We start from the raw sequence: 54,928 nt of genomic DNA on the forward strand, positions 1-54,928 counted from the left end.
TCTTTTTACTTAAGCATAATCTGCTATCACCACGCCCCCACAAACTTAGTTTGAAGCCCACAGGAAGGACGTGCTGCTGGGCACTCCCTGCTGCTGGTGCAGGGTTTCAGGGCCCCTCTCCCACTCCCCACCCAGCTCTGCATCTGCTGGAAAAGCTCCCAGAGCAGGGAAGAGCCTGGCCCAGCCTCACCTGGTCAGTGGCCTTGCTGAGGGGCCTCCCCTTAACATCTCTAGGCTGGCCATGGACTGAAGGCTGACAGTGACCTAAAGCTTCTATAAAAACACAATATGCATTTTTCCAAGGCTACACGTCTCAGAACACCAGGAAACAGCACTGCTGCATCTTCACAGCTCTGCAAAAGTAGCAGCATGTTGTGGTGGAACTACTGCTGTGGCCTGCCTAGGAGTATAAAAATTACACAGTTCTTGCTATTTCAAGATAACTGATTTGCACTTCAAAGAACTGAATCACAACTTATTAGAATAAACTTTTATTTATGCTCTCAGGATCCTTATTTTATACTTTATGCAACAAAACCTGCTACATTCAAATCTATACAGATTTACTGATATATCATTCACGTTTTACAAAACTGCATATAGATTTGGGAAATTTGTATAAGTTACCTTTATTTACACGTAATACTCTCTAGTCCTAATGACCTAGTCAAAGGATAAAACAAAGCGGGATTTTAAATATCCCTTAAGACCCATTAACATTTGTTACATAATTTACATATCTTCAGAGAGAGATGTGCTACACTTCCTTCTTGCATATTTATAAAGACTGTGACTAAACAAATTTGCTGGCCAAAGCTAGGTACTGTCATTTCCTCAGATCATATTGGTAATAAAATCTTAAAATTTGAGCAAGTCAGGTATACAAACCAATTTTTTTCTTTCAGAACCAACTTCGTTAATTATTTTAACCAGCACTTGCTCAAAAGAAGTGTTAACATTAATACAAAAAATACCCACATTTACAAAAGAAATCAAACTAATATTTATATATGACAAGTTGATCTACAATAAATTGCACATTGTTGGTTATGACTTTGGTTGTACTGTATTAACAAATTTGGTTTCTAGACTAACACTGGAGAAAAAAATATAAAAATGCAGCTGTAGAAACTAGCAACCTGTAAACATATCACAGAACCAAATTCTGCACCTGATCAAATGTGCAAAACTTCCACACAGTTCAGAGGAGTTTGCACATAACAGACTGCTGAATTTGGCTCAGAAAACCCTGTAAACATGTTCTTTATTGTTATGTAGTGCAATACTGCAAGAATGGATAATAAAGGCCTCTATCAGTAAATACTGAGTGATATCCATACAAATTCCACTTTAAGATTGATTTGTTGCAAAAAGCTGAATTGAAAATATTTTCGTTCAACTACAAATTTATCAAAAAAGGTGATGAACACTCAATAAACCAACATCAGTATACAAATTCAAACAAAAAATGGGTATAATTTCTCATTAAAACTCAGAATTATGCTGCTTATCTGTTTTGTATAAAAATCTTGGGTTTGTTACACTGTTTTAGCAAAAGCAAGTTAGAAAGAGAAGTCTAACAACTGTGTCAGCAAGCCAGTGTTCTACAAACAAATGTTTTCCAATGTTTTATCTAATATGCTGAATTATAAGGTGCTTTGGGCATATCTGTTGCAAAGAGCCTGAAGCAGCACAGAGTATGATATTATAATACATAGAGTTTGTTGGGTTTTTTTGTTTGGGTGGGGTTTCTTTTAAACAGTTTAACAAGTTCAGTTGTTCCTCTTAAAGCAGCAAATCAAATTAAATCCTCTGCAAAGATTTCTTCACAGCTTGACTTCAGTAGTTTTCTGCAGGACAGTCTCAAATATTGTACAAGAGGCAACTGCTAAAAACATTTTAGTTTTTGACTTACTTGGCACTGGCCGATCCAATGTGTATATTGCATGTATCACCAAATACACAGAACTATGGAAATGACAAAATACATTTTCAAAAGTTAGTGATTTTTAATACTTGGTTATTTTACACCTGATACTATGAGGATTCAATAGCCACATGACTAAATACAATGGTAGTCCCTGGAAAATTCAAATTTGTTTGTAAACCCTTAAAATAAAATTGCAGCACTGGACCAACATAATTTATGTCTGTGTCTTAATCAACCCCATCAAAACCCTGAGTGTTTTCAATCGCAAGAAGAAGTTTATCCCATAAATCTTCAAACGAGTCATATGGAGGCAAATCCAAGCGATTGAAGCTGAAAAACAGATGAAAACTCTTAAGTATTTTATCACTTTTACTAGAGGTCATAATTTACCTGAATTAAATACTCACCAGGTATGAGCTCTTGGCAGTTTTTCAGGGGTACCCCACTGTTCAACTGTGAACAACTGTGGTCCATTTGAACCTGAAGAAAAGAACACACCAATTTTCACCCTATTATGAAATCTTTTTATAATCAGAAATTCAAATTATGGCATATTTGGGGGTTTTGTAATCCATTTCTGACATTAGAAGGAGCTATCTATATGAATAAAATACAGACTATAGGGAGTAGTAGTCAATAATCCCAATTCACTTGTATTTAAATTATTTCTTGCTATACCTCAGTTTCAAGCAACTTTTACACCTTCAGCTCAGAAGCCTAAGACCTAAATGTATATGCATAGTACCTGGCATTGAAGTCTTTTGGACAAGACAATTACATACTGTCATAAATTTTGCATAAAAATTTATATATAATAAATACATAAGTATATGTACATAAAATATACATATATAAAAACCTATACATGTTTATCACCACATGGCAAAGTTTTACCACCTGTTAGAAAGTAGTCAGTGTCCACCTTTACCTATGCAACAACAAAGTAGAATTGCTGAGAACTTTTGGAAACATGGTAATCATATGTGTATTCCCAAGATGTTCTTTTGCACCTGAGAGAACATTTTTTGGTTACCAAGAGCAGCCTCAGCTCCTTCTATCCTTCAACAACTGTCTTACAGCATCTCAGCTCTCAAAGTTTCTTGGAGTTCTCAATTCCTACCAAGTAGATGCAAAGAGCATTTTATAACCGTTTCCTTAAGCTAGGAGAAGACTGTGCAGTTAAAGAAAGACAAAGAATTCTCTATCTTGTCAGAGAATGTTGTTCAGTGTCCCAGTGCAGGTGGGTTTTCTCCCGGCCTCAGAGCACTGGTGTGTGAGGAGCAGAAACCCCTGGCTGTGCCACGAGAGGGAGATCTCTGCTAGGAAGTGGCTCCAGGGCCGCAGAGTGGGCGTGGGAAGGGAACAGCCCAGCAGCAGCAAAGCACCACGGACCAGCACAAAACACTGAAAAACCACATACAGCCCTTTCAACACAAGGAACAGGAAATATAATTGTTACTGGGGTTTAGTAAGGGTGGCATGCTGGTCGCAGTAAAGCAGCAATAACAGTAAGAGAAACAAAGCACTGTCCCAAACAACTGCTAGTTGAATTTTTCATTAAGGAGAGAGTGAATACACCTACAGAAGACTGCCCAAGGATCTTCTAATCCCTAGGCAGAAGGAAGCCGAGAACTTCAGCAGTTTCTTTCCCTGTATCAGTTCTTAGTTCTATCTCTAGTAGTGTTCTTAGACAAATAGGCAGAGCTCCTGAGGCAGCAGAATTCTGACTGGGTTCCTCTGTGATGAGCATGTGCTGTAACACCAAAAATGCCAAGGCTCGGGTGCAGCAGCAGACACACAGCTAAGCCTGCTGAGCACACTGTTCTTCCCACTGGAACTCACAATTCATTTACTGATGGAATAGAAAAAAATAAACCAAGTATTTATGATGAAAATGACGACATGGAGAAATGGGAACACATGATGGGTGGTTTTGTTCACAATCCTTTTGTTTTATAAACAAATTAATGTCTTGTTTATAAAAAATGAAATGTTTAATCAAAGAGGCAAGTTAGGCTATTCTGTCATTTGCACAGCAACTCGGCCACTTTTATACAGCCTTAATAAAGTAGTCAAGCAGAAAACGTAATAGCTGATGGCAGCTGAGAACAGACTTCCCCTAAGCCAAGCATCCCCACCCTTGGTGGGCTGCTCTATCTGCTTGCCCGCAGTCTGCCCACAGTAGCTTTTCTGGCTTTGCTATTGAAATTCGCTCCCTGCTGTCTTCTGCTTGTTTCAGTCTCGGTGTTGTAGGTTCAGTACTTTTCTTCTGACTTCATATTTAACTCGTGTCATTTCAGTGGTCCCCTTTGGAGTATATCCTTACAAACAACTGCATCTGTACAACCGCGGCTTGTGAGCCGATAAAAGCAGTTGTGGAACTGAAGTTAACTGCTGATGCCAGCATGCCTTTGTAATCAGATCTTGGATAACTGAGAATTTTCTTCAAGCTCAATCATGTGTTAAACAGGGATTTTGCAGCTCTTGAGAACTTTAAAAATCCACATTCATTTGAGAACTCTTATACATTTAAAAACTTCCAAAACCAGAATTAAAACAAAGTATTTATAGAACATGGGAAACATGTGACATACATGACTCTTCTCTAACTTTGTCTCTTTTAACTGTCAGTACTTACTAAATTTCAAAACAAAATTTGAAAAATAATTTGACAATGTCTGCAGTCAAACAGGACAATGTTGGTATCAGATTCTTTGTTACTTAATTGTGAAGATAATCTTAAGTACTCACCATACAGCTCAGCAAACCCATTCATGGGAACACGTGATGTGCCAGTAACAAACTGAAGTAATCTTATTCTCTTTTCAGAGTCCATCATTAAGACTGCCTATGTATGACAATGATTACAATTAAAGATTTATTTTTAAATTAGGGTTTTAAGCTAGTAGACTTATGCAACACAGTATCTACCTCTAAATCATTATCTGTGATATACATATGCATTTTTTTATAGTGACACACACAGTCTACTTCTCTGCCTATTGCTTAAAGCTATGAAGTCAACAAATTTTTAATGCCACTGTAACAAGAGTATGGTTACTGGATAAGCAGACTGTTAAAATGCTTCCCTTGAAGATTTGGCCCCCTACTTTCTTTGAAGTTTCTTGATGTTATGAACTAGAAGCCAAATTCCTGTAATTTATTAAACAGAAGAGTTTAACACCTCTTTAGTGTAACCATGCCAGGAAAACCTACACAAATATTTTCAACCCCAGTCAGACAGGGATTTTTTTTTAAAAAGCAAGCATCACTATTGCATTTACATTCTTACCATGCATCTCATCTTTAGTTTTCTTACTTTCTCAGAAATTTTAATGGTAAAATAATATTTACATAACCTTTTAACAAATCAAACTATAAACTAGCAGAAAGGCAGCAGCTTTTGAATAAGAAAATATTAGTATTTCATTATACCTTCCAGAACCACTGTATTACTTGATGGTTTACGTTGTAGCCATTTTTGTATTTTGTGTGTAGTTTCCAATCAGCCACATCCACATCTCCCAATCCACACATTAATAACTACACAGATGAAAAAAAAACAAAACAAAAACACCAAAGTTTAAGTTAGTATACTAAAGTTTCAACATAATTTGTTTTCTTTTCCATTATATACCCACCTCTAGCTCGTTTTCATCAAAAATTTTAATCAGATCCTGTGGTATTAGTTCAAAGAAGCCCTAAAAAAGATGAGGGAAGGTTGTAAAAATCAAGGCAACATTATTTTAGCATTTTTAGTCATGGAGAAGGATATTTAGAGGCTTTGGTAAACACAGCCAAAGCAATATACCAAACACAGATGTTTGGACACCAGGAGTCCCCAGTTTCATTATAGTACTTTTAATTGATTTCTCACATCTTTTCTGTGCAACACTGAGTGATGAGTATGGAAGTCTGAATACCATCTATGTAATAAAATTTGTACAAAAAAGGGTAAATTGCCTAGTTTAAATCAAACTAATATAATTAAATTAAGTTAAATTTCTGCAAAGGTCCTTAAAAAGTTTGCTCTACAGCTAAATCTGTCAGTCAGGACTGAGAAACAAGCAAATTTTTCAAGATGAATTAAACACTTCAATAAAAACATACCAAAATATTTTTAACTTGGAAGTAATTCAAAGCTGACACTACAAACAGTACCACTGTCTTTTTTTAAACTTTTAACAAAATTATTAGTGGGTGTTCAGGGTGTCCAAAACACCTTAATATCAGATGCAATAGAATTTTAGAAGAATTTATTTTGTAATTAAAATTATACCTCTTTAAAGGCTGTCATTTGTTTCTGTACTCGGCTCACAAATCTCCACTGAATTACAAGACTGCAAAAAACAAAACAAAACCACGTTTAAAATAAAAGTGATTTATAGACAAAGAAACAACTTCCTTTTGTAAATAAAGCTAACATAGAGCCCCTGAACTAGAGGGCAATCCAGTGAGGTACATTGCATACAGCAGCTGCTACTCACTGAATGTAGTCTCTCTTGTTCTTGTTGGTGACAACTATTTCTGATCCACCACTTTTCAGTTCATGTTGATGGGTCTAAATGCAATGCACAGAACAGGTCTTAAGCAAGGTGAATATATAACAGAATTCCTATGTTAATATTAGGTAATTCATGCAACTCGTGAAGACTGCAGAATTTGAGAACTATGAGAAACAGATCCAGTCACGGAGGTTACTTAATAAATAGAATGTGGTACATTTTTTAAAAGAAGATATATTATTGAGAGATGCAATGGGAAACCTCCACTTTTTCTGACCTGCTACAACACACCCAAGACTGCACACAGGTCCAGAATAAGGCATAATTCTCTAACTGCATATTCCATGACCCAGCCCTCGTTCCAAATCTCAAGGAAAAACAATTACAGAAACCACTTCAGCAATGATCTCAGTAATTGAATCAAATATACATCTCTCTTACAAAGTGACTTATAGTACTAGAACCTCAGAAGACAAGGATCTCATTTTCTGCTATCATTGATGTACATTTTCATTGCTTCTTAGGATCACTGCTGTTACACAAGACCACAAAGGTTATTACCCTTAGATCTAGCTGGCAACTGTAATTCGGAAGTTTCATTCAAGACTTATGGTATTTCTACATGACTTATCCTAAATAGCTTTGTATGCAATAACAAAGTTGTTTATTCTATAGGTTTCTAGTACATCTTAAGAGAAAGGAAACATGTCGTTTCCCAGTGATTTCAGCAGTTTTCAAAGGAGCTCATCCTTTCCAGATAATCACATAAACCCAACCTCTACTCTAGATCAAATAATGACTATGGATATCTTAGTCTTGGTTGCCTTCTCAGCAACAGCTACATTTCAATGCAAGTAGTATTCAATAAAAATGCACAAGCAATTTTTTAAAGCTCTGCTTATTTCCAAATTGTTTATCACACCAGGTTGAAAGCACTGCATGAGTGGAAAGAGCTGAGTGAGCAAAGGGGTTTTCTTAACACCATACAGATAAAATCCCCTAATTTCACAGGTCAAGTATTTTCTTTCATGTTTTGTCTATTCTACATTACATGAACGTACTAACCTGACCAAAAAGTTCTTCATCAACTATGAATCTGAGGTCCAGTTCTGTTGGATCATTTTCAAGAATCCATCTCAGAGAATTGTAATATTCACTATCCTAAAACAGAATTACAAAATAGTTGGACAGGACTTAGAGCAACCCAGTCCAGTGAAAGGTGTCCCTGACTTGCCACCCAAACCATTCCATCATTCTAGAGTACCAAACATATATCAAATCAAACAAAAAAAAATCAGGACACATCTATAAATCTATTCCTAAAAAACAGATAGCAACTACACGCTGTAATTTTAAAGGGCAGCAAAACCAGTAACAGATTAAAAAGATAGAATAAAAATCACTTTGTCCATGAGTATTCTAAATAAGAGCTGTTATCAGGGAACCAACCAAACAAGAAAAGTCTAAGGGACATGTTTTTCCTCTAAAAAATATGCATTGTATCACTCAAGTATTTTCGGTCCCAAAATTATTAATTTTTATAATCAAAGAAAAAACTAATTTAAGAGACAGGTTTAAGATAGGAATCCTAGAAGTATTTATATTCAATTTTAACAACCTCAGTGTCTAAAACATTTTAAGAAAACATCATAGAAAGTATAGGTTCAAGTTTTCAATACGGCTTAACTGACTTAAACCCAAGTGCTATACAACTTAAGACTTATAAAAGATGTAGCCTAAGATATCCTTCAATCATGCATTTTCAACCTTCAAAATGTCATTAAAGAGATATAAATATACACAAAAATTATAAATTAACATGAAATTTATTTACATGATAAAGTAAATTACATACCACAGATTCCATATCATGTAGTGTTATTGGTTTTTGGAGCATCATCTTGTAAAAAGGACGAATAAAAAAGGCTGTAAAGAAGAAGAAAAAGTAAATTTTACAGATGTAACTTAGGACTCAAAACACAGGCAATATTCATCTGAATATCACATTACAGAAGATAAATACTAACCATCCAAAAGTTTGCCATGGTAAACAGCCATTCCAGCTACACGACCTATAAACTTGAAATAAGAGAGATGATCTTCATTGCAAAGTCCAGAGTTCGGATTGATCTGCAGAGTATAGTTATCTCTGAAGTTGAAGGAGAGAGCAAGGAAGAGAAAGAAAAACAAAATGTTGTACTATTGGAACAGTCTCACATTTGAAGATCTGAAAGACATCACTTATTAAATCAGTTATTGCTTTTCATTATGGTATATAATATTAAACAATATGCAATAGAAGACTATTAGTATATCAGAAACAACCACCACCAACTAATTTACTAAGTTAGAGATATACCAAAGAGAAGGGATCAACTCCCATTCATTTTAAAGTAGAATAACATTCTCTGCATTACTGGTTACGTACTGCCTCTTCTGTACGCAGGAGATGGTTGCAAGCACATGCTTGTCCATGCAAAAAATGCCATGGCTTGTTAGACTGCTGTAAAAAAAACCCCAAGTACTGTCTCCACATTACTCTTCTGTCAAGCAACTGGGTGCAGATTATCACAGTTGTTACCAAATGAAACCCTCCCATACATTTGTAAGGGTGAGAGAAGCCCCCTTTTTAAAGAAGGTATGAGAAAGACATTTTCCTAAGATTTCAAGTCTTCCAGAGCGGTTTTACTTACGTAGCTGAATATTCAAACAATCCATAATAAGGGTTAAACATTTCTTTAGAGAGAAGGAAGAACCATTCCCTGGCCACTCCTCCATAGTCTAAACCTTTTTCACCATCAAATTCAATCCAAAGTCTTGCTTTAAGGAAATCTGCTCTCTTTACAGCTATAATTCTTCTGTAAGAATCTTCAAGGATTGTTGTGCGATGAATTTTCATTTCAAACCTATTTGGAATATCACTCTAAAAGAGAGAATATGAAAACAAAGAATAATGAAAAAAACCCAGCATCTTACGGTTTTGCAGAATATGCAAATTCTGAAAATAAACAAAGAGGGCACAGAAACCCTTTCTTTACATAACTTGGAAGAATAACACAATATGGTTAAAAGGAGGTTCTATTTACCTACAATTCAACTAGCAAAGAGAATTTCAGATATTAACTTCTATTTTGTGCCAAGAAAATACAGTTAAAGTAAGTTCTTACTAGTAACAGCATATGGGCAGTTGTTCTGCATGCAGCAAGGCATGGCGTCTCTTCTGACACTGAACATTTATCATATTAAACACTTGATTAAAAACAGCTCACAGTTGACACATAAAATTACCTGGAACTGTTTTACCTGACTTACTTCACCTTCTAGTTCAATATTCCATGAGCCTAGGTGTCCCGTTCTCTTACTGAGGACAACATCTACAGCTGTATTTAATTCTTAAACTACCACGCTTGTATTGTGTGGCTGAGCTCTCTATCACTTCTCAGATTAAGATACTGACATTTGAATGAATGTCAATCTTGTTTGACTAGGAACACAAAAAATGAGGTGCATATATAATTGAATGCAATTTACATGTCAGCTCAAAATGCATAGGCAGACTTTGCGGGTAGAAGATGAAGCACAGATCTAAACTCAAAGGCTATTATTATATATGAAAAATATCTCCCGAGGATGTAAAATTTGATTGAACTTGTGCAGACTCATTGTTATCTGGCTGTCCAGATGCTATTTACAGTATTTTATGCTACATGTTATAAAGATACCTGGCACTGCCACTTCTAACTAGAGCTTGGAAACAAGATTCATAACTTTTGATTTTAAAGCTGTAACAATTTATTGCAGTCATCCAGCCTGATCATGATGACAGTAGAGTTTTCTACATAGACAGAATAAAATCTGTTCTGAGAACTTCTGAGAATACTTCCCATATTCTGATTTTCAAAAACTACTCTATGCTTGATCGGTGATTTCCAGACTTTTCTGTTGCCAATCTTACTTTCACATTCATGATGTTTTAACCTTTGAGAATTTCTACTCCTTAAATTAGATTGCTTACAGTCTCATCAGTGCCTAACGTCACAAACTCTGCTGTTAAAGTAAATGCTAATTGTTACCAAGTTGGTGCTTCACAAATGTATTTGAGAACAGACAGTAAATTTACCTTCCCTGTAACCTAAGCTTTCCCTTGTTTAGGGTTCTAAGTTTTATAAGCTTCTGCTGGATTCCTATTGATTACTTACCTGTTTCTTCAATTTCTTTCTGAAGAATTCATACTTCCGCTTATAGTCCCTGGAGTAAGGCACAGCCTTTGGAGGAAAGAAAAGAAAAAAGTCTCATGTGTCTCATGAAACACAGACAACCCATTTAAATTCTGAGAAAACAGGAATACATGTTTTACTGAGTGCCAGGGGAAGCTTCCAATTTATAAACACCAGGAATGAAAAGCATTTCTCTGTTCAGATCAGATCCACAGAATTCATGCTGTACTTGCCCATTAGCTGATTTAACTGCCTGAGATCCCTGAGTGGCCCAGATCAAAGTGACCAAAATGCCTTTGGTGACGTCCATAGCGCGTCCATTTCCCCGCTGTATCATGAGAGACCTGGCTACAAACACCTCTATTTTCCATGGACAGGGAAGGTTGTTTACATACGCAGGCTATTAATAAACACAGATATCAGCTGAACACTAAAACCCATCTATAATTATAATGCAAACCATCTTTGCAATTAGTTCTGGTAATTTTGCACTTCGGATTAAGTACTGAAGCTGGATAATTATTTTTCAGTTGAAAATTCATTTAATTCCTCTTTAAGCCCTTTTGTGTCTTTTTTTTACTTTTTCTCCTTTTTTCTCAAATTTACTTTATGAATTGAGCTAGTGTGGACAAAAAATAAATAGACTTTCTTATCCACTTGAAAGTCCTCCCCCCAGTCTATAAGGAAAATTTCTTACTACCATGGGAATTGCTTTTTTTTTCTGCCATTTAAAGACCATTTCCCCAGAAAGCTTTCTAAACAGTCTTTGAACAAAGGATTTTTATTTCTTTTTAAACACCCTGAAAGTTTCACTTTCTAGATCAACTAAGTGATAAATGACAAGAGTTTGTTTGGATTCTACTAACAATGTTTTTGAAAAATATGAAAATCTACATTAGGAAAGCTTACTGGTCCAGTTATTGCCACATTCTGCAGCCGAGGATCCTCCCATTGAGTTCTCTTCGTATCTGCAAGACATTTTTAAATTAGTTTCATTAATTTAAATAATGTTTGCAAATAAGATGATGAGTAGGGAAGAATGCTACATTGTACATACTGTGGTTTATGAAGAATATTCTTCCATCTGTGTGAGTTCTCTCTTCCCAACCTGGCTGTAAAAAGGCAACATTTTTATTACACATTTTTATTATAAATTTCTGATTGTGCATAGAACTCAACATGGTCTGCAATTGTGGGCATTCCTCCCCCATCTACTGTCAGTACTAAAATTCAAAACTATTTTTTGTAGGAAAAAAGCAGGATGTGTTTTCTCATGTGCAAATTTCAATAATGCCAACTTTAACAGTTAAACTGTTTTACCTGCAAAACAAGTATAGAATGGTTTACTTACTGGTAATGGGCCCAGGTCAACTGGATCTAGGGAAGTCTTTCTCCTGGGATGAGCAGACATTTTCAGTCTTGGATCTTCCTTTGAAAAGAAAACAAGAAGCATGTTAAAATCCTTCTGCTGTTTTGTTTTGGTTTTAATTTTTTTTGGTCTTTATTAATGATTTTGTAAAGAATACACCAGTAGAAATGAGGTAATGGTGGCATATTCTGTAGCCAGAGGAATCCTTGAGGATTCTCAGTCCTCCAGTAATTTACAAACATCTTCTAGTAACATCTCACGTTATTTTTTTTACATATATATAAATCCCTCATTCAACTCATTTTTTGTGTAATTGAGTTGAATTACTCTTTCCATGTGATTTCTTACACACCTTACACTTTTTGGGTTTGGTGAGGGTTTTTTGTTGTTTGGTTGATAGGTTGTTTTGTTTTTTGTGGGAGCTAGGTTGAATGTGGTTGTGTTAATTGCGTTATTTTCATCTACCTGGAGAAAAGAATACCCATTTTGAATCAATTTAATGCATTTCTCTTCCCCTTTCACCTGACAGTAGCACTGACTTTTGATATGCTTAAGCCCATCTAATAGCACTGCCAAGTGGTGTGCAGTGCCCCTCTGTGGAACTGCAGCTGTACAACTCCCTCATCCATATGCTATTTGCACCTGGTCTGCTTTTCTAAGCATCCACAGAAATTTGTGTTGTGCCCTGTGATAAATTCAAGGCAATAGATTTCCTGCTGAAGGTATGTTTACAGAACTCATTTCTGTGAACAGCTCCTATAAGCTACTGCAGTTCTGCAATGTCATTTATTAGGGGCTTTACTTCTGCAAAGCAGATTCCTGTTTTCCTCCTTCCAAGCTAAACTTTTAAGTACCAATACAATTACTAAAATTTATAATCTTCTACGCATAACAGGCATTATCATTTGGCATTTTTATTACATATCACTCAGACTCACACAGGATATTTTGGGTTGGAAGGGACCCACAAGGGCCATGGAGTCCGTCTCCATAGCCCGCACAAGGACTGAATGCCCCACCTTGGCAATATTAGCACCATGCTCTGACCATGCTCCTCAAAAGACAGATACAGCTATCTTGTCACTAAAGAAACATACAGAAGCTTGCTGAAAGCAGCAAAGTTTTGATCCAAGAAGAATTAGAATTTCAGTTCATGAGAACAATCTTCCATTACCCATGTTGTGGTTTTGGTATTGTGGTCAATAAAGAACGGTCTCCCATTGGGTGCATGTCGGACTTCCCAGCCTTTAGGGAGAAATCCTTGCTCCACTTCAGGCTGCTGCTGAGAAGACTGTTGTGATGAATCACTTGATGTTGCTTGTGGCTGTCTTCCTACAGAAATACTTTGTGCAGCTGACACCTGACTTGTTTCCACAGCAATCTATGGTAAATGACAAAAAAAATCCTATCAAATCAAAGCCCTATAAAGCAATATAGTTTTTCTATTAATCTATATTTTTGACTCACGAAAGCAGTTTCATAAAGCAAATCCCTGACAGATTTCATAATATCAACCACATTGATTAACAATCACTGATTGTGCTGAAGGTTTACAGAGGCCTTCCAACCCCCTCAGTCACAACCACTCTCCAGAAGGGAGAATGACTTGCCATAAACATTACTGTTCCTAACTCTCCGTGCAGTCTCTCTGATATTTTATGTGGTACTTTACACTTTGTGCCTTTCGCGTGCTCTATTTCAAAGCCATCTCTTCACTTCTATTACACAAGATCTTTAAAAGGTTCAATGAATACAAACATCAGTAAACTGAACACAGGCAGTACCTGTACGACTGGCTTTATCCAGGTAGTGGTTCTAGAATTGTGATCTATATAATATGACCTTCCTTTTTCATCTTGTCGTTCTTCCCAGCCTGGGGGTAATCCAGATGAAGTAGGCAGTAACTAAATATGAGTGATAACAGACGAAAAACAATTAAGAAAACTATGAAACTTACTGTAAAAAGGTTTTCCTTTGTCTAAATAAAACAACAAAACTATATTTTAGAAGGTTCATTACTTTAATGAACTGGGTAAAATAGGTAAGAAGTATTTAAGTCCTTCCCCGAATAGCATGAAGTAACAGATGTTTGTTTATTTATATAAAATTCAAACTCCTCATGTTAAGGATTCATTTATATACCTGGTTTAGGCTGATCCAGCCTAGTACTTCTGGCTGTGAGATCACAGTTTGCAGTGCCACCATGAAAACGTAATGGAATGTGGTATAGCTTTTAATTAGACGTAAACAATTATAAGGCAAACCATTTGTAAAATGAAACTCATCATCAGGGCAAGACTACTTCCTTCTGCAGGCTATGCATCACACTAATGCTAAACAAAGCTGAAACGTGAAAGCTTTACAGCTCAACTAGACCCGTAATTGCCATTTTGTTAGGACAGCTGCTGGGCAAGGAAGGCCAAATCTCATTTGAAATGTCAGCACCTAACACAGCTAAAAGCCTGTGTTTTTTGAAAAATGACTTACCACTGGATGTGCAGGCTGCTCTTCAAGTCTGTATGTTTGCAGACTACCTCTTCTGCTGGAATGGTTCTTGAAGGAGTGAAGAGGAATGAAACATTAGTTTTTATTGCAGCCTTAAGGATAGCAGGAAACAGTCAACTGTGGTTAGCACACTTCAATCTATTACAGCTTCCATCATGAGCAAAGTGTTCTATTTGTTTTGAAACATGATTTAATATCGTATTTTTTAATCTCCTGTTTTAACAGCTAGAAACATCAAGTTCACAGAGTCTGTTATAATCTTAGGATGATAGAGGCTTATGAAAGTTCAGAAAACCCTAGCAATAGATGTTTTGGCATGTAAAATATTAATTACCAATAGTTACAGTAAAATTGAGTTTACAGTATAGAACTTTTTGTGTTGTCAGTAAAGTCTGTGACAGAGCTGAGCTAACCCAACTTTCCAGAGAGTAGATTAGGTCAATAATGAAAAGATAGGAGAGTCTGACATAACCAGTTTGAGAAGAGCAATTAAATCCCTGGACTTTGCAGAACTGTCCACATTCTTGCCGAAAGCCACATTTAGATCTCACTTGCTACAATTAGGCACCTGTATTTCATTCTGCTCCAGAATTTCCACAACTATTTGAAGGATTTTTCCCTATCCACACACTATTGGAATACTTCAAAGAAAAAGCATGATTGACTTTTAATTTTTTTGGTGGGGGGTGTGGGGTATCCTGTGCACCCCAGGAGGCAAGACTGCCATTCTAGCTGACTTTTGCAAATAATTTGAGTATCTGCCTCTTTCTTTGCTCAGGCCACTCAAGCAAGCTGAAATAACAATTTTCTTGCTATCCATGGGATGCTGAATAGCAGAGATCAAGTAAAATCTTGTTACTCTCACTTGACTGTTTCCAGCAACAGTAGTGATACATTTGTACAAACTCAGACAAACATTGTCAATTCCAAATTTACATTTGGAAAGGCATTCTCAACATCACAAAAACTAATGATTATTTCAATACCAAAATCTATCAGTCTAGATGGCTTGGGTCACCTCTACAGGCTTTCCTCAATGGACAGTGGATTTCTCACGTCATGTATCAGGTTACAAGGCTGTTTGTGGAGCTCGGGTTTCGCAGGACAGCTGAGTTTATTTAATTGCTTGCTACCACCAAAAAGTCGAGTTTCACCCTGGCTACATAATCCTGCTCTTTTCCCTCTGCTACTGTAGCATTTATCAGACAACCTAGCACTCTGTTTCAGTTGCTCAAACTGCAAAAAAGCAGAGTTGGGGAAAAGAGAGTAGCTTTCTGCTGGGTTGGCAGGATGAACAGACTCCCACAGAGGTCAGGCAAGTTTGACAGCTGGCACAAGGGCGGTGGAACTGTATGTGCAAGCTCCTTTTTTTGCTGCTACAGAAGCAGCAGGTTTACTCAACCCAATCATAAAACCTTATCCCAATATCCACAATGAAAAATGGTCAATCTTAGAACTTGTTCTAATGGGAGAAGTTACTCACATAGCACAACTCCCTTAGAAAAAAGCTTTCAGGAGACAGATTTTTTCATTCGTAGTTTTCAGCACTCTATGACACTAGACTAAGAGGTAGGTTTACAGACTGAAAAACAGCTCACACAAATCTGTTTTAACTTTAGGCAGAAATCCATATAAGCAAAGCAGAGAGGAAGAAAATGCTTGTTTAGATGGGATTGTACAGTAAAAAGACTATTCTTAAGATCTGTGCATTTGAGATTAAATTAAAAATATAATTTCTAAATAAAATATTGATGGATCTAATTCTATCAGAACAATGAGAAAAATAATTTACAGTGTAGGCTGTTGACTGGCCAGTAGCTGGACTTCCAGAGGTAGTAAGTCTGTTACTCAATTCTTCTGCAAGATGACTCTGTATATCACAGCTACTCTGCGAGAGAGGTATTTGAACATTCTGACTGCTGTACATTGTTGCCTCGTCTTCAGTTATAATTTCCCAGCTCTTTAAAAGGAAAATAAAGGGAAAACATTTTTAAAAAGCAGTTCCAAGTTACGATTAGTTAAGACAAGCTTTTTGAGTAGGCTATATTAAAAAATTACTTGCATTTCAGAAACATTTTGAGATTTATTGTTTTACCTCGGGGGAATCTCTGCTCTCTGTGTTTTCTGTATCCTCTGATATTTGTCGCCGGTGAGTGAACACGTGCTGGGCCTCCAGCTGCACGCTGCCAGGATCTGCAACAGCCACACTGTCCCTGGTGGGGCAGAGTGGGAGAAGTCAGCAAACAGCAGCCAGAGTTTATCTTTCAACGGTAAGCCAGGCTAACAGCAAAAACATATATCACAGTCATTCTGGCAGAAGAAAAAGAAACAGTCTGGACTATATAAGTTAATGTAAGCTGTTTAAAATGAGTAAGCATTCATGTCAATGTGAAGTGTAAGCTGAAGAACCAGGTAGCATTCCAGGGGAAAAAAAAACGAAAAAAAAATAAGGCAAACAAGTTAAAGAAGTCCCTGATGGGAAGAAAAAACCTGGCTGAAAACGAAAAAATCATTTACTTTCCATTCCTGTAATTGTTATCTCTCCAACTGCAACCAGATGCTATTTGAATACATACTTCAAGAGCACTGTAAAGTCAAAATCATCACGAGCCAGTGACCACTGCATGAGGGCTTCTAAGTTAAGTGAGGAAAAGCTCTCTACTATTTTTCAAGCTGTTCACTTCTTATTTCTCCTTGCTGTCAATGTAACTAGGGTGATTTACACTAGCTAATATAACACTTGAATTTTCAGGCTAAACGACATACTGTGCAGTTGGCCTTTTCCACTGTGTTCTTCTGAATTCATGATTGACGTAGTAGGTCCTGCCGAGGATGTCTTGTCTTTCTTCCCAGCCTGAAGGCAGTGGAGGAGATTCCTGCTGCTGCTGCTGTGGCTGGCTAGCAGCCTCTGGTTGGTCCAATATAATCCATCCAGGCTGAAAGACATAACTACCTTTAATTTAACAGAAGTTTAAAAACATATCTTAATTTATCAAGCCACTCCCCCTTTTAAGGTGTAGTGCCATTACATCTTAAGCCAGTAACTTTGACACTCATTTTAGTGTGTTTATTTCTAAAAAGCAACAGGGCATATTATTCATGCAGAAATCTTATTTTTAACTCAAGGTCCTTAAATATATTAATACCAGAGGTTGTCAATTCTAGGAAAATAAATAGCATTCAGAGAATACATTAAAAGCTTAAATATTGCCATTTTATACATATGCTGCAAATGTATGAGGCAGATAAACATACCCTTCTGTAACAAAGTTTAATTACAGCAAGGGTGGTAATGCTGAACAGAGTGAAGTCTGGAAAAGAAATCCATTAATCTACATTGGATGTGTTTAAAAAATTTACATATATATGGCAGGTAAGATCAAAATATCCCTACGGATTGGAGAGAATTGAAATTCTAACACCAAAGATGTTAGTGTGTGTCTGGGGTGAAACAACATTAAACGGTACCTACAACAGAAACTTAAACACTTTAAATTGCATGCAAGATACAAAAAACCACTTTTAACTGGTTCATTTCTAAAACATATTTATAGCTTAGTGATTCCTAACATTAATTTTTCAGCAATAAACACATTTTTTCCCACCTCTAATTCTTCAGCCTGTTCTGTAGTTTCTTCTTCAGACCCATTGTTTTTAGGTAAGTAAGTCATTTTTAATCTAAGGTGGCCTTTAACTCTTGATTTATGGCTGCAGAAGAGAAAATAAAATGATCTTGTTGTGCACTTGTAAAACAAAATAGTTGAAAAGGCTCAGCTAGAGGATTATTTTTAGGTGTTCCAACACAAACTCGACTTGTTATAATCTACATTAACTAAGTTTTATAATGGAATTGAGGCTTCAGACTTCTGAATACAGTAAGTATTTAAAATAATGCTGACTTTTTAGTAGAACAGAAGTATCTCAGCAATGCTACTCCAATTTCTTCGATGGAACCAGGAAAACTTAGAAAATGCATATGTATTTACAACTAATTACGTAAAAACATTATTTAGATATAAAAATTAGAATTTCCATGTGGTATTTACTAACCTTCTTGGATGAAGAACAAAATCCTTAAATGTATATGGTCTCTCCATACTTGGATTTTCTGTCTGGAATAAGAATTTTTTTCAAGAAAAATTTTTATCAAGCACTTGAAATCAAAGAAAACTATCAGAAATTTACCACTGATTTCTTTAAAGGCCATATAACATTTTAAAACTTAAATTACAGGTTCAGATACAGTAACAGCAATACCAGCTTTAATCTTAGCAATAAGACCAATACCCTGGTTCAAGAAAACAACAAATACCTTTCAGTGTCTATACACATTACAGAATGAAACACCTACTCTTGGAAAAGGTTTGTCATGGTTGCTACCCTGTTTTTAAGACAGTTCCTGATAAATCTGTTAGTATCTGCTAGTGTTTTGAAACTTCAGAAGAAAATGAAAAAGCTAATTTATTTTAATGTTCTTGGTGATATATTTTTAAAACTAATTATCTGCTTTGCAAAAAGAATATACAAGAAACAGAAAAAAAATTACCAAAGCAACCCTAGCTCTCTGTTTGCCACTTACCATCTTTTTTGTATCTGTTCATGCAAATAACGGACAGTAAAAATAAATTTACAGACTTTAAAGAAGTATTTTAAAACATGACAATAATTACAATCACTTCTTATCTTTAAGACTGTAAAACTATGGAAAAGCTAAAAGCACTCCAGCATTAAAAAACAAGGTAACCTACTTTGTTTTATAAAGATCAGCACTGAAAAACCCCAAACAGATCTAACAAAATAAAATAAAGAACCCACAGAGCAGGAGAATTTAATCACTGTATTATCAGCATTGTTAACTTCCTTAGATGACTAATAGAGTGCATATAGAAATATTTTCTCCCTTTCATAGTCTTAAAAACAAACAAAAAATACAAACCGGTAACTGATAAAGAGGAATATCCACTTGTCCAAGAAAATCATCTCGAGTCTACAGAAAACAAAAACAAACACCACAGAAAGTTGAATGCTGCAAAGTGCTTTAAACAAAACAAAATTTGAGGGAGCTGGGGGTGGAGATTTAGACTGCTTACTAAATTATACAGATTAATCTTAACCAAACAGGAGATTTGTTCAGCATCAGGACTGAGACTGTCAGCATCTCCAGCACAAACATTGTCCTAAAGGACCCTCCTCCTAAGAGCACCCAACAATTTCCATAAACCTAGGCAGCTGTTTAAAACAGGCATATATAAACATTTTTTCTTTCCCAAATCATACAGCTACTGTCAAAGATAACAAGAAGCAAAAGTAAGTAAAATCTGTGGTAAGTGTTTTGGAAGTTCCAGCAATTCCAGTGGTCCCAAGCCTGGCATGGAAATTGGTCAGAACTATGAAAAAATACCTTCTGTATACACACATTTCAGAGTTTACTTTTAACAACAACCATCCAAAAGATTTTACCCTGACTTGGATGTCTGGACTGTCCAACTGGGACCAGACTCTGAACACAGCAGCTGTCAGACCAGGGCAGGGACTGACAATACACAGTACTGCTGCACACTTGACTTTTCATCACGGATTTTTGCTTGCCAAAGAAATCACAATTTCCGTAATCTACATAGGTAATTTCAGTATTCACCAATAATCACTACCAGCAGTACTTTACTTGACTTCTTGCTGCATTACTGGAGCATGTTCTAAGTTGCTTCAAATTTGTGATTTGAAAACCTTTGTGAACCTCCACAAAAGCAGAAAAATGTATTATAAGGGTCATTTAACATGAAGACATATCAGTGCCTGTGGAATACACTCAGGTCAGCATGGAATTTTTTGAAGGTATGTATAAACTTGTTGCTTTAAAAAAACCAGAATGCAACACTACAAGACTACATTTTTTTGCACAGACTAAGGAACTGTGAAAGTCTTCAACTCTGTGGCTCGTGCAACCTTTGAAATTCTAGGCTTCCTGATTTTTCCATCTAACAAAAGATTTGGTGCCTATTTTTTCCTAAATCTGTTATTGCATTTATTCAAACTAATCACCCCAGAAGTTTAAAGTTTGTTCATAAAACTTTTCACCACAAGGCTCTGCAGCTTGCTGACATCTATTTCCTTCACCTCAGGGCAAAACCATGTGCTTCAATTTTCTTCTGGGAAACCTATTTTAATTTTCAATTCAAATGTTTTACAGCATTAAAACTCCAGTCCAATCCTCTGACATTAAGTATAGGTATTTCTCAAAGCAGTTCTTTTTACCTTAGTAATTCTGGTACCTTTTTTCCTTAGCTCTGTTGTCCTAAGTTCATCCATTTAAACTTTAAGTCATACATGCATTTGGAGAATTAGTGTCTCACATGGGCCTCTAATTTTTACACCTGCAAAAAGTGCAGCTAGATTGTCATAGGTGATAAAATGCTAGAAATTTGGAGGTATGTCACTTGAAATTCAGTTTACAGCATGGATGTCATGTTCAGATCTGAAGGGGACAAAAATGAAAACACACAAAAAACATCCACCTTTTTAGTCCACAAACTAATTTGAAATAGAAAGCTACAACAGGTTTCCTACCTGAGGAGGCTTCCCTGAACTACTGAAGGAAAACTTTCTGTGCTATTATAGACCACAGGATTCAGGAAAAAAATAGGTATCATTTTTGCCTATGAGGTTCTTTCTGAAATGGCACAGCACATACCTTAGACATGTTAAAAGGCTTAGTATTTGTAAAGTTCTTGGCAATCCTCAAGTGGAACATGCCTTCCAAATAAATTATTGGAATGTGGGACAAAAGTTTGCTCTACTTTAGAAACCCTCAGAACATTGTGTTTGTTACCAGCATAATTTGAGTATGTGCTCCTGTTATTCACTTTATTATTCTGCTGTCTCTCCTGCTATTTTTAGCAGTTAGGCTCGATAACCAACTCTTTAACAGTACTTTCTCCTCCAGCTAGAAAGCAAAACCCTGTGTGGAGATTTTTGTTGATCTCCAAACAACTACCACATACATCAGATAGCAGGAATGATCTCCAGCAATGTGCCCCACTATGACAAGCTGACTAATGCCTGCGAAGAGGTGCCAAAGCAGCTTCGCAACAGACATCGCACACATGAACAACTAAATGCCAGTGGAGCTGAAACTGTTTGGATCTCTGTTTCATCAGAGCAGGCAACACACACAAGTGGGTCAGTTGTTCCTGTCAACTTCTAATTTCTTAACAGCCAAAGAACTCAAACTTTCTGCTTGGCATAAACCTCAATTAATGATATACTGCACTAACAGAGAGGCCTTGTATTTTACTGATTCACTGGTTTAGTCTATAGAAAGTTATTAAAAACAGGTGAGGACAGACAGCTGCTGTACACAACTCATTTGAAGATCTCCAGTGCAAAGCCGAAGCATTCAAAGAAAAGCAACAAAATACAGTAATTCTGTTCAAAACTCATTTTCATCTATTTTATGAATATATGCTTAATAAGCTTTAGATTTTAGACCTTTTTTTCCTGCAACTCCCATCAGAAACTGAAGTAGATTTTAATAGACACACTTACCTGAGTCACACGTTTAAGAGCAATATTTAGAACATAACCCAAAATTTACAAGGTTTGAAAATGGGTCACTGAATTTAGGGTCTTTCTTAACTGCTGGATTCATCACACAGCCTTTTGAAACAGTTCCTGGGTGTTGATATAACAAGTATTATCTCTACCAATTTTTGTGACAAATGTTTGGTGGTATTAGTGCATTAATTAGAATCCAAGCATATTCCCCCAGCCTTTTTCTGACTAAACTGGCAGCTAGCTGCGCACAGGTTGGTCTTTGCACAGAAATCCACAGCTGTATGGCAAAACAAGAGAGCATACAGCTTTTATTGGAGGGAACATAAATATCAATTCAAATTGAAAAAACAAACAGTGATCTGGACTATCGCTGCTTAAGAAAACAAGAGCTCAATAGATGCCTTATAAAACCAACATTCTTCTTGCTTAAATACCCAAACATCAACATTAGTTACAAGCTTGATGAGAATGAAAAAAACTTTCCTGAGCTACACTAGCAAATTCAAGTATTTTTCTTTTCATGCTGTGCTGAGTGTATTATTTGGTTCTCTTAAACTCTAAATTGAAAAAAGTGAGCTTTTTTTCTTCCATAAAATACTGCCAGCATATGCTATTCATCAGGGAAAAGTAACAGTTTCAAAAAAAAAATAAAGATTCAATTATGACATTAAGATTGTACCAAATTCACAGATTCCACAAGCAATGTTTTCTCTATCTTGCAATGCAATAAACACTTGGATGCATGGAATTCATTACAGTCCTGTCTCCTGTATTTTTAAGGGGGACCTGTGGATTGTGAGGAGAATTTTTTTTAATTACACATAGGCCATGTAGGCATTTCTTTGAAGTTAGCACCTATGACAGAGATATAAGACCTATCAGAATTTTCAAAACACGGAGAATACACAGTGTTAGATCAAGGGTTATTGCACAACATGTGTTTCTGCAGGGCCTTCAGCCCTCCTGGCTGTTTCAACAGCAAGGTGTCAGCACAACACGCCTCAGCAGTTTTACCATCTGCTTAACAGACAGCATTTAGAATTGACACTGAGGTTGTTTTCACTAATTCTCTCTCACTTCCAAAGATATTTAAAGGAAACTGCTTATCTAAAGACCAGAGAAAAAGCATCATCTGTTTCTCCATTTATAGCTTACATATTTTATATGGCACCAAAATATAAATATGAACTTATATGTTCATATTTAGTTTACAGTACTTTTACAAAATTCATATATTAGTCCACCCAATCTGTACTGCTTTGAGAACTTGTCCTTAACAGTTCATTAGCAATGCAATTGAAGACAGCTTTTTTTGTAAAAAACAGTTTGCAGGAAGGCAAGTTATCTAATATAACCAAAGCATACTTCATAACAACACAAACAGAGCACATGTCAAAAGTTATTAACGCATTGATTTTATTCATCAGGACTTTGAGTTCCTTTGGTTTGATGTATGCACGTGCCAAACAAGCTACCATGTAAAAAGCAGACATACTACATTTTATGAAAAGTCAAAAGCCAATCCAGACTTGTCCTCCTGTGTTAAATCTGCCAATATTCACCAAAAAAAATTAGAAAACAGTACCAAATATTTAATTAGGTACTATTTCAACAAGTCATTCCTGACATCAAGTCAGTTATCTTCATAATAGTATAAAAACACAAAACTCTTGCATCTATTTGTGAAAGCTTTTTTGCCAAATATTAAGCCTTTAAACAAAGTTTGAAAAATAAACTCTCATAGTAACAATTTCAGGCGCACTTTTACCTTCATCATTTAGCACTAGAAAGCTTAAAACACAGAAATTTAAAACTCTATCAAATATTAAAACTGCATGTGTAATTTGCTACCAGAAGTAACAACAGATAAACCAGATCTTGCAGATGTTTACCACAGTGGCTAATTAACACATTCAGCTGAAGGACTTGATACAGTCAATTAACTATTTGCTTTTCAAAGCAAGAGGGAAGAAATAGAATTAAAAATAAGATAAACTATTTTTCTCCAAAAGGGAGACAACTGGAGCATGTCTGCATCATGGTCTCACTCCCATAAAATTCACTTGATCCAGTTCAGGATCACATAGAGGCATAAAGACAGCTTGAACCTGGCAGCTGCTTTTCAGGCCTACATTAACTAAGTTGGCCAGGGCTGTACAGGTACCTGGCCACTTCCTAGAGAATGAGCCTAGAGCAGGGCTGGATGCAGGCTGCATTGCCTCACCCTGCTTCAAAGCCAGCCCAGCAGTTTTCAAATCATTCTTAAGTTTGCTGTTGATGCAAATACAGCATCTAACTCAGGACTGCCCTGTGCCTTTGCACCAGCACACAGCTAACAGCCACTGCCAGCCACACAGCAGCTTTCTGTGCTCTTCCCCACTCAGCTTTAGTCCTCAGTCACTGCTCAACAGGGGTCTCAAGCCCCACCTGTCCACCTCTCCCAGCCCCAAGCCTAAACCTTCTGCTGCCAGATGTAAAGAGCTAGCTCTGCTCTGGCTAGAGCACAACTTGGTGGTTGGGTTTAACATAAGGTCTGCTGTGCTAAAGCTATAAATCCCACCTGCCCAAAACCAGTCTGCATGAACTGACCTTGGATGCCTCAACCTCTAATGACAAAAGGTGAGCATAACACAAATAATCCAACCACAATTACTTTTCCAACAGAACACTATTACAATTCATTTCAGACAAACTCAATGACATTACCAAAGTTATATTATACTTCCCACTTCAGACATGGTTGTATTAGCCTGTTATAGCCTGTAGTTAACCACTTTAGATTTCTCATTAATAAGCAAAATATTTGTCCCAAAACAAACTTAATGGAAACAATGATTAGTAGAATAACTGGCTAAGGTAGAAACTCCATTGAAAAATAATTTTCACAATAAACTCTGGAATTCCTTTTCCTTCAGAAAGCCCTTGTACTTTCACGTTACCAAACAGGCTGTCTCCTTTATGCTAGGAAAACCACTGATTGCCAGAGAAATCATCTAGGTCTGAAAGAATCCAGTTCTGTGTTTCTTACCACATTCCTCTTACTGAGTAGCTGGAGTGTCTCATTTGCATTTTAATACGCCCCAACTTCAACGACTCCAAGTTTGTATGTAATTTCAGCCAGGAACTTGCTGATGTCCTTCTTAAATTCTGTTTGCTTATGTTACAGTCAATACAGCTGAAAGCAGCCCAAGGTCTCAAACAATTATTGCATCTATCTGTAGACTTTTCGGTTTATTGTAAACTGTCATGACAGAAAAAAAAAAAGTACTCTCTTGAAACAGAGATGATTATAGATCCATAAACTAACACTGCAATGAGCTACAAACATTTTGCTGGCTGCATTCCCAAATCAGCATGTTCTGTTTGCCACAGGGAATAAGGAAAAAAGTACACTTGGAACAGAGACACTAAACAGAAATGCAGGCCAGTCCCCTTCAGACAAGGGTGAAAGTCAGTCATAAGCAAATGACTTGACTGCAAAGGCCACTCAGTTTTGCTTACTTGCTTAATCTGTGAAATTCATCCACTTCTGGAAGATGAGAAAACATGTGTCAGAACACAGAAGAGCACTCTCTGCCAAGGGTGAGGGGAGAACATTTCTACCACTTGATCCCCTGTGGCTGCAAGGGCTGAGCAGGCACCAGAGAGCCTGGGGGTCAGATTAACACTCTGCCTACCCTTGTATCCTTTCCATGTAATGGTCAAGAGCAGATGCTTAAGGAATAATAATAGTGGCAATTAAGAACAGTACTTCCTTTAATACAACCCCCAGTTTCTAATGAATAAGCAGTCATACACCTCTTGATTCTGACATTAAAATACATATTGAAAATAAAATACTCTTTGATGGACCTTTCTTCAATTTACCTAACTTCTTAAAATTGATTTCTACTTTAGATATGCAGATCTTGAGACAATTTGCTCATAACACATAAAAGAATATATTTTTTAAAAGTGGAATGAAAAAATTCACCTCCCCTAAAGTACAGTTTAATAAAATCCTCCATATCATCTTTTTTTTTCTTCAAAGCTGAAAACTCCCTTGGTCTACTTAGTGTATCTCCTCACGTAAAACTCACCCCAATCTTGCAACCCTTCTCTTTTCAATTCTGTTATCCATGCCTCTTGAAAAAGGATGACCAGAAATATACATGCCATGCACCTATGTGGATTTGTAAAATACCATAATGGTGGTTTTAATTGTGTTAGTTTATTTCTTCCCTAATAAATCCTAAGCTTTTATTTGCCTGTCAACAAGATCTGAGCTGACATTTTCAGCGAGTCTTTCCCCACAACACAAACCATTTCCTGACCAGTCTAGGAGTCCATCACCAAGTGTGCATCATTAGCTGCTTTTCATGTGTGCAATACTTGGCATTTTTCAACACTGATTTCCAAATTTCCTATTTGGAAAAAAAAAAAAAGAAAGAAATTAAAGCAATGATCATGATCTCATATGTGAAAGCCTGCAAGTTCTTCGGCTAGTGAGGAGTAAAGGAAGAATGTCTGTAACTTGCCCTGTGAACAAGTTTTACTTTGACACATTCTTGTAGGTATACCACATTTAAAAAAACCCAAAAACTATAGCTTGTGGCAGTATTAAAGAAGCCACAGCATCAACGTTTCCCACTCTCTCATGGCAGATTAAAAGGACATGAATCACACTGAAGACTGGATAATTACATATTTACATAAGCTGTTTCAGGAGGCCTGCTCTGGATGGTTTTGCAGTTTTAGTTTCCCCATTTTTTTCTGGCATGAAAAACCTGCTCAAATTCAGTTCAGCTGCAGACTATAAACAGAATTAGGCTAATCATAATCTCTGCAGAGCACAACCAAATAAAACTTTTCCTTAATATGTACATGAAATGTTTGCTGAGGACTAGAAAGTGCTAGAGCTTTAATATACTGGTATGTTCAAGTATCTGCTTCCTTATGATGATACTCTGAAAGTTACATATGGTTCAGAGTTGCCAAATACAATCTGCGAAACCTGAAAAACTTCAATGATCAAGTTATTACCAAATAATATTATTTGATTGCTTCCTTTGCTAATGAATCCAACATAGCAACCATTCACAGCCAGGCTGTAAGATCTATCCCATCCTTTGTGTTCCACCTTTTTCTTCCCCTGAAAAAGGACTGCTAATCAAAAGCTAAAGCCTGAAGGCAGAGAAGAAGGTATAACTAAACTCTGCATTTAAGCAAGATGAAAAACAGTATAAATTAGTACCAACAAGTAAAGCACTACAGGGCATTGCCACTTAAAGCATAAAAGCAAGAAATTACCTACAACTAATTATAAATTGTTCATTATTGTGATTAGCACTGTTTCCATTGTCTTCCTTTCAATGTATTAATGTATACTTCAGCTTCTAAAATTTGACTGAGACACAACACATGCACTCTTATGTGATTTAAATCTAACGTAGTCATCCCCTCAATTCCTCAGAAAGTCACCGCCTTCCTTTCAAGCCCAACTCTCCCTGACTGAATTGACAGACCATGACACAGCAATGCACCACATGGTCCTGTAATGTGATCCTTCAAGATATGCAATACTGACCAATATGAAAATTATTAAATTATGAGGTTACCACAGCACAGTAGCAAAAAGTGATGCCAATTTGTGCTTTGCCTTGTATTGGCTCCATAATCTTCTGCTTTTGCTGCTCATTTTCCACCTCACTTCCTTGCACAGATTTGGGACCCTGATACACATGCAGCCCTTTGCTCCATGTGCAAAGCTGGAGCTAAGCCACAGCTGTCCTTCCCTTCTCTTGGTGCTTCTCCCTGGCTGGATCACTATTTTTGGGGTGGGAGTTAAGCTATGACAGAAGCTCTACACCTAAGGAGAATGCAAGAGAGAAGACAACAACAGACCATTCAGCACTAACTTGTGGTGCAACATTTATCAAGGGAGTCACAATCTTCCAGACGCGGGTTCTGGTCCCCTCAGCACATTCAGATCAGCTGCGAAGTTATTCAAGAGAGAAATCCTCACACACACAGCCCCCTCAAATTACTGTTTTACTGAATGTAAATTTAGTACAGTAAGATTCAAATAGCATATTTTATGAAGGCAAAGTTCCAGAGTTTGGTGAAAAAAGCTTGAGAGTTCCAACTAAAAGGTTTTCTTTACATGAATCTGACAGAAGAAAAACAATTTGGTTATTCTACACCACCTCTGATGTCTGGGGTTTTTTTTTGCTTCAAAACATATAATTTCAATAACTGGAGACAAAACTCGATCAAAATTACTTGTAAACAAAAGGTCTATAACACAACTGATTCCCTCAATTGTATAAAAAAATATTTTAAAGGTATACAGCTGCTGAAACAGATTTGCAAGTATATTTACAATATTCACACTATCCAATAGAGTGATACTGATGGGGAAGGAATAGCTAATGTCAACAGAGATGTCAACATGATATTATACTTGTGGAAGAGATTTTAGTTTTTTAGAAGTTTGTTTATGTTCTACAAGAACTGGAACTGTATTCACTCTTTCTGCCTTTCTCTATACCTCTTGGAGTTTATGTACATATGACGACAAGTAACTTGTTCCCTTACTCACTCCTACCCTCCTAATCCACACCTGTGATGTCAAAATGCTTTTGCTGCAGATTTATTTCTACCCTAAGCAGAGAGAGATGCAATAAAAAACCCAAAACAATAATGAAGAAACCCAAAACATTAAAGCAGAAATACATAGTCAAGGACAAACTTCAGTGTTGTAACTATGGACTTATCTCTTCCTCCTGCTTCACATAAATGAAATTCCAGTATTGACTACAGAACCTATTCAATAAGTTTCCAGTAAAGACCAGCAGTGGCACACTGGCCACCACCCATTCCCCATTTTGTAACTTAATTAAAAATAATTCAAGGCCAGTTGTCATAGAAATGGTGTTGATTTTTTTTTCAAGCCAGCCTTTAACAAGCTGTTGATTATGGAAAGCAGGAAATGTGATCCGAGGTGGCTGAAGGCTGGTAGCAAGGCATGGAAGAAAAGAATGCATAGACCTTTTGCTGCTTCAGCCTCTGGAGTCTCTGACCACAGCACTGATTTGATTTCATGGCTGCCCTGTACAGATAGCTGACATTACTAAATGCTACTCCAGTATCAACTTGTTAAATTTGAACCCAGACTCAGCATATCAATATACTAGGCCAGACTAACTGGAGTCAAGAGAAATATTTTGGGAGTTGTTTATTTTTAAATGAGTCACAATACACCATGATAATTAACTGGACTATGTAATTAAATGATTGCCATAGAATCTGTTATATTGGTCACGAAGACTAATAACAAATACAATGGTATTTATCCATTTTATTCCAGTGAACCACTAAACTGCTGTGAAGTCAACTATGGTTTTTGCTTGGTTTGGTGGGGGAAGCTTCACATTTATTGATAACACGTTTTATAGAATAGTTACCTACTTACTGGTTTTACATAAAAACTGAAAAGGGCCATTTGAGGACTGAAAGGTTCCTGTACCTGGTGTTTGTGTCAATCCATTGTAAACACTGCTCCTGGGAACGGAAACAAACTATTGCCAGTCCAGTGTCCTAGGAGGTTTTCTGGAAATGTTAGCTCACAGTCTAATCCTGAACTTGGATTAAAATACAGAGCATCTTTCATATTAGCTGCCATTAAACACAAAGACCAGCAGTGCGAGTTGATGAGAAATGTACTTGAAGTGCACGACTCAACGTTTTTTTCACAATACACTTTCAAAATAACTGACACATTTTAATTAGTCTGGATCTAATCTGGTTGTGCTTATTGTGGATTTTACCCCTCAATCTACAATGTAATTTTGAGAAGAAGAATCACCAAACAACATATACATACAAACATATATATATATATAGTGATTATCTGTGATCTACTGTGAGTTTTATAAAGAAGCTTAAGCATAAATCACAGTTTCCCAAGAAGGAAAGAGTATTTTTCTTTAAACTCTAACCATAAAGCACTGAAAGTGTCAGAAAGTGTAGAATCATCAAGCACTCTCTAAGGGCAACAAAAGACTGAATATTCCAGGCTAACACCTCCAAGGTAACTGTCTCACTACTTTAGAAAGGGACTGTCATAATTATAAGGTCTTGGGCAAAAAGCCATTTACTTAAACAAGCATGTTAGTTATATGGTAGTAGTGTCAAATCAATGAGAAAGGGTTCTTAAAATAAATCTAGTAAACATCAATTGTTTCACTTTTATTATCATTCATAACAAAAAACATTCAGATAATTTAAGTCCTCACAAAGTTATTTAAACAAGGCTTAAAATCCACCTTTCATGCTTATGCTTTACTAGCTGCTTTAAGAGTTAATAAGAATAGACACCTCTGCAGTTTAGCTGGACATAAATTTCATTACAAAAAAAATATATTTAATATAAGCCTTAAAGACCCAAGTACTATAATTTGAACAGCAATGTTGTTGGGAAAGGTATTAAGTTACTCTGTACTGCTCAGGCTGAAATAGTAGTTCGAAGGAGGAAAAAAAAGAGCGAGAGGAAACTCTGAAAATTCCTGTGGTTCAGGGTGTATACAGAAACAAATGGTATTTACAGTTTCTCTGCTCAAATACGACTTATCTTTAATTCTACATACAACAAACTTTCTGAAAATAAAGCCTGAGATAAAACTAAAAGATCACTCCTTTTTACCCATTGTATATGCAAACAACTTTAGTAACCACTATTAATTTACTGATAAGTTAGGTGTTTATAACTACAAAATTTAATCTGAAGTTTAAATGACTCCCATGTCTCAATAACTAGACAAGAAAACCCCTCTGAGTTCATGTACAGCAAACTATTGTTTAAATTCTAATACATGTATTCCACAGTAACACCAATTCACTATGCTACTGTATGTACCATAGTCTAAGATCTAAAACCCAGATGTTACAGATAATTAAAAAATTAACTCCCTAATGGTGACAATTTGACACCATTAGGAAACTCAGAAATCACTGCACTTAAGTCTTGGTTGCAAACTTTTATTACTTTCCAGCTAAATTTCAACTGTAAAATACCATCACGTTTTTCTATAAACCACAACACTCACCTTATGGGGCCTCCACAAAGTGCTAGACATTTCCCTTTTAGAGGTTCCATATCTTTTCCTAACACCAGTTGTTTTTTCTTCATTCCCAGCTTTGAACTGTATGTGCAACTGAGACGTCCTTGCACTGTGACACTTGTATTTAAGGCTGGATAGGCAGCAAGAAACTTTTTGACGTGATCCTTCCAAGGAAACGCTTCTTTGCAAAATATGGTGAGTTTTGCTCATCTGTGCATTCGGTCTTCCTAGCTCATTTATATTAATCTGATATTCTGAATCTGTTTTTGAGGGCAGACATGCAGATGTGCTACGTTCTAGTTTTAAATGAGGGTATTTTGCACCAGAGTTCAGACTTAACTCTGGACTGCAAGAGCCATTAACCATTTCACTGCTTGATGCAAATGCTCTTTGTGTAAGATGAACTGAAACACATGAGAAGCCATCAGGTCCTTCTTCACATGTTGCCGGCTGACGACCATTCAAAATTTGACTTTTGTCCTGTAATGATGTATTCAAATAAAGCGGTCGGATGTCTCTGGCCTCAGCAGAAGAGCAAACTGTTTTAGACAGTCTAAGTCCATTGACTGCTGTTGAAAGGAATCCCTTGGAAATGGTCTGATCTTCTTTTTGTGCCAGCTCACTAGGAGAAATAATTAATTTATGAGACGTTTGATAGGTGCCTCTGTGCGGAAGTTGACCTGAGCTTACTGGAGAAGCTGGAGGAGTACTGGAAGGACTCCTAGGAAAGATAACCAGTGATGAACAACGTCGCAATGGAATTTTAGTTTTCTTCCTCACTGACAAAGCATCTTGGTCAAAAGTAGTATTACTTCTATACAGTGTTTCCTGAGATGAGTTGCTCCTAGAGGGATTACATTTGTTTGCAGTGCTCCTATACGAAGAGTCACCATGTGCAACAGGACTACAGAAAGTACTGTCACTTGTCCAGAGAGTGCCACTGCCACTGTCACTGATGCCACTGTTACTATATGAACCTCCATCACTTGTGGTACTTGCACATGATCCATAGTCACTGCCAGCACTGCTGAACGAGCCACTGTCACTTGCTGCAATGCTGCTGAGGCTGCCTCTGCCCAGAGCAGCACTGCTCAGAAGGCTGTCACTAGATCGATGATCAGCCACAGTTCCAGAGCCACAGCTCCCTTCGCTACCAATACCAATGAATGAAGTGTCTTCACCAGCAGCCGCAGCATCACCAAATCGAGAACATCCACTCTGCTTCCTAGACTGCAAGGAAATGTGCAGTGAACTGCTCTTCTTTATTTGCAGTGAAGAAATAGTTGTGCTTTTCCCTTGATTAATTACTTGTTGCACTACAGGTGCATAAGCAGCTTGTCTAGGAGTTAGTTTCACTTGTGTAACGCTAGGTGCAGGACTCTGCGATTTTCTGAAGTACATACAATTATTACTATCCAAAAAATCTTCAGAGGTTTCTGATAACGGATCTGTGTTGCTTCTTTGGGTAGCAAAATGCAATCTTAACCGTCGTGCCATTTGTTCTCATTTCCACGCATGTTAGCAAATGAAACCCACAAAGATCCTTCAGCAGAAAGGCTACAGGCAGCTGCACAGAACCCAGAGCTGGTACATAGCAACAGTAAAAGCCCATGAACGTTGCAGTCTTTGTCCTAATTTCTACAAGATACTAACATTTTAAAAGAAAATACCTCTTGAAATAAGTCAGCCATTCCTTGAACTGTAGTTTCTGGACCGTCGTTGATTGCTTGCAGTCAGAAAGCCTTCATTTAAAAAGCACTTATGTTCCAAGGACCTCAGCTGCGACACACTGACAAACACTACTGACCTTGTTTCAATTATCCCTTCTGGAATTTGCAAAAATGAATACTATAATAGGCTTCCAGAACTTCCAAGTTCCAAACAGCAACGCCTGCTGCGGCTGCATGAGCTGAGTCAATGTGTCCGTACTTTCCTCAGCAGCGTATGACTACTAATATTTTTACCCATAGGTTTAGAATTACAGGAAGTTGGTAGGAATGAAGTCCCATATAATTGAGTATCAAGTCCAGGATTGAATTTCCAAATAGTAACCATGCTAGCAAACTGCTGAGGTCTGAATTATGCACAAACTAGTGAAATAAGCCTCCTCTCCCTTAAGAAAAATGTTTTTCTGCACTTATTTAAATAAAACTTGAAAGAAATCTGGCATTATCTTGCAATCCACATGCTGCTAAGCAATCACACTTTCTAAAGATCTGCACATAGAACTCTCTGTGTTTATTAATTCACAATTTTAAATGAGGTGCAGCAGAATAGGAGCCAAAAAAAGTTTTTCTGGTTAATAATTTGGCATTTGTTTTCATTTCTAGTTTGACCTTTTCTAACTACAGCTGCTAAAGGTAGAAAGAAACAAAATTATTCATATAAATTAAACTACCTCATCTTGCTTGCTGGAAGCCTGGAGTAAGGACACATTCATTACAGTTCAGTGTGATTTGCAGATATGTGACGAGCTACACAAACTTTAGAACACTGAACTAAGCATGCACAGAGATTAAAAGCATTACCAAACAGAATTACAGGAGAAAGCTATTTTGTATAATTACATACCAACTTCATAACTAATTATTTTTTTTAATTTATTTTTTTAATTTTGATTTTTAAAATAAAATAATTAGCATGTCAAGAAGTTAATACACTGTCAATTCTTCCAAGTGTAAATGGACTGAGAACTCCTACCAAATGTTTCACTGGCTCACATAATCTGTAGAGGTCCTTTGCTGGCACCTAGTGGGACTTTTGATAAAAGACAATCTTGAATCTTGCTATTAAATGGGATTTCTGTTGTGGGTTTTGTTTTGAAAAACACCAACATTTGGCTCTGAATGTACTTTTGAATACATAAGCCATATATGATGCAGTATGGAATACTACTGCACTAACATGAAATTACTTAGTGCTGCTGAAAGAGTACAAGCAGAAGAGAACACTAGGCCATTTATACTTTTATAGGTCATACTACTAGGAGTTTTTCTGCTTTATATTTATTTAACCTTTACCGTATTTTAAGCTAGAAGGCAGTAAAATTAACATTTATACCTCCTTCCCAAAAAAGAGCCAAGAATCAAATTCACAGTACTGTGTTTGCAAGCAACAAATTTGTTTTCTAATTATACTCCAGGGCTTACTTAACCTCCATTACCTGAATTCCTTTATTAGAATGCAGCAATAAATGAATACTAGCTTATTCATAAAAGCCAACAAATACAACACTTCATTTATTTCATTATAACCAACAGGACTTCTTCTGAAGTTATACGTTGGTGGGGGACTGGGATGGGGAGAGAAGAGGAAAGGAAAATACCATAAAAGATTATTTTGGTCAGTTTCAGAAAGTTACACTTGAACTTAAAGCAACACAGTAAAAAATACCCATAAAGCCAAACAAACCAAACAAAACAAAAACATCAGCAAGTGACCCTAAGATATGCAAGTGAAAAGTAAAAAATGCACTTCTTAAGGCTTCTTCTCTCCCTAAGAACAAATGTGGCACAGTTTGTAACATGTTGGTGTGACACAAAGTGCAACCATTGGAGGTGCTGGTTTCTTTTAGTAAAAGCATTCCTTTTTCCCCCCAGTGGATGATCTGAAATGGTTTGTTCAATTTTACTAAAGAAATCCTAAGAAAACAATAAACTGACATAATTTGGTAACTCAAGGCTTAAGATACGAGCAAAATTTCTCAACATGTCTCTCTTCATTAGCTATACCTGTACAGATATTGCCAGCCAACTACAGCTTTCTCAGGCAATGTGAAATGCTTTTGAAGTGTTAAATTCGATGTTGCTGAATTACAATTGACATAAAAATAAACTAAAAAAAATTAGTATTTTTTAAAAATACCAATAGTTCCATTCAAAGCTTAATCATTGATTTCTTCAGCATCAGTAACAGATTTAGGCACTCAGTTTGCAATAAATATATTTAAATTGTGACAAGGTATTGTAAAACAGACTGCAAGAGGTGTTGTCCCTTCACTGATTCATCTCCTAAATGATCTCAATGCTCCTCTTGACATTTTTTAGTGTATTTTTAAAGACAACCACAATTAAAGACTCCACAAACCACTCAAGCCCTTTATTCTACCAAGGGTTTGCAAGTCAGAAGAACAAACTAGATTTAGCATTCCTTTACAAAATCCAAGACAAGTGATTTTTGAAAATAAAGCTATTACAGGAAGATTTCATAACTGACTACTGGCAATATAACCAATGCAGCAAAACCCAAAATTTGAGCTAAACACTGAAGAAAGGTTTTGAGGCTGGTATTCAAGAACAAAGCATTGCTTAAAACCAAGCAGGTATTTCCATTTATCCCTAAAAGTTAAAGGGAATAAAAGCACTTGGGATAAAATTTTGTAAAGAAGAAGTTAACCATTGGGAGGACACAAATACAAGAATATTTCAGTCTTATCACATTGCTCACATTTAGACTGTAAACAGTCATCCAATAGGTAGATGAAAGAACATTGAAAATAACAGAATAAAATACTAAAATAACAAAAGATAAAACACCTTTTGATCATAGCTACTCAGCAAGGCACCTATGATTTTTGACATGTGAGGATGAATTAATAGAAGTGGGGGAGCTTGTCAATGCTAAATAGCAATCATAGCTAAGGCAACAATTTGTCTTACTTAAAACAATCCAAGACATGTGGGATAAAAACACCATTTCTGAGAGCAAGCTAAAGAGAAATAGGGAGATGGCCTGTTCCATTCACCAAGTGAGATGGAAACAACGAAAAATACATGTATTTTATTATAGAACTATAAAGTGACTGATGAGGTCATAATACTTTGATGTCTAAATATACTCATACATGGAAAACAAAACACCATTTCCTAGTTAGTACCAACAAAATGTTTAATTGGTTCCTCTTCATAAGCAAACAGATCAAACAACTTATATATTCTAGATTAGAGAAAGAATGTGAAGGAGGTCTCCTGGTGGAAAATATAAAGAAAACACTAGCCTTCTCCCTGCCAAAAAAATCAAGAATCCTACATTCTAATCATGCCTCATGGCTTCCAGGTGGTGGCAGCAATGCTCTAACGAGATGTGCAATGCACCGAGTATTTTGACCTCGTGGGGGATATGCTCGAAACCATAATATTATGTCCAGATGAAAATCTGAGCACCCTGAAAAACCACATTTAACCTCTCATGTAGGCCACAAGTTCTTGTGATTCTCTTTAACATTACTTTTCGATAAATCAAAGCAACACCATATTTGAAATATTTGGACAGGTAATATCACCAGTTAAGCAGGAAATGATCTGGGGACTGTGTAAAAACCAAAAAACAAGCCTCCTCCTTCCTAAATCTTATTAATCTAGGCAATTTGTACTTCTATTTGCTCTACACATTCTCACTCTTCCCAGCCTCAGAAGAGCAGCACCTTGATAAAAGATACAATAGTTTAACTGAACACATGCAGAAGGTTTTAGGAAAAAATAATGTTTTTCATGGCCAACACACTACTCAAGCACAGAGGGATCCTTTATTAGGAATGAAACTGTGTTTGGTGTGCAAGAGCACTCAATCCCTCCTCTATTAGTTCCAAACTCCTGCAGAAGGGAAAGTATTTATTCCAGTAACAAGGAACATCAGTGAAACAGATGCAAGTGTCATGACTGTAATGCTACAAGCTTACTCACAATGAAACACACAAACAAATACAGGTAATTAGACATCTGGACACTAAATGAGAGCTTGGGTCAGAGGAGAAATTTTTATTTCATGGAGATAAAAACACAAGCTAGCCTTATCTCACCAGTGACCTGGCATTCAGAGGGACACCTATCTACAACATCACAATCCACTGTTCAGTTCTTGAGCTTTCCAAAGAAAATCGGTGTATGCCTTCTTTCATGCTACTCCCCACACACTGAAGAAGCATCTCACACCACATATCAATACTCCTTTGTTTGTAGGGAAAAATAAACATCCAATGCAGAGCTTTCAATATCACCAAAGAATTTGGTCCTATCATGTGAACAGCACTATCAAAGAATGATGCTTTCATGAATTAAAGCACATTAGAATTATATTAGAATATTATTAGAATATTATATTATTAGAATATTATTAGAATAATAATGTAACTGCTTAAGAGCTTCAGGAGTATGGTAATGTCAGATAAATAAACTAACCAGGTCTGCCTTTAGCTTTAGGTTCCATTATAGAAATTAAGGTTGTTTGGAGTGGCTTTTTTATCAACACTGAATCCTGATGGACTTGCTTTCATTCAAGTCTTTAATACACTGCAAAATTAACACAAAAAGACCTACCAAACGGTTTTCATCAAATACTTCAAAAAGGAGTCTGTGTTTCTGAGGATTAACCTATGAAAAAAATATAATGATAATTAACATATATACTGAATTCCAGAACTTGTCTTCAGCAAAATCTCTGTGTTTATGCAGGAGAAAAGAAATACCAAAAGTCTCTATTAAACAGCAAATTTATACCTTGCTCCCATTCTACTATGCTATGTATTTCTATTAAAACCAATAGGGCACAACTGCTACTATCCCAAACTGTTTCTAAATCCATGCACATGCTTTTAAACATTCACAGTATAAAGAAGGCAACATCAAGACTGAAAATGTAACATTTGTGCCAGAGTTAAAAAACATATTTCTAAGGAAAGTAATTTGTGAACCTTTTAGAAGATTGTTATTTCTGAATTAGGGAAGAGTTCTGAAGTAGGGAGAGTAGTGAGTAGTTTTCCCAAATGTGTCAGCATAACAGGTAATAAGGCTATGAACAAAATTACTTACTCTAAATAAGAGTTCTTCATTCCATTTTGGGTTTAAGGACTATGTGCAGAGGAAGAAAAAAAAAAAAGAGAGCATTAGTTACACTGATAATTCTGTACAAGTGCACATAATTTTTGATGTATTACATATTTTATTCCAATCCACTTAAGAAAAAGGTATCTTTAACCTTGATTTTGCTGGTAAAAGTCAAAGGAGTCTTGTACTGCTTTAATGCAGTGCAGAATGGAGACAACTTATGCAAGTATTGTCAGATATTGGCTATGCAATGGATGCAAAGAAAGTGCATTAGACACTTGAAAACAATTTCATGTAACACTTACATGCAAACTCTTAAAAAATGCCAAAACTCTAAGCAACATAAACTACACACACCAGGCACAGATGGGCCAAACACAGCATAACTCATTCAACCAAACTATCTTTGAATTGTGAATATTTTAAAAAAATACTATAGATAGTTTAGCTACAAATAGAGTTTAATGTAACCCTAATCAACATGGAAGGAAAAAAGTATGAGTGATCTCATAAATCACAGCCACTATCTGAGAAAAATGATTTGGAAGAGTGCTTTCCCTCTCCTACATACAGTTCTTAATTTTTAGTTAACCTAAATTAGCAGTACTATTTCCTGCATGTATTCTAGAAAAACAAGTAGTATCATGATTCAGGTGAATGGTGCAATTTGATGTTTAAACAGAACAAATTGTGTGGGTGTTTTTAACATAAAAAGATAAAAACTATTGTACAAGATTCTCATATCATTAAAGATCTCAGAAAAATCATCAGAACAATCCAGTACTTCCATCAATTATGTAGTTTTGAATCAGTACTCACCTTATCTTCCTCAGTTTTTCCTCTACCTTTCAATTAAAATTTTTGAAGAGAAAAATACCACAAGAATGCCAAAAACAGAGAAGCTGAGCAGACCATGGAATACTCCTTTCCACACATCCATTCACTCAAAAGACATGAATTCTCATATTTCCTATAGCTTTAACTTTTCCTCTGGAGTCTGATTTTAAAAAACCTGAACACAATACCACAAATCCCAAACAAACCCCACCACACTCACACAGATAAGATGACTAACCTTTCTAATAGTTTTTGTCTGAATACTGGTAAGGACTCCATTCACTGGATCATACAATGTCACTTTCACATATGGGTCACTGGTAGGGAAAAAAACCAAACAAGTAGTATGCTGCTCTATGCCCCTTTTGGTCACCATTATCAGCAGTCATGTTTTAAAAGGCTTAAATTAATAGCAGTTATGTAACCAGGGTTTACAATTACTTAACAAATACCACAGATATTTGTAATTACAATTATTTCCTACAGTTTTAGAGATAAAACTAATATAAACACTAGTAGTGATAACAATCATATTAGCTGTGCCATTCTGTGTATCAGTACAATTTGACTCTGTCCTCTTTCCCAGTTATTTCAGGAGAACACATTTAACGAATTCCCACACATTTCAACAAGACATGCATGAAAAAAAATCAGTTGTGACTGAAAAATCTTGAAATATTTTAACACTTTAGAACACCTGGAATTTGAGGTACTTCCTCAAACATGCAACAATTTTACTAAATGTTCTATGACTTTGACAAAGTTTGAATTTAACCTGAATATTTCTGTTAATGAAGATGTCCTAATATTGTTGCTTAAAATGTCCTACTGCCTTTTCCCTTCCTGTGGTACTAAAACCCAACATATTATATGAATATCTAATTTTTGTGAACAATCAAAGCACTCAGTTGCTCAGAGTAGTAACAAAAGGTGACCAAGACTGTTTGCCAAACAGTAAAAGAGCATACTGTTTTCACATACTTAAGTTATTATGAGAAAAGCTGATCTATTTTTGCTTGACGTAAAAAAAAAACAAACCAAAATCTGTACATGAACAAAAAATTTAAGCGAGACTGTCTGGCTTTAGGGAAAATATGAATTTCACAAGAGGAATTTTTCTCTTGCTAAACCGATGTCACACACAGCAATTTTGCTAGTGCTAAAATAACATTACTGCACATATGCCAAAGCAGCTGACAGCAGAACTTGTACTAAACCCATCAATATTTTTCTAGACCCTCTGTACAAAGGCCAGAAGCAAAAGTGGCTTTAGCACAAAATGCATTCTGCCACTTGCCAACTCTACAAGATCCTAAAAGCATTTCAATTACCAACTCACTGGTCTCATAATTCCTTTGCAAAATGTTAAGCCACTGCTCCTCTGCACATAATTTGAATTGAAACAGTCTTATAGCTACCAGTGTTTAATACTGTGTTCATTCCAAGTCTTTCAAGCACAGATGAGAGCTGTGACTACAACTGAACTCTAGTTATTTCAGCTGCAGCCTGAAGTGAAATACAGACATGGATCTACCCTCCATGGCAGAGCTATTTTACCACGCAGAGAATAAAACATTCCTCTATTTTGTTTTGCCAATACATAAGATCTGTCCAAGTCACTCTTGGTCAAGAAAGCAGATATCTTTATGTTTATATAGTCTCTGATAATTTTATCAAGTTGCCAGTTGAAAGAGTTTGGATTTTTTTTTTCCCAAGAGGCCTAGAAGAATTTACTGAGAACTAAAGAGCTGTAGAAAGAAAATAAAAGAAGCAGCTATCCCTTAATACATTAATAACATATTCTTACCTGGCTCCTAAGATATCCTTCTTGGCCAGGCCAATTCCAGCTATAACCTTCACTCTGACAATTCGCGTGCTCTCCTTAAAAACAAAGTAACATATTCAAGATGCATTCAGATTTATTTTTCAGGTCTATTTTCAATTAATAAAGCCAAAAGAAATAATGGGCATGATTTTGAACTCACACTGAAAACTGTAGACTAAATGATGCAGTTACTTTGTCTGACAGAAATAGCTCTATCAGTAACAGACAAAACTGCACGGACCACAGACATTTTCACCCAATGGTATCTTGGCATTCATCAGAGGGAGGGAAATAGACTCTGACAATATTTATTTACTGAGCAGAATGAAAAGGGTATCAAATATATCGAAATAGTTTAATAAAGCAGTAATAAACACTGGAAAGAAATGCAGGAATAGAAAATTCTTGCATCTATTTTTAGTTAGCAGCACAAGGAGGTCACACTTAAAATATCGGGATTTCTGATATGACCTGCCAGCAGAGTATGAGTTTAAGAAACAAAAAAAATATTTTAATTACACATTATACAAATTAGCTTTACGGGAGTGACAGAAGTAATTGCACTTCTCCTGTTAATTAATACAGCTGCACAGTCCTACATGGCTCATCTCATAAGGTACTGAATTCAAGAGGGAAAAAAAAAATATCTCAACAGCTGTGACCATATCAGAGGAGGAAGACAAATGAGCATTGTTTCTCTGGAAAGCAAAAAGCTTTCCAGATGAAGGGCTGTTTGTAGGAGATGGTGAGCCAGAGACACTTGTGAGGAAGGCTGATCCAATCTAGGTTAAGGATTTAAATAATAAACAAGAGCAATACAACAGATACAAGAGCAATGTGTGAAGCAGTAGATGTTCTCCCCTGGGGCCTTCCTGAATTCCACATACCCTCGAAAGTGCTTTCTAAAGGAGACTCCTAGGAAGCACTAAGAATGCTTTATCATTGGTCTCCTACATGACCACAGGGCTAGACTCCCTAACCAATCCCAACTGGAATGGTTCTGAAAGCTAATGGAGAGAACTCCATCCTAATCCTGAGGCAGGAACTACTAGCTAAAAAGGTATCACTGAGAATAGACCACTAAATCTAAATAAAAATAATAAAGTAAACAAGTTTCTCCTACCCTCTATATTTAGAGATTACCTAAGAACTGAGATGAACATCTACAATGTCCACCCACAGACAAAACAATCAATTGTCCAAGTCAATTCCAGCCAAGTCACAAGCCTGTCCTCAGCCTTCATCTCTAAGGAAATTGTCTCCTACTAGAAACTCTAAGAGTTCAGAAAAGGAAGACCAACAAACAACCCTTCCCAGCACTGACCACTATAAAGTGGCCTAAGCTTTCAAGATTCCTAGTTATGATCAGGATTTTAAGGTACATAACATTATCATGTGTTTTATGACAACAACACAACTGACCGGATTTAAGAAAACACAAGTTAAAAACCATTGGCATCAAATTAAGAGCTATTTGTTAACATTTTAATATATCTCAAATATCCTAACATATCCACCCATCCTGCATTCTAAAACAATGTTCCAATTTATCTTCTACCAATTACTTGGCTTCAGTGACATTCAACATAAGCTAGTTTCTGCTATGATTCAAGAAGAGTCTCATGTGTGCATTTCCCCTCTCCCTGAGCACCTCTGCACTGCACCCAGAGCACCTTGACCCCCTTCCAACAGGAGAATGGTCTTCAGCCTCAGCCCACGGGACACAACTGGTTTTCTTGTATCTTCATTCAATTGCTTAGACCATGAGATTTGCTCCATTATTCAAGCATGAGAAAAGCAAAGACAATTAGATGCTTTTGGGCATAAGCATCCCAGAGTCAGGCTAAATAGTGCATCAATGTAGTCCACAAGGGGAGACCCCAGAATAGGATCCATGCTCCTGAGATTTTAAAGTTGGCTTAATCACATGGTTTGTTTACTTGTATCATAATAGAGATATGAAAGCTATTTTACAGAAAGACAAATTGTTTTGCACATAGCCTCAGGAAAATAGAAGCCACAAACTCAATGCTGGCATGCTGAAGGTTGATTTAAACATGCCTTGCTGAAAGTAAGGTTATTATTTATTTGGGGTCAGTGCCAAACTAGGACAGCTACAGCATTTTAGTTAGCCGAGCAGAACAGCTAACCAAACCATCATGAAGGTATGAAAAGGCATGCCCTGTAAGAATCCCTTTCTAGATTAACAGAAATAGTTAAAAAAAACCCACCTGAATTGCTCACAACAATCTTCCCAACAGATCTCCTTTCTCGCTTTCACTTTTTCAACTAACTGCTCTCACTGACAAAAGCCACCTCATCCTTTTTTCACTTTTTTAAAGTGACAGGTGACACTGAAGGGTCCACCTCTTCCTTTCTCAATCTATGGAGATTAGAAACTTCAGGAAAAAACCCATGTTAACACGCAAGGGCAATACATAATCCCAACGTTTGAGGTTCCCCATTCTCTGGTCACACCAGTGTGCAAAGAACATCAGGGGAAATTCAGACAGCTAGATCCAAACACAGTCAGAAGGACCTGACACTGGAAGGAGCAATTATGCTGTGACTCTGCACATCCTGAGGAGGCAGAGCCTGCTGACAGGATACCGGGCTGTGCTGTGACCATACGACCTTTCCTCCTCACTCACTGATGGCAGAATTAATGAGGAACTGCTGCCATAGCTCAAAAAAGCTGCCACAAACACACTGATCCCAGAAAGCAGTGAATGGCCAAAGAGCTCCAGGACCTTTTGAAGCTCATTTCATGCAGACAAAAATTAGGCCACACAAGCTCTGCACAGAGACAAAGCATCAGATACTTGATTCTGGCACCCACAGGGAACAGATTCAAAATCAAAATATCATGGTTTGAAAGGCAATTTTGAACCTCATCCTCTTCATTCACCTTTGCTCAGGAGATCCTTATTGGCCTCCTTCATAGCTACATACAAGAAACTGTGGATCAAGGAACACACCAGCTATGCCTAGCAGCATTGCAGTTTATCTAAGAGACTGCTCCCTCAGCCCAATTTATCTCCTCAAGAGTCTCTTCCTGGATATAAATGTCTACCCATGCTTCTGCAGTCTTGACATTAACTTGAATGGCTCAATCTTTTATTCTGTCTGTACAGCTGAAGAATCTGAGCATTCTCTGCTGCTTTGCACACATTTGGAATTTTACAGGTTTAGTGCCCTCGTGCCCAGCTGCTCTGTAACACAGACATGCACACAACAGCCCATCCAAGGCAGCAGCTCTGGGCACAGACTTGTACAGAGATTGTTTGTACGGATGGAACAAGGACATTCAGCTTCTTTTGACAACTTCTGACTGCCAGCCATTCCAGAGGCTGAAGGCAAAAAACCAACCAAACAAAAGAATACCATAATGTTACAACTGAACAGTTAAGCTGTTCCCTCTGAGAATGTAAGTAACCCAATATGAATCAGGTAAAAACAGCGAATGGAAATAGAAGAAATAATGTTAAAACTACTGAATCTGCCAGGAAGTGGCTGCACACAGTGTTTTTATCAGTTAGGCTGCTCCAAACAAATTCAAGCCTACACTGTTTTTAGGGGTTATATAGTATTTTAAAGCCATGGGGTATGGGAATAAGGCTACAACATATTACAGAGACTAAACCATCCAAAACTTCTTGGTCTGATTGAGACAAAACATCCTTTTCAGAGCTGAGTCAGCAAGATAGTTATCTTATTATCAACTTCCAGGTTTTATCATTGCTCTATTGTTAATCATATTAGTACATTCTAAAGTACATGTTCAAGATGCTAGTCAAAATAACTGGAACTACTAAATCCTGCCATTTTCATCATCTCCAATAATTAATCTATTTACTAACAGAGACTGTGTAACAAGGGGTGAAATAGAAGGTTTCTGAGCCACTGTGTTGACAATCATTAACTTAAAGCTTTAAAGGCAATGCTTTCCAGCTTGTGACTCTTTGAACTGATAATAAAACAGAAATCCTTTTTATTTTATTTTACACAGTTGTAAAATGTGTTCTCAGAGCAGCAAAGTAAATGTCAAACTACTAAAGTGGCACTTGCAGAAGAAGACAGATTCATTTCCACAAAAGTCACTATGAAACTACCTATGTTCAATGAATATATATTAAGATGAGACATTCTTACATTCTTGAACTGTTCATTTTGGACAAGAAAACAGCATTTGGAAAGAAATTTCAACAAAACTTGTTCACAACCTTGAGAATGGAATGGTCTTGCCTGGCTTACAGTCAATAATTACAAAGGCAGGAACTACTAGCTAAAAATGTAAAAGGTATCAAATTGTTCATTCTCACCCCTAGTCTTTCCAAATTCACATGGTTGGAAAATAACACTAAAGACAATTGAGAGAATGAGTCCTGCTTTAGTGATGGAAGTCCAAGAGAGTGCAGATGACAGAAGAAAAATATAAGCAGGAAGAAAGGATGAGAAAAAAGGCACAGATCAAGAAATGGTGACATGTTGATGACTATAGCCAAAGCCAGGATGGTTAATTTAATGCAAAACATAAAATGTTAGTATCTGCTGGACTACTAGATAGCTTTTTTTGGGGGAAGCCAATATAAAAATGACTGAGTAGTCTAGCAGAGAACACTTGGTAGTAAACAATTCCTCTAGGCAATAACATCCTGTTCTTCTTTTGTTCCTGTTAGATAGGCCAAAAATCAACTACCACTAAAGCCAAGATAAGAGCACCAAAGCTTATTACAACAATAAAACAGTATAGCAGCATTAGCTTTAAAGATTCTGACAATATCAGGAACTATACATTAAGGCTTTCTTAAGATTCGTATCACGCCTGCATATAGTTCTCATTTGAAAGAAAGCATTTCTCACAGAATGCAGAGCCTTAGGTGGAGGAAAGTGCTTCCTGCAATCATCAGACCTCTCAAGTGAGGCAGCCATACACGTTTAGGACATCTAAATGACAGCAAGTCTTTTTTAGCATCATCCCTTCATTTCACCAGGAGATAGAAAATGGGAAGGAGACTTTCCCATTTGACCATTGCTTCACAAACCAGAGAACACTGTCCCCTCTACAGCAACCGACAGAGACGAAGCATTTTTCTTTAAAGAAATTATTTCAAAACAAGTAAAGTTTTAGATTCAGATCTAAATTTATAATTTTAGATTATAAAACTACATTAATTGATCTTTTAAACATAATGAAAGTCATTAACTTCCTCCTGCCAGTTACAGATCAGTCTTACTAATTCACTAGAACTTAATTGTACCATGTGAGCATTTTGTGCTCATAAATACAAAAATGTCATCCATCAAGAAATGCTGGCTGTTACTACAGATTGTATTTATCAGCTGCATTTGACTACAAATTAAGGAAGAGATTCCAAACAACAAAAGTCCACTAATGGAGTTACTGATTTGTCAACAGAAATAAAAAAAAACCAACAAAACCCCTCAACCAACTACCAAACGATTTTCACTGTGTGTAACCATTATCCATAACAGTCCCTCTCAGTGTTTAGTAGTTCAGTGTAAAGGAAAGGCTTTTAAAAAAAAACAACACAAAACAAACAGAGGGACATAAAAAAGCATCTGGAAACCACCAGATCTACACAAATTACACTGCTGTTCAAAAAATGCAAGTGAACTCCAAACAAAATCAGGAAACCTCTCAAGACTACAAACCAGCAAGCTTCACTATTTCTGCAAGAGTTTCAACTAATCCAGATATGTGGGATTCTAGGACATGCCTTGCAATGGTAAAGTCCTTCACAGCCTAGAAAAAATGGAGAGCCTTTCTGAAGCACAGAGACATGAATGTCTATTTTTTCTGTTTAAGTGCCTGTGTAAGAACAGTAAGATATAGCAGACATCTCGTACAGAGGCACTGGGGAGACTATAGGCTTTGAACAGGAACTGGAGCACAGGGCTGCCTCAAGCTCAGGCACAAAGAAGCCAAACAACATTACTAGTTTTGACAGAGGTAATCCAAAATAAGATTAAGCCCATGCCAGTCTCTGAAGTCATATGTCTGAAACATTTCTACTCATCAGCATCACCTCCCAAAGACAGCAATATAAGAAGAGTTGTGGGGTAAGGTGTGCAGAAATAGAGAAGACAAACCATGTATCCTAGACATTCAGTTCACCAACCACAAGCTAAATAACCATAAACAACCTACTCTAGTAGTAGATCCTAAAGGAACGTAATACATCTACAGCTTTCCAGAATTAAATACCATATGCCTACGAGAAATCTTAGGCAACCTGCAGTAAACAAGAACACTTGTTCTACATAGGATAGTTCTCAAGTGACTGAGAAACCTGAAATGGCAAATGCATGCAAGTAGGAAGTGTATTTTTGCCTGTAAGAAGTTCCCATTTCTAATTTCATCCCTGAAAGCAACCAAACATAATAGATACAAAAGATCTAAAAAACTAATTTAGAATGTTATCTGGGCAACATAAAAAGAGCTAAATAAGATAAGAAGTCTTTAATTCAGGCTGGGAGTGTAGGAACTCCAACATATAGACATCTGTAAATTAAACTGGCTATGAAAGACAGGTATATGGAAAATCAGTGTCATTCTATTGAAAACCATTCCAAAGCCCTACAGTGCAAGCAGGTATTATAATAGAAAACAGAAATAGATACTGGACAATTCTCTAGAAATTATACTTTTAACACAGTAAACCACTGAAAAAACTGTAATTCCTTGTGTAACCAAAGGAACAACAGTGCATTAGCTAAGATTTCAAAAATTCTTCCTTCGGTCTTTGAAAGAGCATTTCACAATTACTGTTAGAAAATACTGTATTTAGTACTGCAGTCAATTGCCACAAAAATACAGTAAGTGGAAGCGAATACCTCATCAGAAAATGCTTCATCAATGTGATTAATCACAGAAACCCAAGTCTTAACAACTCGAAAGTTTTGTATGAAGACCCTCTTCCAAAACCCTGCTCTGACAAAGAAAGGCAGCAGCAGTTGTGTAAATCTGCTCTTGGGGATGTGAACCAACACCTGCCCCTACATTCAAAAGACGATGTGCCCCAAGCAGGCAGGGCTCCCGCACCACGGGCCACGCCAAAGTCTGCAGCAGGGAGTGCTCCCAGCTGAAGGCTCCAAGGAACCTGCGGCAGAGTGCTGTGAGAGGGGTCTGACCTCTGGGAAGAAGGAAGTACACTTTATCGCATTCCTTTCCCCTTTAAAAAAAAGTTACTAGGATGATAAAAAGGAACATGTTCTTCTTATTTCCATACCATTTGAGACCTACTTTTCTACTGCTAAGACCTTGCTTTGAATACAGAACTATTGTTTTTTCCATGTTTATCTTACTAGTGCTCATTATTTCAATACTCAACTAAGCCATAAGTCCTGTGGGTGACAGGATACTTTTACAGAAGAAAAACTGAACCAGAGAAATTAAGGACAACTGCACCTGCCAAATGCAGCCACTGCAACTCAGATACCTACATACAGCATATACATGAGCTCACTGTACACACAATAACCTCAATTACACGTTCTTTTTTATCCCAGTTTCTTTTTGTGTCAGCAACATAATATTAGCAATCCTTTATTAAGCCCAAGTGATTAATACACCATAAACAAAGAAATCTGTCATAAATGTCTAACTTGAGTTGTGGTGATGGAATCCACACTCTGATACTGCATTCAACTGCCTCAACAATTACACCAACTTCTCAACTGCCTTCCTGATCAACAACTTATTCATAATTATTATATTTACCATAGGATCATATTCAAAGGCTGCAACAAGAGGTTTTGCAGATAACATTGCTTTCTTTTATTAGACAATTCTGATTTGCACTCCAAGCAAATCCCTCTTGCAGAACAGGCACCAGAGCAGCTCTGGGGAAACAGCAGTGTGCAGACAAGATTGCAAAAAAATGTGGGGGGATGAAAAGTCCTTGATGATACTTTCAATATGACTTGGGTTTCTGACCATGTTTATTTTCTGTGCTTCTGTGTATACAATCTTCTAGACTTAAACTCTATGAAGACAGGAAAAGACCATCCACAAGGAAGAAGAACTCTATTTTCCATTCTAGTATCCTAGACAAAAGCTGCTAGCAGAGCATTTTTCTTGCAACCCTAAGATCATTTGTTTTGTCATTTGTGCATGCAGAATCTCACATGAAAACTGTGAAGATAACAAAGCAAGTTCTTTACATGTGAATCAGTATGTACTCATTGAATATTAAAGTCTCTGAGCACAAACAAACCGTACTTTTTAGATATGTCACTTGAAAAAGTTTGGCTAAGCTTTTGAATTACAGAAAAAAATTGGATCTAATAGATTTTTTTACATACTTACTCCCCCTTCCCCCAGCTGTTCCAAAGGAACATATTTATGCTCAAAAAGATAGAGGGAAGATCAATTTTAAGCAGATTTCAAAATATTTTCACCATAGTAAGGGAGGCTACAAAGCAGCTAAACTGAACAAGGCTTAACAGTTAAAATAGACAGCCTAAGGCATGGAATCTTTTAGTACAACTATACAGACTCAGAAAGTTACTAGCAAATGAAAACAGGATCTTGCAATAGGAAGTGTTATGCAACCCTTGCAGTATGCAGTGCTAATTTTGTATTAGAAATCCTATGTAACTCAAATACTAAGATGAAGAAAAAATGTCATTTAAGAGCTTTTTAGTTACTTCTCCAGAAATAAAGCACAACTTGAGAAAGAGTAATGCTAACAAGACAAGGAATAGTATTTTAGAGCTTTAACAAACCGAATTCCTATTATGGATGCAACAAGTATGCATTGACACAGAGATCATCACTGCATGAACACAAAAAAGAGCTGATCAAAGACAACCTTGGTAAAATATCCTGTTGGCTCAAAGACAACATTACTGACACTTCACACAGGTCACCAAACAGCTTTCAGAGATACCGCTTTAAGTCTTCCTGCATCTGCAATTTAAAAAAACCCCTGACGTTCCCTTCCTCCTTGTAAAGTTAACTATTCTATAATATTCTGCCCCATGCACAAGCCTCGGTTACAACGCAAAAGCCATCCCCCACCTGTCTGCCACTTATACCCAGTAACAGGTACATCAGCCTCAGGCCCCTTCCAAAAGATCCACGTGCTCAGGAACTACGACCTGAGGACAGAGGCCACTGCAGGAGTCACTTGCAGTCACCCACGGGTTCATCGCAAAAAACACCCAAAGGCAGACGGGATTCACACTCCTGCTAATGGCCATGCTGGGATGAGCCCCATCGCTCAGGCACCACACTACCTTTAGTACCGCTCTAATCCACGCACCGCTCCTGTCACACCGCCTGTGACAAAGCCTGGAACAAAGACGCGATTCTTCGGTACCGGGAAGAGAGCGGAGGGGAGAAGAAATCCCGCTTCTCTCCGTCACAAGGAAGTTGCGAGCGCACGCGGATCCCTCCGTCCATAGAGGAGGATCCACAGCTTCCAACGGGAGAAGACAGGAATGCCGGTGCTAGACGGCACGGCAGCCACCACCTCACGGCGGGCAGGGGCGCAGAGGAGCCGGCACCGGGGCGCCGGTCTCGCCAGGGCGCCCCTCATCACCTCACCCCGCTCCCCCACCCAGCGCCACACCGCAGCGGGTCCGCAGGGAACACCCGCCCCGCAGGGGGCTCAGCCCCGCGGAGAAGCCGCCGCCCGGCCTCCGCGGAGAGGGCAGCGGGAGACGCGCGGGGCGGCCCGAGGCCTCGCTCACCTCCTCGCCCGGCAGCCCGAGCACCTCCGCAGGAGACGCCGCCATGGCCGCGCAGCGCGCGCCCCCCGCCGCCGTGTTTACCTACGCCCCGCCCCGAGCCCCACCCCGTGCCCGCCCTAGGCTCCGGCCCGCTTCTCTCCCCGTCGTCTGATTGGCGCGCGGAGCCTAGACCCCGCCCCCAGGGTGCCGGCGACGCCTTCCGATTGGCTCGAGCTCCGCGCCCCGCCTGGAGACACGCGCCGCGCGGGCAGCCTGAGGGGGCGCGCGGCCACCGCCCTCAGCCCCACCGCCCCTCAGGGCGCCGCGGGAAGCTCGCTGTGCTCCGCCCTGCCTTCGTCGGCAGCCCTACCCAGGGCCTCGGCGGGATAAAGCCGCCTTTCTAAAATTTTTCCTTCTGGTTTACGCTGTCGAGATCTTTCTTTACAGAATCGATTATGTTGAGAAAGGCCGCTGAGATCATCGGGTACAACCTACAACCGAACGCCATCGTGTCAACTAGACCATGGCACCAAGTGTCCAGTCTTTTCTTAAACGCCTCCAAGGATGGTGACTCTACCACCCCCCTGGGCAGCCCGTTCCAATATCTAATCACCCTTTGTGTGAAGAAATTCTTCTGAATGTCTAACCTAAATCTCTTCTGCTGCAGTTTAAGATTATTTTTGTACCTCTGAGAGCCAGGCCCAAGCTATGGAGCTCTTGCCTAACCCCTTGTACTCAGGGAACCTGAAATTGCAAAAATGTGGGGAAAACCAAGAGTAAAAAGGACTTTGCCCACCAGGATGAGGCAGTGCTGCCTTCCAGGGTGCTCTGAGGAGAAAGGAAATCCCAGCTGTGCGAGGAGCTGACCTGACGTAACACCCAAGCAGGGAGAATGCCAGAGGACAAAAAATATAAACTGTAAAAGCTATGTCTGAAATCAAAACAACGATGTCATCAAGACTTTTCTCAAGAAAAAAAATCTGCTTGCTTGCCCCCTTGCCCTGTTCAAGCCTGTGAATCAGTCCCTCAGGGATCCCTCCCTGAATACCAGCCTTTCCAGCAGGCAGAGAACAACAGCAAGAGCTGTGCTAAAAGTGTAGCTGTGTAGAGTGGTTTAGTCCGAGTTTTGTGATAAGCCTTTCTACAAGCCTAAGCCAAACTCCTCCAGGCACTGCACAATCTGGGAGTGCAGAGAACATACCTCCCTCGTAGGATGAACATTCTGAAAATCACGGGTCACTAACAACAAACAAATGTAGCAGCACCTGTACTGGCAAGGAACCAGGGTCTTTCGTCACCTTTCAACTGATCCAACCTGGCCCCTCATGCCCTGAGTGACCTACTTCTGCCATCATCATCTGATGAGAAGCTTCCCTTTCCAAAACAAACAAAGACCCAGGCTCAGCTCTTTGGACTGTGTCCCAAGCAGACCACAGAACACCCAGGTTATCATCTCCTCAGAAAGACTCAGGCAAACCTGGGCCCGTTATCACATACACGCACATTCTCCTTCCAGAGGCTAACCAGATGCTCCAAGGAAATGCAATTTCAATATCAGCATCAGTTTGTACATGTCCCAGAATCAATGTAAGGTATTACCTGTGAAAATTCAGGTGAGTGTCTTACAAATAGACAAAGTGGCATTTGGGCAAGTGGCTTCATATTAATTGGTAGATGATTTATTTGTGGAAACAGTGTCTGTTATAAGATCAATCAAAAAAGTTTGGAAAATAAGACCCAGAAAAAATTTTGGGTATTTTAAAATAAACAGCCCTCTTCTGTTTATGAATTGACCCTCTGGACACACAAAGTTTCAAATTCCTTTGGCTCAGCTTTGCCTACATCACTCTTCCAGCACAAGTTTAGAGGTTTGTCCAAATTTAAGTTTCTGGGCTAGAGCCAAGGAAGGAAAATCTGCTTAAGTTACAACAGGCATGATTTCCAGGCCCAGTTTTCCTGAGATTGAGTATAACAATGAGTAGTAAATTGTTGTTACAGCTTGCTAGAAAAAGCATGTGAGTCTGTGGCTGTCAAATACAAACACTGGGTTTTGCTGTGCTGTCTCTCATACGCTGGTAGAGTGTACAAACCATGTCAAAGACAATGTATCAGAGCCCCAAAAGCTCACAGCTGAGGTTTTTTGTTAGGTTTGGGGGTTTTTTTTCAGAATTTTATTGGTTAGTCTAATAAAAGATACTCTTTTATTTTTCCCTATAAATATCTTACTACACATTACTGTCACTAGTCAGAAATCTGTCTGCCTTTCTGCAGTCTCAGCTTTTTTGTACACTAAAGACTATAAGAAGCATCCTAAAATCCTGTTTAATAGAGGTTTTCATTGTGAATATTTTATTAGCACATTACTTATTGGGATTTTTTGTAGGACATCAAAACTCAAACATTAAATTTTAAGTAATGCGTCATTTCAGTAAGTTTGAAATTAAAAAAAAATACCTTTTTGAAATTTACAACAGGACATTAACATACTAATTTTGTCACATTACATTTTTTAAGTAGCAGAGGAGCACACAGCACTGACTCATTTCTTGTGTGGAAGGACCACTGACTGCCCAGAATAGGAGTTAGAACACAGTTAATGCCCAAATCCATAAGCAGATGACCTGCAATGAACAGGTCTGAAACACAGAACTTATGTTTCTGGGTTTGATACCAGAGGCATCCATATATTATGGTCTATGTGCATTTTTAGTGGGATCAATAGTTATCTCCAATATTCCAGCAAGATACCTTTCACTTCACCCAATTTATTCTTTTACTTAAAAATGGGGGAGCATAAACCACAATATGTTTGTTAACAAACATTCAGTTCGTATGTTAAATATATATCTCCAGCATTTAATATTTTATGGTGTTATGCTATTACAAACTATTACTGGAAGAGAGCTCTTCTGAAAGCAAATAATTGATTTTCAGTTGCAGAGAAAAACCCAAATTTGGATCATCTATATGCAGTGGAACACTTTGAATATCCACACCATTAAAAATCTGTTAATACTTTATCTCATTACTCCATCCCAATAGTGAGCTCTTATCTGGTAACAAATTCGACTTCTCTTGCCATCTAAATTAATTTTCAGTCCCATGAAAGATCAAAAATTCACAAAAGTTTTTAAAAACATTCCATCTCTAAGCTGAGGCATTCATCCTGATGGATACAATTTGTGGTTTGAATTTTATATACATTTATGATATATGGTTTGTATCTTTCTTTATCATAAATGCTTTTCCTAGGCCAAAGAAAATCTGTGCACCATAATACTGGACAACTTTGAAAAAAAACCAAAAGCAGTGTTTTCTTTTAAAGGACAAAATTATGTGGATAAAGGAGATTTGTTTCAGAATTCCAAAAGATTATCACAAGAGTCTTTAATTTAAGAATTTATGTTAACTATAGTGATGGTTAAGTGATAAAAGCTAGGACATCAGGTAACACCAAAGTATGTTATTAAATGTAGGATAACTTTTGCTGCAGAGGATTTTAAATCAAACTGAATACAAATCAAACTGGTGTTCCTTTAAACCGAAGGAATAGAAGTCATTCCTTTCAATAGAAGTCATTCCATTCAATAGAAGTCATTTTAACTGCAACTAAAAAATAATACATTTTTTAAAAATGCACATGGCAGAAACAGATTTTTGTCCTATTGTCTTGTTCTACTGAGTCATACGATAGAAAATGTTATGAACCACTCACAATGTGACTGTGACAGGTAAATGGAAAACTGTGTACAACAGGGAATTAATAGAAAAAAATTATATTGGTCATGAATCATTGCTATGACTAAGAGAAGTAAATACCTACTGGTATCCTAATAATCTCAATTTCTTTACTATCAAGGCAATGTCTCAGTAAAGAGACTAATGCAGAGATGTAGTTAAGAGCCCAAGACTCAACACTCTTGTTGGTTCTACTGTTAAATGCAGGCTAGATCCTGGCAATTAATACTAGATTTCAACCACTATGACAAGAAGATGTAAAACTGATATAAACATGAAGGCTTAAATTTTGTAAGAGCTTCAGTCTGGTAGTCACTCCAGGCTGGCAGCTGTGTCTGCATTGCATTGCAACTGGGCTGCTGTTAGCTCATTTGCAGGTTTTCACCAGCCCTCTCCTGCTCCTTTTCACTCTCAGTTCTCCAAAGCCACAGGTTCTGTTTCCTTTAGCTTTTCTTCTTTCCCTTAAAAGTAACGTATCCTTGTTTGGATACATGTGCTTCCTGTGTTGCTTGAAGCCAAGCCACTGCCTACAGCAGCCTCAAGCCCTGCAGCTCTACTTGCTCCTGCAGGATGACAGCAAGGTGTGACCATCACGCAGGGACAGACCAGATGTGAACCAGAAATCCTCTGCTCAAGTAGCTCCTTTCCAGGGCAACCTGCAGACAAAATTTAACACTGCTGTCCAAGCATGGGCCTGTGTTCCTCAGGAATCAGCATCTGCCCTGGGCCAGCTCCCTTCTTCCCTGTCTCCCAGGAAAGATGCTGAGCTCTCCAACTCTCACAGAGTAGAAAAGATGTTTTTCCTAAATTTTATGTGACTTGTGTAA

The 54,928-nt window shown here is 37.5% G+C and overlaps 1 protein-coding gene across 4 annotated transcripts; it reads right to left on the reverse strand.

Moving 5' to 3' along the window:
- Window positions 1–464: 464 nt before the first annotated feature.
- NEDD4 (NEDD4 E3 ubiquitin protein ligase) lies at window positions 465–50,472 on the reverse strand. Of its 4 annotated transcripts, none has more exons than XM_058846794.1 (29): window positions 50,385–50,472; window positions 40,647–40,720; window positions 39,078–39,156; window positions 37,988–38,026; window positions 37,496–37,549; window positions 19,463–19,513; window positions 18,577–18,638; window positions 18,132–18,234; window positions 17,293–17,462; window positions 16,622–16,739; window positions 16,319–16,486; window positions 14,509–14,574; window positions 13,806–13,925; window positions 13,196–13,402; window positions 12,004–12,081; window positions 11,710–11,764; window positions 11,562–11,620; window positions 10,635–10,700; window positions 9,129–9,358; window positions 8,463–8,584; window positions 8,291–8,361; window positions 7,501–7,596; window positions 6,418–6,491; window positions 6,210–6,270; window positions 5,572–5,631; window positions 5,366–5,473; window positions 4,682–4,778; window positions 2,338–2,410; window positions 468–2,260 (listed from the first exon to the last, which is right to left on the reverse strand). In XM_058846794.1, exons 1-29 carry the CDS (start codon window positions 50,427–50,429, stop codon window positions 2,158–2,160), a joined length of 2,709 nt encoding a protein of 902 aa, XP_058702777.1. In that variant the 5' UTR covers window positions 50,430–50,472; the 3' UTR covers window positions 468–2,157. The 4 variants fall into 4 exon arrangements, with proteins under 4 accessions (XP_058702776.1, XP_058702777.1, XP_058702778.1 ...); XM_058846795.1 differs by lacking the exon at window positions 50,385–50,472 and adding an exon at window positions 49,955–49,990; XM_058846796.1 differs by lacking the exon at window positions 39,078–39,156 and having other exon boundaries at window positions 50,385–50,466.
- Window positions 50,473–54,928: the final 4,456 nt, after the last annotated feature.

This window comes from Poecile atricapillus, chromosome 11 (genome assembly GCF_030490865.1).
Source record: "Poecile atricapillus isolate bPoeAtr1 chromosome 11, bPoeAtr1.hap1, whole genome shotgun sequence".
In the NCBI taxonomy this organism is placed as follows: Eukaryota; Metazoa; Chordata; class Aves; order Passeriformes; family Paridae; genus Poecile; species Poecile atricapillus.

Coding starts and splice junctions, on each gene's coding strand:
- NEDD4 (XM_058846793.1), bottom strand. CDS start 32,678: ATGGCACGACGGTTAAGATTGCATTTTGCTACCCAAAGAAGCAACACA. Junction 14,575..16,318: donor GCCAGTCAACAGCCTACACT/GTAAATTATTTT, acceptor CACTCCTTCAAG/AACCATTCCAGCAGAAGAGG. Junction 2,411..4,681: donor TGGGTTTGCTGAGCTGTATG/GTGAGTACTTAA, acceptor TCTTTTCTTCAG/GTTCAAATGGACCACAGTTG.